Source organism: Mandrillus leucophaeus, unplaced genomic scaffold (genome assembly GCF_000951045.1).
Source record: "Mandrillus leucophaeus isolate KB7577 unplaced genomic scaffold, Mleu.le_1.0 Scaffold73, whole genome shotgun sequence".
Classification (NCBI taxonomy): Eukaryota; Metazoa; Chordata; class Mammalia; order Primates; family Cercopithecidae; genus Mandrillus; species Mandrillus leucophaeus.
This window is the reverse complement of record NW_012107919.1, coordinates 1455554-1511537: the sequence shown is the minus strand read 5'-3', so window position 1 is coordinate 1511537 and position 55984 is coordinate 1455554. Positions and strand designations below refer to the sequence as shown.

Below are 55984 nucleotides of genomic sequence, written 5' to 3'. Positions count from 1 at the left end.
CTTTCTTTCTTTCTTTCTTTCTTTCTTTCTTTCTTTCTTTCTTTCTTTCTTTCTTTCTTTCTTTTTCTTTATTTTTCTCTTTCTTTCTTATTTCAGATAGATTTTCGCTCTTGTTGCCCAGATTGGAGTGCAATGGCGTGATCTTGGCTCACTGCAACCTCCATCTACCAGGTTCAAGCGATTCTGCTGCTTCAGCCTCTCAAGTACCTGGGATTACAAGCACCCACCACCATGCCCAGCTAATTTTTGTATGTTTAGTAGAGATGGGGTTTCACCATGTTGGCCAGGCTGGTCTCGAACTCCTGACCTCAGCCTCCCAAAGTGCTGGGATTACAGACATGCGCCACCGTGCCTGGCCTCTTCTCCTACTTTTTCTTAGAAACATGGAGGGTTAGTTCTCTGGCCACTCATACGAAACTTCATTCCTTCCTAAGGTGGAGGTATTGGGGTTCAAGCTCTACACTTAGTGGAGGGAGTAAATAAGCATTTCCAGAGAGCCAGCAAGTGCCATGCAATCTCCTAATGCTTTGTACTGTTTCTCATTTAACTCCCCAAACAGCTCACTGAGTATGTTAATATCCCCAATAAACAGATAGGGAAACTGAGACCCAAAGTTTGAGCAAATATGGCAGGTTGTCCTAGGCTGTCTGGCTCTAAAAACGATGTCCTTTTCACCACATCAGGCTGCTTCTGAGGGAGCAGAGCCACCTTGCTTTTCTAAGCCTGTTGGAATAGGCTCTGAAAGTCCCCGGTCTTTTGACACCACAGGTTATCCCAAATAATTAGGCATCTGGATGGAGATTTTATACATTTTCTACTTGGGCCTGAGAGTTTGCTGTCTCTTATGGTTCCTGGGTGAAAAAGGCCGGGCCCTGAGACCTTTACCCAAGGTTGGCTGTACCAAACTATCCTCTTGAGTGGCATGAATGGAGTTCTCTGGTTGATCATCCATGGAACAATGTGGGAGCCCACTAAATATGAATGGACAGTGAAGAATGCAAAACCGATGGTTTTCTCCACTGTCACCTCACCCTTGGAGGTGTTTGCTGATTTGGTAGATGAGTGGAGGAACTCAGGAGTCTGAATTTGTAAAGGTAATTTGGATGCTCCATTAGCTTATAAAGGACACAGCAGGGAGAACTATATAGCAGAGAAGGCTGGATGCCTATGAGGGTAGGGAAGAGAAAACAAGGGGGCAGGGCTGTAGCTGCCCTACCTCCGGTTCATATATGGCTGCATTTCTTTAATCTCTTTTATATTTTGGGATTCCATGGTAGTAGAAAAAGAGTTCTTATGTTAAAACAATTGCTATCTAATTTTACAGTATGGTAAATATAGTCAATAATGATGTATCATGTATTTGCAAATTGCTAAGAGAGTAGATTGTGTTTTCACCACACACAAAAATGGCAAGTATGTGAGGTAATGCCCATGCTAATTAGCTCAATTTAGCCATTCTACAATGTGTGTGTGTGTATACATACACATATATATGTATACACACACACACATATGACAAGTCAGAATGTCATGTTTTACTCCATAAATATATACAAATTTTATTTGTCAATATAAAAAGAATAATACCTGGAAAAACAAACAAAACATCCTAAGTGCTATACTTACAAAGAACTCTTCCTCGTACAAAAAAGAAGACATTCTGGCCACAGGAATGTTGCCTGAAAATGGCCACCTTTTTCATGATCTTCCCTCCCTTTCTGAGACTGAGAAATGAGCCTTCTTGAAGACCCTGATGGAAATACTGTGAAGAAACTGAAGACAGTTGGATTCAAGAACCAAAATGCTTATTGTAGCAGTGAGGTTGGCTTTAAGTCAGGGAACTGTGTAAAGCTGTTTGCGGGGAAAGATAAGGCCACAAAGAGATTAATAAAATACAGACAAGGCCAAAGGAATAGGGCAGGGGCAAATTAGTTTAGGCAAGAATGGAGGTGTCTTGAGAATAATTAAGATATGAAAGAGGAGTCCAGAAAATTCATCCTTGGTGCTTGGGTAAGTTTAGCAACATGCTCAGATGCCCGAGTTTTGTGTGTGTTTGTGTGTGGTGTGTATGTGTATGGGCATGCATGTGTGTGTGTACGCAATGGGTCATTCTTCCCAGGAAGAGTGAGCCACCCTCTCCTCCTCCAGCACCAAAGTGGCCGCACCTTGGCACACCAGTGGCAAATGCCACTGGGCCAGGATTTGCGCAGAATGCAGGCACACAGGCATAATGGCAGGAGGCATGACTGGTGTGTTTCACATCAACATGTTAGAACAACTGTCAATGTGTGACCTCCCAAACAGAACTCAGGTGCCCCCTTCAGAGACCATGAAGCTTGTCCTTAGAGGATAATGAAGATTTCCAGGAACCTCATCTAATCCAAAACCAAAAGATTTGGGAAATGTGACCTTTAGAGGGGGGTAGCATTAAGAGGCAAAATGATACTTATTAATTCTGTTCCTTCTTTGACTGTAACCAGTGTAATAAATGATCATATTCTGCTCAATTCAATTCCCCCTCCCCATGAGTTTCACAAGACCAGAAAGAGTTTCTTCTTCCCATTGGTCTTACATTAATATTCTTGTATAGCTTTCACTAAATAGATGCCACATTCTGCCCTGGAGGTAACATCATGTCATTAGGAGGAGATGATAGACAGAAATATATACAAACACAGACTTGCTTTCAAAAATAAATATAGGCCCTCTAGTTAAAAGGTATTGTGTAACATATGTGAGCATCCTCTTTCTTGCAAAGCAAGCACACAGCTCCCATGAGTCTTGTAGCCACAGCCTGTGTTGGTGTTAAGACTGAGATTCCTTAAGGCCTGATACTTGGCTTAAAAAGATTATTTGTCCTGGCCTTGATTTGGGAATTAAGATCCCTAGGGTTTTTTGATTTTACAATTTGGATCTTCTAGGAGACAACCCAACTGATCTCCCAGTCTCCAGGCCACCACATGCAACCTGGTTTGCTTTGCTCTGTTCCCCTTTTCCTCTGTGGGGACCAGCACAGGACTTGACTCAAAGGCTCTGTGTCTATGCACAGGTTGGAGACAGTGATCGGGCCTTGATCTGTAGGAAAGACCAGAAAGATTTCTATGCAGAGTAATTGGGTTTCTAGAGTTTGTTTCAGTTGATTTGAGGGCAAGCTGCTTGGCCTCTCTTGATTCTTCCCTTCCACAGAATAAAGACAATCAGCTTTGTTTATCACTCTGTTCACTTTGCTATGTCTTTATCAGCCCCCCAGAGAATCCAGGAGCACAGAACAAGTGTTGGTGTCTCTCTTGCCAGAGTCCTCGAGAACTTACAATGTGTCCATATAAAGGATCTGCTGTGTTTGATGATTTTGTGATCATACTTTAAACTTCGTATCCATAAACAACATACTTGATGTATCTGAGACTTGTAGTAGAAGGCCTTGAGACATCCATCCCATCCCATCATATCTATCTATCTATCTGTCTATCTATCTATCTATCTATCTATCTATCTATCTATCTATCTATCTATCTATCTATCTATCCATCCCTGTTGCCAGTGCTGTCTTGTTGAAGTTGGCAGTAGGGTGAAAGACCTCAAACTCCAGAGGACTTCCCTATGGATGCAATATACCTGCAATTCTAGCTTTTTGTTTTTTTAGGTTGGGGGAGAGGGGTATTGTTTTCATTTTTGTTTTTCTTCTGGAAGTTTCAACTAAGACCCAAGTGAAAAGAGGAATCAATACTTAATAAGTACCCACTAAGTAGCAGGCACACTTTTAGGTACTTTATTTACAAAAAAAACCCTCCACAAATAAAGTGGCTTGTGAGTATGAGGTGACATCTTTCCCTCCCCTCCCACCATTACCACCCCAATATGACTCTTCTCAGGAGTCCTCCAATCTAATGGACTAAATACAAGTGAATAAAGAAATGGAGATTTAACCAGAATTCTTCAGCTAGAAATTAAAGGGCCTATAATTAAAGGTGACTGGGACTGGGTCAGAGAGCCACATCACTTTTGGGGTTGCATTTGAAGTTCACTACCTCTTGACCACACAACCCTACCCCTTCTACTCCCACCCTGCTGTCTCAGGTTAACCTCAGGCAATGGGGTAAAGAAGGCCAAGTTTGTTTCCCTGGAGTCCCTCGGGCTCTAGCACTAATGCTTCCCTTTTCTCACGTGTGCCCCCCACCCACCCCCCTTCACCATCACCACACACAAATGCCCTGCAGTGGGTGGAATGTAGTTACTTCAGGTTGTGCCTGATTTGTCTCTCAAGCAAAACTCCAGCAGGCCATTCCCTTAGGGCCCTGCTCTCAGATCTGGAACTGATAGACTAATTGGGGCTAATGTGATAATGGGCAATAATGACATTTGTTGTTTTTATCAGTGTGTGTGTGGGGCGGGGTTTACATTTGCATTTTTACAGGGCCCTTGGCAAGTTCACAGGGTTGAACTGTAGGAAAGGGTGGGAATGTCTGGGGCAGGTTAGGGAGGCAGAGGGGCTTGTTAGAACTCCCCTAAACTGCACTGCCCAAAGCCTCAAGACCTTCTTCAAGACCTGCCCAGCTTCCAAGACCTTCCCAAGTCCACCCTTGTCCTCCCACTGAGTCTTTTACACTTTCAGAAACCTCCAAATTCATGTTGAAACTAGAAAAATAAGTAAGAAAAGACTAATACTACTGCTCACTCACTGTTCCCCCTTAATATAATAACCAGTTTTTATTCTATTTGGTCAGCCTTTGCCCATAAGCAGAACTTTTTTCTTTTTTCTTTTTTTTTTAACACAGGGATTTCTTGGTTTTGATCACAAAATCTTTATCTCGTTGCCAAATCTCAACTTCCCTTCCCTCTCCCACAAAGGGGAGCCCCGTTGAGTCAAAGAAATCTGCTTAGACACTTTGCTCATGCCAGGCCAGTGTCCTGGAAGGTTCGATAGAGAAAGTTAATGGTTGGGGGATGTATTTCTCTTTGCTAGGAGCAGTCACTCACCCATATGAAAGAAGGTACATTTGTGACTCAGTGAAGCAGGTACAGGTAACTTCCCAAATGTCCCTTGGCCCAAGGGAATAGAGGTTGCATGGGTATTTAAATCTGTAGATCCTCCCTAATATTCCACCTTCTTCTTGTCCAAACTCTGCTTTTTTATTTCCAGTTTCAGCATTTTGGTCTTCTCATCTCTAACTCCTACAGGGAGTGTCAATAAACCTTTTTAAAAAGATCATGTAAGTGTTAAGAGGAAGTGAAGAACCTAGATAATCCACCAACCGGATAATCAGCTGTTGCATATTTGAGAGTTGACTGCTTGACCTGAACATCTCCTCAGAAGGGACCCTCCCTCCCAGGATCTTCCCTTTCAAACCTCTCAAGGCTCTTACCTGGGGCCAGGGGAGATAGGCTTTTCAAAGTCCATTGAATTGCCAAGAGTCTCTGTCAAGAAGGCAGTCATGGTGCCTGGGGAGGGAACTTGCTGGGAGCCCCTTCAAAGCCTGGTGCTTATACAGCTAGGGCAAAGATCTTGATGCCAAAGCAGGGTGGACTAAATACAGACTAATAAATGAGACAGGTGCTTAAGAGGGCCCCCTATACCATCATCTCCTCCAGATTTGAACTTCTACTCACTTTGCTTTTACATTCCCCTTTCCTGATGGTGTCTTTGGTGAGCAGGGTGCTTTTCACCTGAAACAGCCTCTGAGCTGAAAAGAACAGTCACCACCAAATCAATTCCTCATCCATTAACAGATTGTCTCTCTGTTCTTGAGACACAGGCATTACCTGGTTAGACCTGTTTTGTTTGAACACTAACGTGTGAGTTGGCCAAATGCAAATGAGCCAATGTTTGTAATCCTTTATTTTATTTTTTTAAAGGGCTAGGTAGCCAATCAGAAGAGGGGGAAGTGACTTAGGGAATTCCCGGTTGGTAGCTTATTGCTTAACATCCTACAAAATGATTTAAAATTATTGTCATATGCATTTATCTTCACTCTGATGAGGGCTCAGACTTGATAACGCCCGTGGTGCCCCATCCCTGTAGGAGCTGGTGAGATTGCAGCCTGCTGCCTCCCCTCCATCAGCCACAGCTATTGGATTTCCCACCCAGAATCTTTAGGTAAATGAGGTAAGTCCTGATTTTTAAAACTTCTTTTGAGTCTGGAATCCAAACACCTGAGTGGAAAGAGAAGCCTGCTTTAAACCGGACAGATGAAACTAGAAGAGACTCTTGGAGACGGCTGGCAGGAAGTGAAGCTCACCTTACCTGGGCTTACCTCACTGGGTCAAATCAGAATTTTATTTTGGAGGGCAGGCTGGCTACTTTGGATATTATCTGTGAATTTCCTGCGTTGTTTGGACTTCTAATCTCTGTGAATTTAAAAGCCCCCTTGCTTCCCTATGCCTATGTGGCAAAACCATTCCCCTGGGTTGAATTCTTCTGAAACAAATAGGCAGCTAGAGATAGGTGGCTCTGATATAGCTCAGTGAAGAACTGGTTGGCTAAGTAGCTGTTAGGGCTCAGAGTACACCGTCTCGCTTTCTAGAGATATCTTCTGCTGGTAATTTTTCTGACTCATGAGCTATAGGGAAAGGCCAATTTGTTTTTAATATGTTCCAGGACTGGAAAATGGCTTGAAATAGGCAAGAATATACACAATCACACTGGAAAAAGTGGCCAGGCAGCCACGGCAGGCAGGGGTATTGGGAGAGCTGAATATCTAAAAAAAACAAAAATCCAGAAAAAACAAAAATCAATTTTGGCAAAGGGCTTCACTGTATAACAAGGGGACAAACTAACCCTTTGTTTACTCCATTTTGGGAGACTATGATCAGACAGGCAGTTGTGACTCAGCAGTAACAAATGCCTTCTAAGCCAGGGATTCTTTTGATTTCGCATGGAAAAATTGTGGAGAAGTGTTAGCCCCAGTGTGGACTGATCTGGGAACAGTGGGAAATTAACTTCTTGTTGGTAAATATCAGACTGAGGTGAGAAAGCGACATTTTCACCATCCGTCTTTGCTGATTTACCATGCTCCCAGGATAGTGGGAGCGTGTGTTTTTAAGATGGAGAGTGTATGATTCTGAGTCCAAGTTCATAGGGGCCTCTGCTGGTTATCTGCACTCACCTTGGTAACAGCAAGACAGTGAGCGAATGGATTCCAATAACTTACTGATGGAAGGTCTAATTCAGGAGTTGGTTCTGCAGCCATGGAGGTGAAGATGTGTTCAGATAGTCTTTCAATGTGTAAAAGCGCAATTAGAGATTCTGTGTGGCTGTGTGTTAATTCCACTGGGGTCAAGGGAAAAATTTATTTCTAACAGAAGAGAAGAAGATACGTTATTAGGAAGAGTTTCATGGCTAGGAGATACTATCAGAAAAGGCTCTTAAGAGATTTTAGAATGACTTTAATAGCTGCATTTGGAGTTTGCAGAGGATCCACTTTTCTTCTTTTTGTGACCTAAAATTCCGGGACGATGAAATAACTCACCAATTCCATCTTCTTGTAATATGGAGTCACGTAGACAACACTATTTTCACACCAATGGCTAATGGTATTTAAAAACCATGATGGAATGCGAATTGAGAGTCATTTGGAGGTCTGTAGTTGAACTTGAAAAAATAATAAATGTAATGGAGACAATACTTCACTATGTTTCCAAAATATTTTAGAGAGGCATTTTAAATGAAAGTCACTTTGAGGGAATAGCTGCGCTGTAAGTTCTCTTACATAACCGTGCAAGACGGTGGCCTTCATCAAGACCTTTCAAGGTAGTGTGGGTAGGGTGATGTGTTTGATTCAGGCCTCATTTGTTATGGAAAGGCTCAAAATCAATTGTATTTGTTCTTTTTCTTTGGTTAGAAAGCACCTATTTGTTAAATTCAAACAATCCTTTTTGGGCTTTTTTTTGAGACGGAGTATCTCTCTGTCGCCCAGCCTGGAGTGCAGTGGCGTGATCTCAGCTCAATGCAATCTCCACGTCCCAGGTTCAAGTGATTCTCCCAACTCAGTCTCCCGAGCAGCTGGGATTACATGTGCTCACCACTATGTCCGGCTAAGTTTTGTATTTTTAGTAGAGACGGGGTTTCACCATGTTAGCCAGGCTGGTTTTGAACTCCTGACCTCAGGTGATCCGCCCTTCTCAGCCTCCCAAAGTGCTGGGATTATAGGCTTGAGCCACCGTGCCTAGCCGTATTGTTTTCATTTTTAATCTATTATGTGATCTCCCAATGGAAGTGTCTTTGACCTTTGTGGACATCAGGAAAGCCTTATTACATTCCCACTTGCGATTCCATGTTTATGGGTACCCTAAATGCTCCCATTAATTGACCAACTTTACCCTGATCTTCTTTCAATATCTTTCTGACTCCTTTAAGGTATGAGACAAAATGGAAACTGAGAGGTTAAAAGGTTTACTAGGTTGAATTCAATTAGCGAATTGGAAACTGTAAGGAACTCCTATTGGGTCTCAGGTCAGAACGTGAGTGCTTTTGGCCAAAGTTCACTCCTAAGGAAGTAGAATTTCACTTTCTGCAATCTTGCGATGTTTTATTTCCTCCATATCTTTCCCATGCCCCCGCCCCACCCAATCTCCACAAATTTGGGGATTTGAGCACTGGGTTGTGATTGTTCAACCATCTTGCTTTTCTGAAAGCCCAGGGCAAGACCCTGCTGCATGTCACAGTATCAAGCACAGACACAGAAGTTTATATAATTGAGAAGTTACTGTCTTTTCTCCCTTCCTCCAGGTGGAGTCATCTCTATGCCCTTTCATACAGATGTGATTTACAAAGACCTCTGGGTTAGGGGTCGGGTGGCGAGCAAGAATCTCGTGGCAGAATCTGCTAACACACTTGAGAAGCAATGTCGTGGTTTTAAGGAACTCAATCTAAAGCTTGAACCTGATTTTCAGGGATACCGTGTTGCTGCCGTTTCGGCCCATTTCTCTTGTTAAGATCGCTCTCTGGTAGAGTTGACGTGACACTCATTTCTGTTGTGGGTGGGGCCCTGGTTGGGAGGCATTGGCTCCACTGTAGCCTGGGTGTCTAGAGACCACATTCTCACCCTGCCTTTGTTACTGGGAAACCGAACGCGGCGCTGTGGCTTTCAGCTTGGGTAAGCCGGGTCTGTGGCAGGGATCGCCATCTGAAGACAGATGCAGGAGGGCAGCCACACCTTGCCCAGGTTCTCTTAAATCTCTTGCTGTATAACTGAAAGGAGGGCATAGATAATTAACTTTATTTGACACTTTTCAGATCTAATTTTTAGGAACATGATTTTAAAATAATAGATTTGTTCTAATGAGCAAACAATCGTGTTGTTATTAAAAACGTGTTTACTTAAATTGAACAGGTTTCAAAGGGCCAAGCTACTAAGCTGTGCAGGAAACAAACAGTACAGTGAGGAGAATGGCTCCCCACCACAGCTATTCTTAGGGTGGGACATAGTTTCAAGCTAAACGGCATTGATGTCGGGAAGCCAGGATGTGCTGAAGTAGAAATTTCCAGGGATCCCTCAGAGTTATTTGCTACAATGTTTATTATACTTCAGAGGGGGGTGGAAATATTTATTTAAGAATCTTCCCTGAAGAATTTTGAACTCCAGCTTTGGAGTGATGGGAGCACAGTGCAGGGAAGGTGGGATGTGAGGCGGTACCCAGGCAGTAGTCTAGGGAACTGGTCTTCTAGCACTGGCAGAGCGATGTGGCCCAGAGCACACGTTCTCCTTTGCCAAGCTTTAGTTTCCACCTCTGGACAAAAGGGTTTGAGCCTAATCATCTTTAAGATCCATTTTAACCCTCAGATTCTTTGGCTGTGGTGATTGGGAGTGGTGGGAGTGCCTGGGGGTCGGCAGGATAAGCACGAATCTGTGAGAACTGAGAACAGGTGGGAGAAGCCTTCTAAGGATGAGGCAGCAAAGGTTAGCAAGAGCCCTTAAATGGATTCTTTAGGGCCTTCAGAATTTTGGCTAAGGGCTATACCTAGTGGAGGTACTAAGATCTGACACCTGGAGCCTTTATTAGGGATGTTAGAATCCACTCCCATGACAACATCCCAGCTGTGTCAATTTGCCTCATGTGTCTCAAGCTGGTGGGAATGTAGAAGTGGACGAAACAGACTGTTTTGTGATGGCAGGGAACCACGTAAGCACAGGGGCAGGTGCTCTACTGGTGTCTTCCATAAAACGCCAAAGCAACCTGCCAGAAAATGGACATTTAGGCACTCATGGTGTCTACTGAGTTTGTATGGTACTGATGAGCTTGCTTGACTGATTATCCATGGCTTATTGAGTAGATCGAATGTATGTGGACTCACTTCTCCTAGAGGAAGACCCTGTGGCTGACCCAAACATTGAGCACCCTAACCTGGAGACCCTGATGTACCCAGAAAGCCTCAACCTTGTATCTGGAGAAACCAGAACTTGCAACAGGACCAAGCAGGGTGGCCCATTTAAAGAGGCTCCTGGGGTTTTAATTGACCTTGTTTTAAAAGAAACACCCTGTAAAATACTCCTATGAAAACTTATTTCACAAGCACCTAACCACATTCTGTCTTCGGTTTGTTTTACAGGGTTGGGCCCCTTGTTCTGGTCAATTGGTCCACATTATCTCTCCTCCTCCTATCTTGCCGCACACCCTGGCCCTTGGAGCCTTCCTCACTTCTTTACTCAGAAACATCTTAGTTGTTATTAGGGGTACTTGCCTACTTATTTAAAATATGGCCAGTATAAGTGCATACAAGATGTGCTTTCTGATTAAAGCAAAGCCAAAAATAAAAAGAAACCAAAATGCCTATTATAATAGTTGGATTTTTAGACTAATAGACCACTTCATTAACCCTGCCATTTTACCATAACAACTTATTTTTACTTTTGTATGACCCTGTCTCAATGTCCTTTTTCTTTGATGTTGTTGTAATTATGAACATAAAATTTCATAGCTGCTTCTCCACCCCACTTTCTATCACAGAAGCACAATAAATAATCTTGGGGGGTGGGCTCTTATTGGCCCAATTGTGGCTTCAAAAAATTTCGGTTGCCTGTCCAGCCCTTTCTCAGCCTGATACAACATCCCCCAAAAGTCTGTTGAACTTTTCCTGGAATAAGAAGAGGATCTTCCACTTTTTGAATAGAGTAATGGAGATTGGAAAATATGGTCATCTTGTGGAGGTTATTCCAGGCTTCTTCTTAGGAACCTTAAAAAAAAATCTCCTCAGTATGGCCGATGATATATTCTGGACAATAAGGTGAGCAGAGTCTGAAAGATGAGAGCAATTTTCAATCTTGTCATGACGCTGACTAATGATAAAACTTGCTTTGTCTTTGCAGTGTACTCTAGATTTGACTCTAAATTCAGCCTCCGTCTCGATCATGCCCACTTAGAAAATTAGAGTGCAGCTAGCTCACCTTTTAGTCATCTTAATTCCAGTAGGCAGAAGGCCATGGGTCAAGGAATGTTGATGGAGTAAAATTTGACTGCATGTGTATCTGAAGGGGTAGAAGGCTAAGAGATTTTATGGCTTGGAAGCTGCTGAGATGTGGTGTGAAGAACACTGGACTTAGAGTCCAGATATCTGAGCTCAAGTTGGACTCTACCACTGGATAGTTGAATGACTTTGAGTGAGTTATATAAGCTGTAGCATCTAAATTTTCTCATCTGGCAAATGGAGTTAATAACGTCTACTGCACTGGGCTGTTGTAAGGATTAAATTAACAAAGAATGTGAAAGCACCCGAACAAAACCTTGTGAGTAAAAATTAGTAATTTGTGGAATGGACATCAAGGGAAATCTTCAGTTTGGGTATTTTCAGTGAGTTTCTGTTGGGTCTGAGTGAATGTGTATTAAATTCCGGGATTTTGGTTGTGTGTGTGTGTGTGTGTGTGTGTGTGTGTGTGTGTAGAGATCAACGTTGGTTCTTCACTGTGACCTTGGGAAAGAAATGCAATAGGGTTTTTACTGGGAAGGTGGGTAGCAGGGAGATGGATGAACCATATTAAGAGGGGACCTCCAAATTGAACCTTGTTTTGAGTCAGCTGCAAACCATCACCAAGGAGGTCCTGGGAGACCCGGGGTGATTGGGTACACAGCACGTTCCTATCCTTGTGTCCTGATGCCTGGTGCATAGGGACCTGCAGAAAATACTGATTCTCCTCCAGGCAGTTCACATGACTAGCTTTTAGGAGTGAGTATACTATTGCCCACCTCTAAAATTCTTGATCAAGTCTCCAGATGTCTACTGACCACTGATGCTGAGGTCATGAATCTTGGGCATTCTAGAGGCTTTCGGGAAAAAAATTACTTCTTTTGCCCAGGCACTCTGGGGTCTACCTCTTGGTAAATTATTCAAATGAGGTTTCTGGTCATGCAAATGTGGTTTCTAGAGTCCATTTGAATTGGACAAGTAGTTCTTGTTATTAGTAAAACAGCAAGGATCCCTAACCTGGGGTCCAAGGGTAAATTCAGGTTCTGTGAACTTGGATGTAAAAAACAATCGTCTTTATTTTCAATACTCTCTAACTAGAATTTAATATTTTCTTTCAATATGAATGTAGGCAAAACTCCATGGTAGTATTAACTGCAACCGTGACTGTCACCAAGAGAAATCACATTTTCATGTCTTATTACACCTATTACATATATCACAAAATGTGGGTATTTGATATCAAGTTAGATTTGCACTAGGTAGATATTCTTATTTAATGTATTAATGAAGAAGCACATATATTGTTATCAGGTTGGTGCAAAATTAATTGTGGTTCTTGCCATTAAAAGTAATTACAAAAATAGCCAGTCCGACCAACATGGCGAAACTCCATCTCTACTAAAAATACGGATGTGGTGGTGGCACACACCTGTAATCCCAGCTACTCGGGAGGCTGAGGCAGGAGAATTGTTTGAACCCAGGAGACAGAGGCTGCAGTGAGCTGAGATCACACCACTGCACTCCAGCCTGGGCAACAGAGTGAGACTCTGTCTCAAAAAAATTTCAAAACCCTGAAATTACTTTTCCACCAGCATGTGATATCATGCACTTATTTTAAAAAGTATTTTGACATTGTCTTTTAAAACAAAGTTCTTTTAAATCTTATAATATTTTACTTTGTCATGTAAAAATATTATTTTGAGAAGAGGCCTGTAGGCCTCACTAGATTACAAAACAGATGCATCGTACAGTTGAAAGGTTAAGAACACCTCATTTACAGCATTCTCTCACACACGACTAACGAAATGACTTCTGAACAGCACCAGTTGATAGATTGTCTCTGCCAAAAGGGGAATGTGATCTTCCCATATGTTCCTGCCTATGGGTAGCCTTGGAGTTGTGAAGAGACTTTGGCATAATGAAAATGATAATAAGAATGATAATGGTAATTTGTTGAGTGCCTGCTGTAAGCCAGGTGGTTACAGGCCTGTTCAATGTCATGTTTAGTTTAATCCTCCCAATGACCTCAGGAGGTAGTCCATGGAACAAAGACAGAAGAGACCCCTGCCCACCCACAGTAATGAAACATGGGTACGGGTAAAGGCCAATGTGGTTACTGACCCCTTGGAGAAGGTTGATGTCACGAGTGTGCAACTCGTGCAGTTCCACAGGACCCCATGCTTAGAAAGTTTCCGTGTTTGGTTTAAGGCTCTGCTGTTGCCATCTTGAAATTCTTCATAAGTTTTGAACAAAGGGCCCTGCATGTTCCTTTCACACTGAGCTCTGCAAATGATGTAGCTGGTCCTGCCTCTGGTTGTGGTGAAATGGAATGTATGACAGCTCCCGGGGCTGGGAGTCTGGGAAGCTGCTGCAGAGAGCCCCCTCCTCATTTTCATCAGGCTCAGCCATGCAACCTCTGGTAGGAAGCTACGGCCTGTTGAGGAGAGAGGATGTCATTTTTGAGTTAGTGAGTTTTACGTTTTGTTTGAGCTCCAAAGGTTTCCTCCAAACAACTGGAAGGATAGCTGAATAACTGCCTGGAAGGGATTTAATTCCTTGAAAAACCTTTCTGATAGGGAGTTGCTGGCAATACTGGTGGGTTTTTCATGATTTTATTTTCCAGAGGGCTTGCTGCATAAACCAGTGAGCCAGGAGAAGCAGAATAAAGTCTGATTTGGAAGGAAATATGAGACCTGGTATGCCACGAGTCTAGTGTTCTCATAGGAAGGATCTAAAAACAAACTTGGCTTTCTTGCCTGCTGCTATTGAATGATTATCGCTATAAAAGGAAAACTCTACTTCTTCTAAAGAAGAGGTCGTCTAACTTGTGAGAAAATTCAGATGTTATTTGCTTCTTGAGCTGCAAGGATGCTAATGAAATAAGTCTCATGAAGTTCTGGTGGTGTTTTAGGGCTAGGTTTTTATAGACTGTTCCATTGTTCAAAACAGGGTCATGGACGTAGTGATGGTGGAAGAAGTGAAGACTTTTCCTCAATTTCTTTGTCTCAGGGATGGAATTCAGGCTTCCCCAATAACATTTTCATGGTCTTTCTCTGGTCAGTCAGTGATGTTCATAACACAAGCAAGCCTGTCATCAGGACAAATCTGTGATGGCTAAGACATCAGGTGCTCTTCCAAAAGAGCCATAATTCACCCTTCATTTTTCAAGTTTTTTTTTTCTTCCTGTTATTACTGCTCTTTTATCATGGCTAATAAGTCTGAGGTGGCTTCAGGCAGCCAATCCTAACCCCTGAGTCAATCTGGGGCCTCCAATGGGAAGCCAGACTGAAGTTCTGATAGATGGGTTTGAGTGGCTGTGAAGTGGTGTTTCTGTAGCATCCAGACTGATTTGCACTGAAAGGGAGCTTCTGCAGTAGGGCACAAGGATGATCAATATGTCTCCTATTTATATTTGGGGGAAAAAGTTGTGGGAACCGTGCTTAAAGGATCTCAATTTTGAAATTGAAAGTATGAGGTCCTAACAGACATCCTCCTTCTCTTAGAAACACAAGGATCCATTTTCAAGTAATTTCAAAAGAATTATGTTGCTTTCCCCACCCCTTCCCAAGTACACTTATTATAATATATCCAGTCCATTTGCTAGCTTTATATCTTTAGAAAAGTTGCTTAACCTCTCTCTGTAAAATGGTGCTAATATTAGTACTAACATTCAGGGTTATTGTGAGGATTAAATGAGGTAATTCATGTAATGCCTAGTTCTATTTCTAGCACATTTTAAACCCTCAACAAATATGAACTATTATCACTGTCATAGTTTTTGTTGTTGTTTTGCAATTATGTGGTTTTCAAGATTCTGAGCTGGGGGCGGTTGCTCTTTCCTTGACTTGAACATCTTGGTCTTTTCCTGTGAGGAAACTTGACTCTTGAAATGGTCCAATCCATTGTCCTAGTCCATCCTGACCCCTCCCTGGCTCCAATCCCCACCCCTTACCGTCCTCCACCCTTCCCACATTCCTGCACAGTTGGTCTTATTTATTTTTCAGTCAACTAAAGGTGTTGTTAAATCTTTTATTTTTCTGCTGCCCGATTTGGTTCTATGCACTCCACTCCCTACGCTGCTCATGACAAGAATGCCTGGGAACACTCAGCCAGTCATATCCCTCCCCCGTAGGAACACCCAGTTCTTAATGCTCCTGGAGAGGCAACATTTCTGAGGCCATTCCCTACTGCCATAAGCCCCCCTCCCCCATGAAGCCAGTGGTCTGGTAGTAATGAACCCCCCACGGCCCTCAGAAAACTGGGGCAAGGTATTTGTCTGCGGAAATGTTGCATGTTGCCTTGACTGTGCTTTCTTCTACAAAGCTTAAAAAGGATATTATATTATATTATTTTATTTTATTTTTTGAGATGGAGTCTCACTTGGTTGTCCAGGCTGGGAATGAGTGGCACAATCTTGGCTCACTGCAACTCCCACCTCCTGGGTTCAAGAGATTCTCCTGCCTCAGTCTCCCAAGTAGCTGGGACTACAGGCACATGCCACCATGCATGGCTAATTTGTATATTTTTAGTAGAGACAGGGTTTCGCCATATTGACTAGATTGGCCTCGAACTCCTGACCTCAAGTGATATGCCCGCCTCGACCTCCCAAAGTGCTGGGATTACAGACATGAGCCACTGCGCCTGGCCAAAAAGAGATATTCAAAAACTCCCTCTGACTGTGTGTGCTGAAGGCTGAGTGCTGATGCCATTGCTTAATTAATGTTGTTCATGATCTCCATTTAGGCGATTTGTTTAACTCCTTGTGGCCCTTTTTGGACTTAGCTTATCATGTGACATTGACAAATTAATGAGAAGTGAGCATGTGATGATGCTTGGATTAGGACAGAAATCACATCTAGCACATCTCAGGCCCTTTCTACCTGGGACCTGAGACCTCAAATCTCTTGGCAGGAGAGGAGTGGGTCTACACAGCCCGCTTCTGAGGTAGGTGTGGCTAGCCTCATTTATGCGATGGGAAAACTGTGGTCTGGGAACTAAGGGTTTTCAAATTATGCTCTTTGCCCAGGGCTGGATGTAGGATGTCTGGGGGAGAAGCTAGACTGAGATCTGGGTACACTGAGCCTCCACTTTAGGAGGTAACCTAGAGACTACACCTACTCCCTAAACTGTATTGACTTTTGGAAGTCAACCATTTGGAAGAGTGTGGTTTTGGTTTCGATCGTATCCCAGCAGTCTTTTCTCTGCCCTTGTTAATCTGATTTGTGATCTGAACCTGGGCTGGCTGGAGGCTGGCCATGTCACTCTGCAGACCTTGGACACCCCTGAGTGCCCTCACAGAACCAGCCAATGGAAAAGTACAGTGTCTTCTGGCTTCTCAGCCTTGCCAGCTCCCTCTGGCCTATTTGATACCCTCTTTTATATTAAGGGAGTGGAAATGTAGCATCCAAACTGAAAATGCAGGTTTTTCTTTGTTTTTTTATAGGAAAAACAAATTGGCATGAACACTCAGTCAAACCAGCTCAGGCTGTTTGGGCAGATGCCTTTCTTTGCCTTTTTCTGTTTATTTTCCTACAAATCAATGCTTAACTGCGTTGTTATCGGAGCAGAGCAACAGGTGCAAAAAAATAACTCTGCTGCCAACTCAAATGAAACGGTAGGGCTTATACCCTCTGGGAGGTATTCAGAAGATAACAGAAGCCCCTGCCAGCAACTGAATTAACAGCTCTGTTTACGGTGGGTTTTATGTTAACAACCTGCTTCTGACCCTCCTACACATAAACACACCATTGTCTTGGAGAGAGACATTCAGCCATCCGGACAACCCACTGCTTTATTCTGCCCTGAGTGGAGATTGGTTTTGGCTCAGGCTGCTTTGTGAAACCCAGAAGCATTATCCTGTCTGCCAACTCCACGTCCTAGTCAGAGTTTTCTGTGAAGGCAAGGGCATGGGGTTGCCGGAGAGAAGAGGATTGGTCCTGCTTTTAAGACTAGTTGAAATACTTTTCAAGGTTGGTCATTCTCAAATGCCAGAGAGGGTTGCCTGGCTCTCTCCGCTCTTGCCCCATTCCATTCACAACAGGAGGTGGGGAATGAGCTCAGATGATTTTGGAAGGAGCCACTATTGTTTTGGAAGCCGTGTCCTTGTGAATAGTCCATCAGGGTAGGGCAGCGTCTATGTTTTATTTACTATTGTGTCCCCAGCACCTAGCAAAGTGCCTGGAATCTAGTAGACACTTGGTAAATATATATGAATTACAGAGGGTCTGAGACAATATTGTAATGGCTGGATAAGCATTTCTAGGTGATAGTTTCCTTCTGCTAAAGGCTGAGAGACTGTCTTGGGTATGAGGGCTTAAGTCCAGGGTAATTAAGTAATCTTTTGAAGGACTGAGATGGGGGTGGGATGGGGTAAGGGGTGGCTTGGCCAGCCTTGAGGTCCTCCTGATGGAAGTAACCATCAGAGAGATCCTCTGCAAGCGCTATATTCTGGGACCAGATTTGTCTGTTCGGCCTTCAGAGACTCATACTTTTAAGTATCCAATCATTGCTGAATTTGACCATTTGGTATTAATAGAACTAAGCAATTACCTGCTTTAATTCAAGTTGGCAAATAATGTAACAGTAGGCTATCTGCAGATGGATTAGAGGTTGAATTCTCTACATTGAATCTTTTTTCTCTGACTTTATAAGGACTTGCTTGCATTTATGGACATTTCTTTCAAGGCTGGTGTCTCCTGGAGTTTGTCATCTTGTGGTGGGAAAGGGAAGGGAGCCAAGTGGGTGAGTTTATAGACCAGAAAATCTCAATGGTGAGAGTGTTCAAGACTTCATTAAGGGAGGTTCTTAGAAATGCAGATTTTAGTTTAGAGGTCTGGGGTTTCAGCAATCAAACATTGTTGAATCTAACAATATGGGGGTACTGAGCATTAGGACCTGTTTTATTTCAAGTTGGCAAATAATATAGTGATAGGTTGTCCACAGAGGCCCACAGAAAACAAGCAAAACCAGGAAGATGTAAATGTTTGGAAGAAGAGGAGAGGCAAAGCTTCTTTTGAGGCCTCAAAAGCCTCTGTGACCTTTTACAATCCGAAGCTTGCCCTATTCTTACTTTATCATATCTGAATGGGTTTGATAAAGGCCCTGGGGGTCATCTTAGGCAAGCTTGTCTTTTGATCAACTTGGGTGCCTGCCACTGTTAGTATGTGCCGCCTAGCCTGGGTCTGACACCAAGACTGATAAAGATCAGCATACTATGTATATTTCCAAATGGCTTACAGTCAATAAATTGTACCTATAATGGATCCAGACTTGGCCTCCCAGTGCCGCATTATTGGTCATGAAAACCCTTGAAACCCCAGCAATAATACTTCAGATGTTGCCCCTGGGAACGTGAAAAATGTCTGTTTCAAAACACATTATAAGGCTATGAAATTATCTGTGATGTAATCCCAAGAGAATCAAATACATTCCCCAAGCTTGATTCATAATTCAATTTATTTGTAAAAACACAAATGATTGTCTGTATTATATTCAGTTTCCTTTCACATGTACATGATTTTTTTTTTTTCTCTTATTTGGGAGTGGTCCTTTGAAATGACAGTCATGTTGAAACAGGAAGTCAGTAAGCTGTTGCAACATCCTTAGGGCAAATGCTGTGAATTTACCTGCTGGTAACTTTAAGGACTGAGAATGGTGTTGGTATCACTGTCATCACAAAAGTAATTATTTAAAAGGACTAATTGCTTCTTTGGCTTCAGGAGTAAAGATGCCCACATGGCAGCCAGTTCTGCGGCAGTTTGGTGATGATGTGGTTGGATGAATAAGGGAGCTAGGAAGATGGCTGATGGTGGCCTTGACTCTCAGTCCCCTGGGGCTGGGGATAGGGAACGCAGGTGTGAGCCCTGGTTAAGATCTGCTCTGTGGCCCTGGTGGCTCCCAGTGTTCCTTCACCCTTGCAGCAGGAGCAGACCATGCTCTCTGGCCTGAGGTCTGATTCAGGTAAAGCATAAGTAATTATGGACCAGTCTATTTCCCAAATACAAAATTAAAATAACTTTATTGAGTCATAGGGGGATAATTTACATTATATATGCATGCATGTATATGTGCAGGCATATGAATATGTGTATATATATAATATGTATGTAAACTTGATAAAGGTGTAAGGCAGCAGATGGTCCAGGGAGAATGCTATGACCATGTCTAGAATGGGGGTCAAAGTGAGAATGAGTCTTCTCTGGCAAAGTACCCTCTTCTCAGCAGAGAGTGGTCAAGTTCCCAGGTTTTATTGCAAGACAGTCTGAGTTTGAATTCTCTTCCCTTGCTAAACTGTGTGACCTTGAACAAGTCACCTAACTCCTTTGTGCCTCAGAGAAGCCATCTGTTAAATGACATAATGCCTCCTAGAGTTGTTGTGAGAATTAATTGAGATAATATGTTTAAACCAGCAGTGCAGAGCTGGCACACTTTAAGTATTCAGTAAGTCCTAATTACTATAATATAGTTATTATTATTATTATTTTTAAAGTGTTCAATCCTGAGTCTAAATAGCCCCATCACTGAGCAAAAGAAAGACCTCCCTGTAACTGAGCAGGCCCAAGCTGGCCTGCGTTGGTCTCTTCTGGGAGGTTTGCTCTGTATATTTAAGAAGGGAGGCCGGTGGAGCAGTCCTTGGGCTTGTTAGGAATCCCAAGGCTGAGCAGAGCCTCCTGGGCCTTGGGATGTGTGGTTCCAGCTCCCTGCCAGTGGCCCAGGGGTTCTTCTTGCGTATCTGTCCCTATCAACCCCAGTCCCAATCCCAAACCTTATTCTTTTTTTTTTTTTTTTTTTTGAGATGGAGTTTCACTCTTTTTGCTCAGGCTGGAGTGCAATGACGCAACCTCAGCTCACCACAACCTCTGCCTGCCGGGTTCCAGCGATTCTCCTGCCTCAGCTTCCCAAGTAGCAAACCGTATTCTTTGCAGTATTTGAGCATTCTCTGTGCTAAGGGACTCGGAGGATAGAGAAACGGTCAGCCGTTCTCTGCCAGGGGCTCGTGTTTTAGACGACATGCTGCTCTTCCTGGTCTTTTTTTTTTTTTTTTTTTTCTCACCTGCAAACCAGCCATGGTATGTGGGAGTGCATAGCCTTTGACAACACAGAGTTTAGGAGCATATGCCTTACCACTGCTCTTGGCAGCCTTGACAGTGTGTCTGGTGAGAGAAAGGGGGGCAGGAGGGATGGCTTTCATCCTTTGGATAAGAACTGTGCCCAGTCAGAGGGAAACATCATGGCTTCTGCAAGCAGGGTCCAAGCCCCGCTGTTTATAGCTCAGCCATAATGGTGCGTCTTCACAGCAGCTCTCAGGATAGGGAGTGGAGAGGCATAAGATCTAGTCCTAGGCTCGACTGTGCCAGTCAGCTGGAACTGGAGAAGACAGTACGGATAAGAGAGCGTTGAAGCCTTGCTTGAAATGAACTTGGCTCTAATTTCCTCCTTAAGTGTTCAATAAAATAGAAACTACAAGTATGATTATGATTGTTATTTAAAAACCAGCAAACACTTATCAAATATTTACTATGTGTCATGCTTTTCCAAGCATTTTACAGGTATAATTTCATTGTTGTCTTTCAACAACGCTTTTCATATCATCTCTATTTTATAGATGAGGAAACTCAGGTCCCAAGAAGTTAAATAACTTGTCCAAGCTTGCCCCATTAGGAAATTGGCAAAGCCAAGATTTGAACTGTGGCCATGTAACTCCAGAGCCTGGGGCTCCCAACAATGATCTTGCTTCTGAGGAGTGTACCCCTACCATGAGGATGCCCCCAGTGCCAGCCAACACAGTTTAAACAGAGACTCATGGGCAGAACTTCTAATAAGCATAGAGATTGACTAGACACTTGCTACATATGAGATGCTATGCTGGTGACTTTACAAACAATCTCATTTAATCCTCATATCAGCTCCACGTTCCAAAGTGGAATTTTGTTATGTGGGGAAACTGAGGCGGTAGAGAGGATAGAAATTCTCCAAGGTCAACATAGCCCACCAAGCCATAGTATCAAGATTTCAACCCTGGCCGTTTGAATCATGAGCCCTTATTCGCTTAAGAGTTTCCCTCAAGACATGCGGCACCACTAGGCTGCTTTTTCTGCTATGCCCATATTTGCTACTGACCAGCAGCCAAAATAGGAGACTCTTAAACTTTCAGGTGAGACCAAATGCTCTCCCTGCTCCCCTTCATTGGTCAAGGCTGTGCATGGTGGTCAGGGTGGTGCTTTTCTGGAAGCAAGCCCTCAACAAAGCAAGCCAGGAGAAGAAGGCACAGGGAGCTGGGATGTGTCTCTGTGTGTGACTGGTGCAGAAGTAGTCCAAGTCCTTAGCAACTCAGGGCACTGTGGGAGTTTGTGTTTACCTGAAACTGCCCTTAAAAGAAGTGAGAGGCGGAGGCTGGCCTATCTCCTGCCATGTCTCAGGCTGTGGTCATTCAGCATAGAACAGTGCTTTCTTGCTGGAAAAAGAATTTCAGATTGGCCAAACCCCAGTGGCCCATAATGGTAGGGGAGCTGACGGCACGTTGTAGGGGACTTGCTGCCTAAGGTTAAATATGTCCTGGCAAGAAGCCTGGCATGATGTACTCGCCAGTTCTTCAGTCTATCGGGTAGCACACAGGGCTCTTCTCTTCAAATAAAGAGTACAGTCCTGCCCTACAACTGTGGGTCTTACACAAAGAGGTGAAGTTTGGAACAAATGTCAACCTCTGGACAATCAGTAGTGACTCAAAATCAAACACAGTTCCCTCCAATTGTTCCTACCTATAAAAAAGGATAGGGGAATATATATGAAAAAAAATCTCGGGATAATCTACCTTTCATTTCACTCCTTTTTTTTTTTTTTCTTTAGAGACAGAGTCTTGCTCTGTTGCCCAGGCTGGAGTGCAGGGGCATGATCTCGGCTCACTGCAACCTCTGCCTCCTGGGTTCAAGCGATTCTCCTGGCTCAGCCCTCCAAGTAGCTGGGATTACAGGCATGCACCACCACACCCAGCTAATTTTTGTATTTTTAGTAGAGACGGGGCTTCACCATGTTGGCCAGGCTGGTCTCGAACTCCTGACCTCAAGTGATCCGCCCGCCTCGGCCTCCCAAAGGGCTGGGATTACAGGCGTGAGCCACCGTACCTGGTCACACTCCACTCTTTGAGTTTGAAATAAAAGGTATAGTTTTTCTTTGCGTGTGTGCAGTTTTTAATAGCCCAGGTAATAATTTATACTACCTCTCCAGAATATATACCACCTGGGAACAGACAAACGTGGCTCTGATACCCAGTGTATTCTCTTAAACCTTCATAGATCAGGCAATTACTCTATAGGTACCAGGCACTCTGCTGTGGCCTTTGAGGTGCCTTATCTCATTTAACCCTCCAGCAAGTCTATGCCTATTCCCCAGGAGAGGAAATGGAAGTCCAGGAAGGCTAAAGGACAGCCCAAGTTTGTCACATCAGTAAGAGCAAAGCCTGAGCTGTTTGCCTCCACAAGCTTTTAACCAGTATTCTCCACTGGGAGTGGTTTTTGCCTCGGGGACATGGTGTGTGTGGAGGGGGTGCTGCTGGCATCTAGAGGGTAGGGGCCAGGGGTGCTGCTAAACATCTTACAATACACGGGCCAGCCCCCACAAAAAGGATTGTCCACATTTCAGTGGTGGAGAGGTTGAGAAACTCTGCTTTTTACCACAACCTAGGGCGACTGAGGATTCCTCCTCTGCCTCCCAATCCGAGGGTCCTGCCTGCAGCAGAAGATGGGGAGAAGCAAGTTCTTTTCCCAGCTTCCTTTTGATTCCCAGGATAGAGTCATTCTCACTTAGGCTCTGAACTGGGGATTCAATCCTGGAAGAAATAAAATGTGTTAGAGGAACACCTTGAGAATTAATGTTTAAAGAGGGGAAGGGAAACTGATTTTGACAGGGAATATGTTTGCCAGGGGCTAGACAAGACACCTTTAGACCCACTATAATTATTTATCTTTCAAAACAGCCTTTAGGCTCAGGAGACACGAATACTCTCCCACAATCCCCTCCAGCTCTCCCATTTCTAAACCAGTGTGAGAAATGGAGGCTCAGAAAGGTTAATGTGCTCAAGGTCACATGGCTGAAAGATGGGACCTAGAGTCTAACCCAGGATTCTCAGATTCTGAAATCTCTACTTCCACACATTTGATGGTATTTTTTTTTTTTTAAGAAATAATGAAAGTTATGCTGAAGGTAAAGTAGGGAGCTGAAATAAGAGCATTCAATAATTCCCCTACTTTCTAATTAAAAGGATTGCTTTGTATACCCCAGAAAGCAATTACTATATACCATAGAAAATCTACATTAGCATATGGGGGTGTGGGTCAGTTGGTTATAACAAGGCTTTTTCACAACTCTCAAGTCACATTTGTTATCCATGATCTCATTCCATCTCAACAGTCCTGTGAGGCCGTTAGGGGCAAGTGTCTTCACTCTACACCTGAAGAACTGTGCCTCAGAGGAGGGTAGGACTTGGCCAAAGGCCTTCAGCTACACTGGCCATGGACCTCATGTACCCTCCCTGAGGACATCTTTCCTTGGAGCTCCCTGCCCGGTCGGAGATTCTGACCTTCTTTGCTTACAAGCCCAGGTGAGCTCAAGTGAACTCTGACTCACTAAGGGTTAAGCCACACAAACTCTTTTATGAGTGGAAACCACTTAATGTGCCCTGTAAAAAAGGGCCCCTCACCATGCTGACTGCTTTTCCTTGGAAAGGGAGTGCCAGCAGGGAGCAGGGCTGTGCACAGGCCATCTTTTTGTGGGAGGATAGTGATGGGGCAGCTGCCATCCCATAGTCTTAAAGGCATCTCTGCGGGTTAGGAGAAGTTCTGGATGCTTCCAGAAGGTCAGGGTGGAAAATGACGTCGGCCCTGAGGAGAGGGGCTTGTGGGCATTTGGCCACAGGTGGAGAACTGGCCCATATTGTTCTGCAACATTTATTAAATTCTTTTTTTTTTCACTACTTGCCGAGCTCTCTATGTGCATGACCTCATTTGATTCTTACAGCCCTTTGAGTTTGGTATTGTTCCCATTTATCAGGTACAGAAAGTGAGGAACAGAATGTATTTGGCTAGACAGACTTGGCACTGGCTCAGGGTCACCCACGGGAAGCAGGGGAACTGGAATCTGAGTCTGCATCTCTCCAGCTCCAAAGCCTGCGTGCTCAGCCTCCACGCCACCCTGCTTTCTGTTTGTCAGGAAGCATAGTTGGCCCAGGCAGGTGCTGCCACTGAAATGACCACTTTGAAACAACCCCGCAGGTAAATCCTTGTGAAAGAATTTTAGAGAAGCCCTCCCCTGCCTGTCCTGCCTGAGCCTGGAAGGCCAATCCCTCCTTGCAAATGGGCTGGGCTCTGAGCTTCAGCCCTTTCAGGGTTAAACAGTAACCTTTCCACTGCTTGTGGTTGAGCAAATGCTAGCAAGGAACAAGCCCAGCCTTGAGCAAACAAGAGACTGGGCCCTGGGCCCCCCTCCTTCCCCCAGCCACCCGGTCTGGGGACTTAGAGACTTTCTTTCGCCTTGAAGTTCCCAATCTGATTTCTTAGCTTTAGGGCAATTGCTCTACAAAGCTGGATGGGAAAATGCCCAGTTATTGTGAAAAAGAAAAGAAGGTTTGATATGAGTTTGTTTTCTTTCTCTGAGGGTAAGAATCAAAGAGGTTTTCAGAAAGGGAACTTACGAATCAGTATAGTCACCATCTTTAAATTTTCAAGTGGGGAAACTGAGGCCCAGCGTCATTTCTGGTTCAGCCTATCCACAGAGCTAGTGACGCTTCTCATCATAGCACCTGACGTGTATTCGTGCCCTACTTTGTGCCAGGTACTCGAGGTACAGAAACTCATTTAATCTCCAACCAATGTACAGACGAGGTATGATTAGCTGCATTTTGCATATGAGAACACTGGGGTTCTGAGAGGTTAGGTAACATGTCTGGGTGAGTACTAACCTAGTAAGTGGGAAGACCTGGAATTGACCCCAGCTCTTCTGGCTTCAAAGCTCCAATACATGGTGCCAGGACATAGAATCCAGCTCTTTTACCTTCCCACCCAGCTCTTTGCTGTTATAATGTCCACCATCCCTACCCTGTCTTTCCTTCTCCACCTTCTACTTAGACTTCAGTCCTAATTATTTACCAAACAACAGTGATGATGATGCTAATAATCATCATACATGTTTGTGTGCAGCCTAGTTCAGCCTTTAATTACCGCTGTCTCCCCAGCACCTAGAATAGTGCCCAGCCTATTACTAGGCTGATAAATACTTGTCGAATAAATGAATACATGAATATATTCGTATGCCTTCTGCAGACCCCCCTTCCCCGCCGACAGGCCCTACACAGAACCAGAGGAGTGGTAGCTAAATTAGGGGACGGAATGCCAAGGGCTGAAAATCCTCTGGAGTGGCATTTTTACTCCTGTGGACATTGATAATACCCTAGGATGCAAAATTTCCCCAAAACAGACAGAAAATTTTCCATGAATTGCTGCTATAAAGCTGAATTCCTCTCCCTACCCCAACATTTTTATAAAGAGCAAGTGACTTTTACAGCCTCTGGGTATTGCCCAATAGTGATCTGGAAACCGGCTGCTCTTCGTTTAAATGACTGAACACACAGTTGGGGCTGTGGTCTGAAAGGTGGAGGGTGCCCCGCTTGGGAGTAGGGACATTATAAATACCAGAGAATTGAAGACAGTATTTCTGAACTGTAAAATGTTTACATTGCTATAAAATAAACCCAAACAGGCCCACAGAAGAAATCTCTTCTCCCAAGTCCTTTACTGAGAAAATGATCCCACAGACTGAGGAAGCCACTTTTACTTAGGTCAACTTGGAAACCCACTAAATTCTCCAGTTCTCTAACAGGAGAGAAAAAAAAATGGTTATAATTGTTACCAGAAAGGAAAATTTTTTTTCTTTATCAGAAATGGGCAGTGTCTGTCAGAGAAACCAACTGATTCCTGATATTATCGCAAAGCCAGATACTTGAAGAGCTCTATTAAAATATGACTGAGGCCGTCTGATGACCAGCCCAGCCTGTGGCAGACACCCACACTGAGAAAACTTGTTACTGGGTGTGCAGGTGCAATTGCAGTCCGAGCTCCCACACAGGTGCTGGGGTTGTGCTGCCACCGGCTTGGATTTTCATTGATTGAAATTGCACTTTAAATACTTTAAATAAAATCTCTTTGGCATTTTCACTTTTGTAAAAAAAAAAAAAACCACTTGGATGCCAGCCAGCCTCGCCCTGGGAGCAGGTATTGCATTTTCCTCCCGCTTCATTCCTGATCAGAGATTATTCATTTATGAATGGGTGGCTGTAAAAACTTGCCTCATGCATATGAAAATTGAACCTGGAAATTTTTAATTGCTGTGAGTTTTGCTTTTACAAAAAAGGCTTTGGCAATGGGTGGCAGGCAATGGGTGGAAGGACAAATTCTCTTTATTTTCTTCCTAAATTTACTCTGTGATCTGCACTTTCAAATGACATTTGTCCAAGAGGCAATGACTGAACAGGCTGTTTGATCCCCTAACAGATCATGATTCTGGAAGGAGGTGGTGTAATGAATCTCAACCCCGGCAACAACCTCCTTCACCAGCCGCCAGCCTGGACAGACAGCTACTCCACGTGCAATGGTAAGGGGGCCCGTGGGTGTTGGTGGCACTGCTGTGCTGTGGGGACTCTTTGCTTTACTTCTTCTCCCAGCCTAATGTTTGAAAAATATAGGCTTTTCAGCAGAAGATGTGGGACAAGAAGGAATGGAGAAAACTCAATTTCGGAGTTCCCTACCGGCCCCCAGGGTTCCAGACAAAAGCTCATTTGAGATATTCTGTTGCCTCCTCCCAAAATTAAAGGTTCCAGATTGACAGCCTGGCAGTGAGGCGGGTAGAAGAGATGCCTAAAGGAAAGACTCCCTGTTGAAGCTTTTAATAGTGTTTTGCTGGGATACCAAGATAGGCTAGGAGAAAAAGGGTGTCTGTGTGCATGTGTATGTGTGTGTGCATGGAGGTTAGGAAGGAGAGGGTTATAGCAGTTTAGTCTTTATTTTTCATCTTCCAGTAGCCTCTCTTTGAAAGGGGAGAGGAGATTTGTAAGGAGAACAGGTGTTCTCCCTAGTGCTTTAATCTAGGACACGTCTATTAGAAGAAGAGGGGACCTGGTGGTGGGGCGTATAGGGGGTTTGGTGATCAAGCCTGTGGCTTCCTGAATGAAGCTGAATCCCTAAATCAAGTTGAATCCCTGAATCAAGTTGTTGCTGAATCAGGAACCCCACACCCCATTGTGAAGCCGTCCAGTTTAGGCATTCAGCTGTGCATCCAACAACAGTGAGTTTAGGAAGCTCTGGGCCTCTTCTTGATCCACACCCACTGCTAATCTCCCTGCCAGAGGCTCTGCTGTTTGAGTTTGCTTTGAAATATGGAGATGGTTTGTTGGTGACCAGAGCTTGGGAGGAAGCAGGAGTGGGAGGATAATGGGAGAGTTATTCTGCAGGGAGTGCTGATCCATGTGGAGCTCCACCTCTTTTAATTTGGAATCCTAGTCAAACATGGTTGGAAGGGTGAGCAGGTAAGCTTCCCTTACTCAGTCACCTGCCCCCCCCCCCATCAAACTGCTGCACTTTCTGGGCAGTTGCATTTTCTGTTGTGAGCCTCAGATACCCTGTGAGGACCCAGAAAGTGGATTCCAAATAAAACTGGAAGTCTTTGGCATTCCCCGGACCCTGGCCCCTCAATGAAGGCAGCATTTCTCCTGCTTGCTCTGAAGAAAGTTGGGGAAATGTGTTCAGCAGGAAGTAGAACTGGGGTGCCACTTTTATTTCTTAAATTCCAGAGATCTCAAAGAAAGCTCAGCCTTGATCAAGACTGAAGAGGAGAAGGAGATCAATTGAATGGCAGAGAGGATGTGAACTCATAGGAATTTTTATTGTTTCTCCTGAAACTTCAGGAATTTGGTGGGTTCTCTGTCTGATGTGGAATCTCCCCAGTTAATTTCAGACAAAAATCCCTGATTTTCCCAAGTTTGAACAAGATACACTAGCAGGGACTATCTTTTAATCTAGACCATATTAAGTTTGCAGATGAGATTATTCTAGATGTGCTGTTAGGTTATTAAAAGTTGGTGCCTCTTGTTGCCAAAACCGGAGCTGTACTGTCATAGCATCAGAATTATTTTAGAAAAAGAAAGACGAAAGACTTGGGGAGCCACAAAAATATATTTTCCATCCTTAAACAGCTTTATTTGTGAGGCACCAAAAATTGGGGGAAATAGAAAGATCCAGCCCAAGGTCTGTGTATCTGGGACTATTTCCATATAATTAGATTTTTGGATTAGATTGTTCCATTCCTCCCCCAACCCCTGACTATTGGCTTCCTCTTTAGAGCCCACGTTGAGGACTGGGGGCTGCTTTTGTTTGGCCATGAGGTACGAGGAGCTAAGTGCATACTGTGAGTGGTGGGTATTGCTAATGGCGGTCACCTTTGTGCACTAGATAAACCTGACCTCCTGCTCTTAGTGCTTCTGAGGTCTGGAAGCCATGGATGGATTCTGAATGAATGAGGAAGAAGAGGGATTGGGTCAGAAACATTTCCCCTTCAGTCTCTCCTCTGAGGGTGTTGTGGGCTGGACCATGGGCGTTCTGGGAGTCAAACCTTTCTAAGGCCTTTAGCTCCTTGTAATTCAATAGACCAGCAACATCAGCATCACGTGGAAGCTTGCTAGGAATGCAGGAACTCAGGCCTCTCCCCGGACCTGTTGAATCAGAATCTGCATTTGAACAATATTCCCTGGTGATTCACGATCATACTAAATTTTGAGAAGAACTGATCTGGTGTGACCTTGAAGAAAAAGTTAGAGACAGTTTTCTTGCACTACATTTTCTTCTACTGGTCCACCCTCGAGTTTGCTGGAATATCCATGTGTCATGTTCAGTTGGATTTCCCTTGCTTCAGCTTAGTGGGATGCAATAGTCTTTGCCTCTTGCCCCTCTCACTCACCTTTCCTGAAAGAGAGCTCCTTGCCGACGTCTATTCTCAAGGGAACTGTAAGCTCTCTCAACCCTGTTCCATGCCCTCAGATGCTGGCTCTGTCTTTTCCATTGCCCCAAAACTTCGGGCGGGCTATGGAATGTTTTTTTTTTAAGTGAGCATGAGTCACATATTTAGATGGCTAGCACATATTAGGCTCAGCAATATTTATCCAGGTGAATGAACTGCACTTCTTCATCAGTATCTGAATGCACTATCTTGTAAATGCACCTCCCAGCTCCTCAGATGTCTACCTTATTTCTTCTTCAAAAACATATTCCATTAAATAAATATATGGTGAGCATCTACTATGGCAAGGTCTCTGAGGTCATTTTTATAGGTGATACAAAGAGGAGTAAACCAGTCTGTGACCTCAAGTATACAATTTACAAAGGAGAATAAGACGGCACTTAGAGACTTGTAGAGAAAAGCAGGACATGACAAAGCCATTAGGAGAAATACCAAGCATGTCTCCTGGAGAGTAAGAGGACAGTGAGCCCTTGAGGCAATTTGGGGGGATTGGTGATGACTTTAAGGGGTGGTCAGAGTTTGAAAGATGGGTAGGAATTCAACAGGAGTGAGAGGTAGAACACAAGCTGAACTGAAAGAACAGCACAGAAAAAAGACAAGAGTTAGTGAAGAGCCTCAATGCCTAGCTAGGCAGCTTTATACCTAATTTCAGTGGGTGATGAGAACTACTAAAGGTAACTGAGTAGGGAAGTGACATCATGATAGCTATAATGACTAGGCTGGGGCAGTGGGATATCAGTCCAGTTAGCAGATCAATAATCTGGACCACTTTGAGGAAAAGCAAAGGCATTATATAGAAAAGAACCTTAATTTCAGGCCTTATTTTTGGTTGAAAATGGTCTGAGTTTGGGGTGGGTGGGTGTGTGTGTGCGTGTGTGTGTGTGTATAAGAGAGAAAAAAGTGACAGAGAGTGAGTGAGAGAAAAGAGGAGCAGAACTATTTGGGTATGAACAATAAGCTAATAAATTGCTGAAATGATAGCAATGCTCTAGCTCTCACGATATTTTACTGTGGGTGAGGAGGGGAATGAGCTCTGAGCACTTCAGCTCTCTTGTTCTCATCCAGTGCCCAGGGGTAGATAGCATGCTAGGGAGGACATGAATATGCACTTCTGCTGCATCCACCATGCTGGCACATACACTGACTGTGGCTGTGTCTCTGAGATATCTGGCAGCCAATAGTGTATCCCTGTGTCAGATACTATGGCCAGGAACAGCCAGGGGTCACTCACGAGACTGCCTCCTGTTTTGCAGTTTCCAGCGGGTTTTTTGGAGGCCAGTGGCATGAAATTCATCCTCAGTACTGGACCAAGTACCAGGTGTGGGAGTGGCTCCAGCACCTCCTGGACACCAACCAGCTGGATGCCAGTTGTATCCCTTTCCAAGAGTTCGACATCAACGGCGAGCACCTCTGCAGCATGAGTTTGCAGGAGTTCACCCGAGCGGCAGGGACGGCGGGGCAGCTCCTCTACAGCAACTTGCAGCATCTTAAGTGGAACGGTGACTCTCTCTTTCTGTGTCTCTCCCTACCCTGCTAGGAGCCAGCCGGAAGAACAGAGATTCTGCAGATGACAGGATTCTTTGTCAGGGACAATAAAGAGTGGTCTCACTTCCAAATTACCATGTCCCAAGACAGGGAAGAGGAAGGAAGATGAGAGGACAGGATTGAAGCCTAGGGTACCTGGTGTGTCTAATCCCTTATAAACGACAGTGTAATTTAATCCTCTCCTTATGGTGATAATTCTCAGGAAGACAAAAGCTGGCTAGGAATTCATAGAGTATTTACTACCCTTGGAAAATGTCTTCTTCTTTCCTTTGCAAACAGGGTTCAATAGTTTAACATCCAGTCACTTGCTTGTTAAAGATCATCATGGTTACAAGACAAACAAACAAACAAAACACACACACACACACACACACACACACACAAACAACCTCAAACAACCTTCTAGACCTAGGTTCTTAAGATAGGGTCCTAAGGGTGGTAAGAAGATATATGAAATTAGAACTATGTTTGTATTTTGGGAGGGGAAAAGACTCACAATACTTCAGCAGATTCTTAAAAAGTCTGTAACTTAAAAAAAGGGTTAGAACATATGGTCTAGATATGTGTATGGGGAATATTTCTGTGGTGGTTTCTGGAATTTCTGTTGCCCTAATGTCCCAGATGTCTCTCTGAGGCTTCCCCTAGCACAGGGATGGGCCACCACTCCAGATGTTGTCCTTGAATGGTAGATTATTCACACACGAACACATCCTATAATGACATGTAAGACCTAGTAGGGTGGACAACTGACCTTGCAGAATGGTTTTGACACTGGCGTAAGGTTCCCCTGATAGTGGCTGTAAAAATCTAGCTCTTCTGAGAACTATGGGCATCCTGAAAAGTAGCAATATTTAAGAACAGGGAGTTGGCCTGTTCGCACTGGAAAAGGCATTTATGTCTTGGTAGAACCCATGTTTGGGCAAGTAACCGGGAGTTGGGCAGCATGAGCTCCAGGGCTGTGAACCAGAGTCATACCCTGGCAACAGCCATCAACACTGAGAGAACCTGGGGCCTTGCAGCAGAGCTTGTGGCTGCGGAGGCCATTTTAGATGATGTCATTCAACTCCCTGGCCACACCCTGCTTCCCACCCACCTCACATTGGTGGCTGCTCATTTTTCTTTGACTAGAATCAAACCAAACAAGGCTCTATAAATAACCCTCAGGAATCTTCAGAAAGATCAGACTTACACTTGAATAATTAAAAATATTTACCTCCACCCCCAATTAAATCCACTCTTTTAAAGCTTTACCCTAATTGAGGCCTGAGGCAGGGAGGCCTGGGAGGTGCTGTGGCCATCTTAGACCTTCCCTCTCTGACCTCCCATGGCTTGTTTGGTCTCACCGCATGCTGCTGTAGCCTCTGAGTTCCTAACGTCCAGCCAGATTTCTCACTCTTTTGTTGTTTGCCTTTGTGTAGACATTCTATTAACTAACATTTATTGAGTATTTACTTATACTAGGCACTGTGAGTTAATTCATTTAATAACTTTACAACAAAGTAAATATTGTGCCCATTTTACAGGTGGGAAGACTGAATGTCAGAGAGGTTAAAGGCATGACTTCCGCTCTTGAGATGTTTATAATCTGTCTGGGAAAGAAAAGCATACTAGATTCATTTGTGCATTTACATATGTGTGTGTGTGTGTATATATATATATGAGCATGCATATATATGCTTTTATATATGATAATGGGAGAGGAATTGCAAGCAAACAAGGACATGTGACGTGCACTGCTTGTACATGTGCTGAGACATAAATAAGGAAAGAGTCACTGCATTTTGTCCAGACATATCTCACAGATTGGATGTAATCATGATGGCTTTGATTAGATTTTCAATCAAAGAAGAATCAAGCTAGTTAAAATGGTTTTCCCTACATTTTCATTTTCATATCATATCTTAGTATGGGAAAGAACCTTAGAAGTCATCTAGTGACCTTATCTATTTTAATCTTGTTACAGATGGGGAAACTGAGACCCAGAAAGGTAAAGGGCACACACCTTCCTCATAGCTAGTAGTGGAAAAACAGGGCTTCTGAAGTTCTATTTCCACCATACTGGATGCCTTTACTATACCACATCAAAGAATTGCTTCTAATGTAGTGCCTTAGATTTCTGATTTTCTGGGGTCAGAGACTGCAGGCTTGAGTTTGTAGAGGCTAACAGAGAAACCCCCTCCCATAAACAAACATAGATAACCAGGCAGTAGGATGGCAGAAGCTCTGCAAAGAAGCCAGTTCTGTCCTTATTTAAGCACCCAGTTCTGGCTCCATCCTCTCTGACTATCCCAATCTGTCCTTCACAGGCCAGTGCAGTAGTGACCTGTTCCAGTCCACACACAATGTCATAGTCAAGACTGAACAAACTGGTGAGTAGTAGTGGGCAAAGGGAGCCAATCTAGTCAGGCAAAGCTCTGGGGAGGATAGTTGGGAGAGGGCAAGAAAGAATGTGGGAGCAAGTTTTTGCAGGAAATGCAGGGAGGCCTTTTCCCTGGCTGTCTCTGATAGGCCACCCCCACCATGAACCTCATTCTTGCCCTTGCGACCAGTGACTGCCACCTATTTCCGATTTATAGACTTCTGGCAAGCCACACTTCTCTACCTCCTACTCCTGGTTGTGGCATCATCCAGACCTCAGGCCAGTAGCCAAGGAAATGCAGAATATAAGGTGGGCCTCCCCACCAAAAAGTGTCAGGGACTTGACTTGGCCGAGTTTGGAAAGAGAAGAGGAAGGGGCAGTCTCCTCTTCTCTCCCTCCTCCCTTGAGGGGAGTGTGTTTCACCAAAAGGGGGAAGATGTTGACTTGGTGTTGTAGCTAACAAATTTTTAGGGGCCCTGGGGAGCTTCTGCAGAGATGCACAAAGGTACCTGCAACTCAGCTCCTGCCTTCCGTGTGTTTTTATATGAAGGACACAATTCTGGGCTCTGAGCAGAGGCTACAGTTCCATAGCATCTACATTCATTTTCATTTCCTTTCCCCTGTCCTAAATCTGTCTCCTGGAGACTGTCCTCCAAAGTCTATGAGCCATCATAAAACTGTGCAGCGACTCTTGCTCCTAGGTCACTCCCCATGTTCATGCCAGGGAGCCTGTGAGCCACATGGGCCAACCAAGCTTGCCACAGGCCTCTCTGAGGATGTTTCCCAGTCACCAAGGACAGAATTTGACATGCAGGTGATTTGTGAGTCACTTGGGGCCAAAATTGGCCCATGCAGTTATTTACCCTTTTATAAGTGGGCTGGCCTACCATTCATTATTAAAGAAAAAAGCAATAGCTGCTAAGCATGCGAATTAGGCTTTGCTAGCCATGCCCTTCTCTTCAGAGGCCAGGGGATAGGCCATCTGGATGTTCTGTGCTTTACGGGCCTGGCATTGCCCTGGAGATGGATGCAGGACTTGGTCAGGAGGATGGCACCCCCTCCCCTGCTTGACCTGACAGAGAGCCCCACCGAAGGAGCCAGGGTAATACTGGAGAGGTCCTAAATAACTTGATAATTCCTTCTTGACCATCCAGACATTCTTGTGTTGCCAGTTCAGAAAAGCTGAGTGGAAGGGTGGAGAAGAAGGTCCACCCTAGGAGGAGGGGAGAAGACACTCATAGAGGGGCCAACACCCCCAAACCTCTTTGGTTCAGTTTGTTTTCAGAGACAACAACAGGTGTACAAGGTGACCCAACAAGCAGAGAGGGTGTAACCCCAAGAGATTGGGCTTGGGGTGTCCAAACATGTAGCTATTAGCTAAAATACCGGCTAAATCCCTATGTCGTAAACAGGAGGACTTAGCCAGTAAGTCAGGTTTTATATCATTTGTGCTATAAAAACAAAATGAAACTCAGTCAGTGGCTTACACCCCGGCCCTAAAACTCAGAACCTAGCAAGGAGGGGAGCTGAGGGTAACCTAGGTCTGCGGTAAGGAGAAAGCAGGAAGTTTCTGGTGAGGACAAGGTGAGAGATCTTACAGCTTTTGGCTAGCCAAGAAACAAAGTGCTTCTGTTGGAGACCAGCCCAGATCTGGGGGTTGTGTGGGAGTTGAGCTCCATTTGGGGTAGGTGGAGGGGAGTTCCCTTTGAATCTGAAATCTGAAGAGTCAATCAAAGTGAAATGTGCTTACCGCAGCACACAGAAGAAAGAGAGAGAGAGACAGAGTACAAGAGCACTTCTTTTCTGCGATGGGGCAATGGGGCTCCACTCTTAAAAGGTGTTTGTTTGATTTAGTAACAGTCTCCACCCCTTCTCCTTGGTTTTGTTTTGAGAATTTTATGTCATCCTTTAAGCTAATTGGAAAAATCCTAGAGGGAGGGGGCTGTCATCCAACTTGGATGACAAATCTCTGGAGTTCAGCAACAAAGAAACTGTGATAAGATTGACTAGACTCTTCCTGAAAGAAACATCATTAACCCTCCAAGGAAGACATTAATAGAAAAAGATACTTGTTAATTATTTATTATACATTTAAATAAATTTATTCCTCACAAGGCCTTCCCCTCACCACACCCCAGGGTAAAAATATTGTGGTGATTATGCAGTAGAATGCAAAACAATGCCAAGCCAGGTTAGGAAAATTCCCAGGAACCACTGGTCTAGGACAGGTTCCCATTCTTGCAACTTCTCTCACCTCCCTAAAAATTCAATAGGTATGGAACACGTGGATGAGGCCATTTCCCCAAGGATGCTGAAAGGAAAATTAGACAACATTATTATAAAGTAATGCAACTGAAGCAGAATCGTATCCCTTGTCTCTGAGGACCACTCCTCACCCCACCATACCTTGTTGATAAACAATGAGTTAGAAAACGCAGCCTCTTCTCCCTGGGGAAAATGATCACTGACTATTCTCCTTCTCTATTTTTTGTAGACCCTTCCATCATGAACACCTGGAAAGATGAGAACTATTTATATGACACCAACTATGGTAGCACAGTAGGTAACTAACTCCCTGACACTTAAGGCCCTTTACGTTCTTATTCTGTTTGTCTAAGAGTTGCAGTGTTCTATTGTGAGGTGGGGGGACTCTAAATGTCCTTTATCTTTTCATGGCCACAGATCTGTTGGACAGCAAAACTTTCTGCCGGGCTCAGATCTCCATGACAACCACCAGTCACCTTCCTATTGGTAAGCTGTCATCACATCTGAGGCTGGGTGTGCCTAATACTTAGGGAGAATTGGTGGGAATTACCAACAATCTACATTTCTGCCTTGCTGGAGTCTTTCTAATTGAAGGGCTAGGGAAGGAATAGAGTTACCATTAGACGAGGTTTGTGTTTGAGGCAATATTTGTACATTGAAGATGACCAGTAGGGATCCTCTAGGCAAAATGTTGGTCTCCTGTAAAACTAGTCACTCTGTTGTGACAATAAAAGTTGTTTAGGGTTTTCTTTATTTTCAACGAAAACTTACTCTTGCAATATAGCTGATAAAATTATTCGTATTTGGGCATACTTATGGGAAATAAGGCTATATTTAATTTTCAACAAACTACATTTGGCTTTAGAGGAAGAATACCTCATAGTGAAGTTCAAAGGTCCGTGAACCTGTAGTGATGGTTTCTGGGTGAAAGGGCAGCCATTGGAAATTTCCAGAATCCCCACAGTTACACTATTTTGTCAGTTTTTAAGTCTAATTCTGATGACTTATCAGTGCTCTCTAATCAGTCAGAGCACCTGCATTTTATGAGTTATGTTCACATTAGCTGCATTTGGTTAAGGTTGGATGCAACTGGGGCTATCCATGCTTCTTAACCAAGGTTACACTGGGTGAGAAGGTTGGGATGTTAGGAGTCTGGGAGAGGGGATTTCAGATTACCACCCCCACCTACAAATAGGTGCATTGGCATGTACACCGTGGGAATTGGTTGAAAGAGGATCTTATGGTTTCCTGTGATTTGGGTACAAACTTGTGGATCTCTTTGGGTCTATGAAATGGCACTTAGACATCAGTCACAAGTGATAGTGCCTCTCTCCTGGAATTAAATTTGGAGCAACTTCAGAACTGGGATTTAATTGGGTCTTTGTGAAAGAAATTAGTCTGCAACCCTTCCTTCCTTCTTTTTTTTTTCTTTCTGTTTTTGTTTTTGCTTTTGAGAACTGAAATAATGAAAGGTTTTAGTTTGAGGTTTTGTTTGGGTCAAGCCCCTTAAATGAGATGGGGCTGGGAGCCAGTGTAAATGCTTCTGGATTTGAGGTTAAAAGCTGAGGCCAGCGTAGCTCTCGACTTCTCCTTCCCCTAGTAGCCCTTAGCATTATGTGTCACTTGAAGTATTTGTTAAAATTAGGAAATAGATCAAATACTGTCAAGGCTTGGTTGTGTATTTGCTATTCTGAGGGAACTGAGCCAACCGAGGTAAAATTTCTGTGGCAATCATTACCACTCAGTCAAGACCACGGGGTTCAGGGCTGAGGAAACCTCCCGAGTCACACTCTGAGTTCCTCTGCGACTTCCTACAGTGTCATCTCCCACATCCTTCCATCCTTCCAGTTGGGTCTTTGACTTATGGCAAAGAATTCCAACTAAGAATAAAGCTGAACCAACCACTTCCTGAGCCTCAGGGGCTAGTGTATCTTGAGGTACCCAGGAAACCAAAACGTCATAGTTACAGCTCTGCTGCCCTGACAGCCGGGCCATCCTCTTTTCTACATCTTGACTTACACCTTCTAGAATCTCAAAATCAACAGGGGCCTTAGAGACCAGTTTCCGCTTTCGCATTTGCAGCAGCAAGGAACTCACTGTCTCCCGAGTCCACCGGTTGTATTTTTCAATAGTCCTTCTTAAGATGAGTTCAGGAATCTGCTCTCCTTATCCTTCTGATCCTTGTTTGCTGCAGCTCCCCATTCCTATCCTGTAATTGTAAACCAGGCTGGAAAATGAGATCAACCACCCAGGCCCTAAAGAATCAATGCAGTCTCTGGGGTTGGTGTATTAGTTGGGGTAATAGCCCTTCAGTAGGATAGTTAATTACAGCCTTATATGGGTCAGTTTCTTTCAGAATAGTTGATAGTCTCTGCTGCATGGAACCAGAACCCCAGGGAAACCCGTAGTCATTTGCCTGAGTCTTTATATTTCAAGTTCCCGTGAAATTGAATGCAGTGAAATATCTTTCTATGTTTGAATGCTAGTTACCAGCTGAGCTAAGGCGAGGCTCAGCGTAAACTGATGCCCTCTGTGATAAACGCAGGTGGGGAAACAGGCTTTGTTTTGATTTCTCTGTCATCTGCCCATTTCATAAAATGCCCGCTGCCAGTGTCCTGTTCTGCTCGACAGTCCTCCAGCCTGTCATGCCAGCTCGGGCTTGATGTGTTTATCCACTGACTTGTTGAGCCTAAAGCTAGGGTGGCACGGTCTATTAGAACACTGAAATTTGTATATCCCGTAAAGAAATGGCTCACAGCTGAATCATATGCAAATGCTTCTAATCTTTGCTTCTTGCGAAGCAGCTTAGCTGAAGTCATGCTCTCGCACGGGCATCACAAACCTGTGGCTTGTTGCTGTCCCTGCCTGGACCGGATGGACATTGGCCTGGAGTGCCTGGGAGCCGAGCAAGAGAAAGCCAGGCTGGACAACTTCTCCAGGGCAAGCCATTATTTTATAAGAATGAATCACTTAACCACATGGCTAACTTCAAAGTCTTGACTTTTATTCTAGGGCAGAAGGAGGACACATATTAAAGCGAGGTTAAAGATCAAAAGATATCAGTGGTAAGGCAGGCCAGTGATTCCATGGCTTATCCCTGCACACTGCAACAGGAAGAGGGGGCTGGAAGAAGTTAGGTTCTTCTTTTGCCTTTGACTGCTTATTCCCTTTTATGATGATGGAAAGATTTTTATTTGGGGATTAAAAAAAGAACATTCCTAAACTGGATGGAGGCTAGCTTGGGTAAATGGCTGACAACTCAAAGAATATTTCCTCATGGTTTATCGGGCCTAGGGGTTTTAGAGTCCATGGACTGCTACATGGGCCACAGCCCCCTGAAATTGTTGACAAAATTTCATGTGTGCATATATGTGCATTTTTTCTGAGGAGAGGGTCCAACGTTTTCATCTTATTCACAAAGGAACCTGAACTCTAAAGTAACTGATTCTAGATCAACTGGGAACCCAGAAGCAATAATTGAGGCCAATATACTGAGACTCTTGTATTTTTCTGAATTCAACTCCTGGCTCTGAAAGAATGGCCCTGCATCCCTCCTGGATGTCATTTGAAAACGAGCTTTGCTTGTGGCCTGCTGGGTAAATGCCACTCTTTGTCTGCAGTACAACGTGGCCCTGTCAGAGTGATGTATCACTTGGAAACCGGAGTGGATGCCAGACCTGTCGCAATATTGTTACCTCCTGATGGGATGTTGCAACCTCACCCTGCAACCCACAGGGAGGGCGAGTGAAATCTCTTTGCATTTCCTGTGAATTCGTCCTCTCGGATTTCAGAGAAACCCAAGTCAGGTGCAGGCCCTGCTAGTGACAATGCCAGGAGAGAAATTCTTAACCAGGATGAGAGGTTTCTCGTTTACTGAGGTCTTATTAAATCTCTCTCTCCATCCTGCCATGACGTTTCGAGAAGTTGCTGGGAACACTGAGTCTTGATTAGCTGGGTGATAAGATGGGTGAAAGGGTCCATGAACGTTGGGAAATATAGAATTGTTAGATTGAAATTATCTTTTTCACTAACAAGAGCATTATAGAAGTGAACCTGATTCTTGGCAGGAAAGGCTTGTGTGAAATCTGTTATGTGCAAAGGGAGATTATGTGTAGGCCACCATTTCTGGAAATGACATAGAATTGTGGTTATGAGTAAAGCTTCTGGATTCAAACTGTTTGTGTTCATACCCTGGCACCACATTCCAGCTGTGTGACTCTAGACAAGTCATTTGACCCCTCTGTTTCTCAGATCCTCCACAGCTGAAAACTGTGGATCATATTAGTACCTGCCTCATGGAGTTATTGTGTGAATTAAATAAAGTGATTCATGTAAAGTGCATAGTACAGTGCCTGGTACATAGTAAGTGCTCAATAAACAGTAGCTTTTTTTCTTAACCAATTTAATTAGGAGCTAATGGCTGACAGTTCATAGCTTTTTTGAATAATAGGCCTCTCTTGATAACTGAATGCGTGCTGTGAACCCTCTCCCTTCACATATGGTTTCAGTCAGTCCAGGTGCCCTTGAAGGCCACACTGGGTCAGTGGATCCTAGGTTAGGAAGGGCACATGGAAGAGATCAGTTTTACTGGCCCAATTTCTTAAAATAATTGGATTGTATTTAGGGACTATTTTGTATTAGAATTGGCTGGTTTTTGAGTGTGAGAGTCTTCATAAGATCTGCTTTAGTCCTCCCAATACACACACACACATACACACACACACTCACACTCACACATATGTGGCTAGATCATTTAATTTTCTTTCTGAGAAGAATCTTTATTTCCCAGGTCTGGCTCCATCATCTCCTCTTTGGTAATAGTCCCACAGGTTGCCATAATGAGTCATTTGTTAAACTAATCTGTGTTTCCATAGTCCACTATGGTCCTCTGTACTGAGCTTGGGCCACTCAATGGCCCTTTTGTCAGGCTGATTAAAATGTAACTTTGCATGCCAAAAAAGGGCACTCCTCTGGCTTAAAAGCCATCTTCCTTTGTTATAAGTGTTTACATTTTTGTATTATGTAAAAAAAAACACACAAATTTTTCAATGATCTAAATCTTTCAATGGCTTCCATCTTTCTCAGAGTCATGTCCTTAAAAGCCCCATAAGGCATTAATGATCAGAACCTCAGCTCCTCCCTCTCTGCCTCTTACAGCATGCATATACCAAACACGCATCAACCTCAGGGCCTTTGCACTTCTGTCTTACACATGGAAGGCTGTTGCACAAGCTCTCTGCATGACCATCTCCCTCATATTCTTTAGGTCGTGGAATCAGAGAGGTCTCCTATGACCACCTTGTATCAAATTGCAAATTATTCCCAAGTCCATACATCTATCTCCATTTCTTACCCTGCATCATTTTTCTCCATAGCATTTATCATCTCTGTTTTGTTTGGTTCACTAGCACATACTCAAAGAGTGCCAGGCCTGCAGTAGGTGCTCAGTAAATTTTGCTTAAATGAGTAGATGCAGGAAGTAAAAAGAGAATGATAGAAAATAGGTCAGTTAAATGGCTCTCATTTTTCTCCTCAGCAGAGTCACCTGATACGAAAAAGGAGCAAGACCCCCCTGCCAAGTGCCACACCAAAAAGCACAGTAAGTTGACTGGCTTTCAGATGGCCTTTTGTCCTTCCCATCACATCGGGCACACCTGGAGGCCACTAGTTTTTCAGCAAATATTGCCTCTGTCTACTGCCTTCATGTCTTCATCCCAAATAGGGTGGAGTGAGAAAACAGAGGCATCACTTGCTAGCAAAGTAACCCCCTCTGCAGCTGTTTCTCAAAGTGGAGCCTCACTGGATATTTCCTCCTCGTTCTGTCATATGTGCTCTAAAACTGAGACACCCAGTGCCTAAGAACTGCTTCAGGCATGGGGTTAGCAATTTCCATCTCTCCCAGAAGAAAAGGGTGGGAAGAGGAGCGAGATAAGAAGAACCAGTTGAGATGTATCATCCTTTCTTTTGCTAAATGTTGACCTCCTACCTTTGTGGAGTTCCCATTCCAAGAAATGACTGTTTTTTCTTAAGATTCAACACTGCTCTTTGGGAGTTGGATCTCCTCCAGTAATAAAACCTTATGAACATATATGAAATATCAGAGACATGGAATTGTGGGTGAAACACAGAAAGAAATCAAGATGGTATAATCCAGGCCTGTAATCCCAGCACTTTGGGAGACCGAGGTGGGTGGATCACTTGAGCTCAGGAGTTCAAGACCAGCCTGGGAAACATGGTGAGACCCCATCTCTACAAAAAATACAAGAATTAGCTGGGCATGGTGGCACATGCCTGTAGTCCCAGCTACTCAGGAGGCTGAGATGGGAGGATCACTTGAGCCTGGGAGGTCGAGGCTGCAATGAGCTGTGATCATACCACTGCACTCCAAACCTGAGCAACAGAGTGATACCCTGTCTAAAAAAAAAAAAAAAAAAAAGGTATAATCCAGAAATTATAAGGAATTAGAATGTCTTTATCTGTTATTCCACATCATCCCACAACATTGAATTAATGCAACCCTTCAAATGGTGGGTGGGGTGAGGGTGGGGCATCACAAATTCAGTGGGAGTCAAGTTGAATTTGGTTGATAATCTTATTGCAGTAGTGGCTTCATTTTCAGTTTGGGTCCTCCAGTCCCTGCATGACCACCCCCTTCCCTACCACCCTCATCTAGTCTGGAAGTAAACATTCTAGAGCCTTATTGATTTGCATTTGGCTGAAACACAGTTGCTGGGTCAAAGCAATTTAATTGGTTGAGGTACTAGATAAAAGTGGTTGAGAGTTGCTCTTTGGGGAAGTAACAGGTTGAAATGAACCCCAAGCAGTTTGTGAATAATAATTAGAAGAAACTTCCCTGTGGCTTAGGAGACCTAAGGCCTATTCCTTAGTCTTGGCTATGTCACTAGTTAGCTGTGACCCTGATCAACTCACTTAAATTCTCTGTGTCTCAGTTTCCTGATTTGTAAAATAAAATAGTAAAATAAAATATTGTGCTAGTTTATTTTTATTTTTATTTTTAATTTTTTTGAGACGGAGTCTTGCTCTGTCACCCAGGCTGGAGTGCAGTGCGCGATCTTGGCTCACTGCAATCTTCGCCTCCTGGGTTCATGCCATTCTCCTGCCTCAGCCTCCCGAGTAGGACCGAGTAGGACTGAGCCTGGGACTACAGGCACCCGCCACCATGCCCAGCTAATTTTTTGTACTTTTAGTAGAAACGGGGTTTCACAGCGTTAGCCAGGATGGTCTCGATCTCCTGACCTCGTGATCTGCCCGTCTCAGCCTTCCAAAGTGCTGGGATTACAGGCGTGAGCCACCGCGTCCCGCCTGTGCTAGTTTATTCTTAAATACCTTTTTAATGTCCAACATCTGGTAATTCTGTGATCCATCTTCCCTGAGAAGTAGGGGAGAAATGAGTATCTCCTACGTGGAGGAAGATGACCCAACTCAATGCTCTCTGCCCTACCTTTGCTGTGACTTGGGCCATTAATAACCTCCCTTTCTGCTTTTCATCAGACCCGAGAGGGACTCACTTATGGGAATTCATCCGCGACATCCTCTTGAACCCAGACAAGAACCCAGGATTAATAAAATGGGAAGACCGATCTGAGGGCGTCTTCAGGTTCTTGAAATCAGAGGCAGTGGCTCAGCTATGGGGTAAAAAGAAGAACAACAGCAGCATGACCTATGAAAAGCTCAGCCGAGCTATGAGGTGAGGAGTTTCATGTCTCTGAAAATGATAAGACTGCACGACCCATTATTCACCTAGCAACCTTCATCTGATCAGTCACCTTATGCGATCTCCTTTGTTACAGATACTACTACAAAAGAGAAATTCTGGAGCGTGTGGATGGACGAAGATTGGTATATAAATTTGGGAAGAATGCCCGAGGATGGAGGGAAAATGAAAACTGAAGCTGCCAATACTTTGGACACAAACCAAAACACACACCAACTAATCACAAACAAAGAACTCCTGGACGTAAATATTTCAAAGACTACTTTTCTCTGATATTTATGTACCATGAGGGGAAAAAGAAACTACTTCTAACGGGAAGAAGAAACACTACAATTGATTAAAAAAATTATTTTGTTACTTTGAAGTATGTCCTATATGGGGAAAAAACGTACACAGTTTTCTGTGAAATATGATGCTGTATGTGGTTGTGATTTGTTTTCACCTCTATTGTGAATTCTTTTTCACTGCAAGAGTAACAGGGTTTGTAGCCTTGGGCTTCTTGCTAAGGGAAAGAAAAAAAAATCAGAGGGCATTAAATGTTTTGTATGTGACACGATTTAGAAAAAGGTGATGCATCCCACATGTAAGCATCCATATGGCTTCGTCAAGGGAGGTGAACCTGGTTGCTGGGTTGAATTCCAGGGTCTCAGATGGTGAGGACAAAGTGGATGGATGCTGGGAAGTTTAACCTGAGCCTTAGGATCCAGTGAGTGGAGAATGGGGACTTCCAAAACTCAAGGTTGGCTATAATCTCTGCATAATCACGTGACTTGGAATACTTAAATCAGCAAGAAGAATAATGGTGGGGTCTTTATACTCATTCAGGAATGGTTTATCTGATGCCAGGGCTGTCTTCCTTCCTCTCCCTTGGATGGTTGGTGAAATACTTTAAAAAAATTGCCCTCTCTGCTTACTTCTAGCTATTTAAAAGACAGCCCAGCTTGGTTCTTTTTTGCTCCAAGTGCTTAAAAATAAGTTGGATAAAGGAGACGGTGGTGTGGAAATGACTGAAGAGTTTGCTCTTGTATCCCTATAGTCCAAGGTTTCTCAGTCTGCACAATTGACATTGTTTGGCTGGAACGTTCTTTGTGGTGAGGGCTTTCCTGTGCATTGTAAGATGTTCAGCAGCATCCACTGATGACCTCTAACCACTTGACACCAGAAAACCCGCAGCTGTGATAATCCAAAATGTCTCCAGACATCACCAAATGTTCCCTGGGGGGCAAAACTGCCCTTGATTGAGAACCACCAGTTTAGCTAGTCAATATGAGGATGGTGGTTTATTCTCAGAAGAAAAAGATATGTAAGGTCTTTTAGTTCCTTAGAGTGAAGCAAAAGTAAGACTTCAACCTCAACCTATCTTTATGTTTTAAATGTTAGGGGCAATAAGTTGAAATAGCTAGAGGAACTTCTTTTCAGAATCCCAGATGAGAGCCAATGTCAGATAAGGTAAACATAGTAATGTAGCAGGAACTACAATAGAAGACATTTTCACTGGAATTACAAAGCAGAATTAAAATTATATTGTAGAAGGAAACACCAAGAAAAGAATTTCCAGGGAAAATCCTCTTTGCAGGTATTAATTCTCATAATTTTTTGTCTTTTGGATTATCTGTTTACTGTGTCATCTGAACTGATTCCAAGTGAATGGTTTATTGCCTAGATTTTTTACGCAGAGGGTTGTTTTGTTTTGTTTTTAAGAAAAGAAAGAAAGGATGAAAAAAATAAACCGAAAACTCAGCTCAGGCACAATTGTCACCAAGGAGTTGGAAGTTTCTTCTTCAATAGAGGAATTGTTCTGGGGGTCCTGGAGACTTATCATTGAGCCATGCAATCTGGGAAGCACAGGAATCAGTAGACACTTTGAAAACGGATTTGAATGTTCTTACCCCTTTTGCAGCTTTTCTTTTGGGCTCTCTCATGTCCTTGGCTTGCTCCTCCATTCTACCTCTCTTTCTCCAGCAATGATATGCAAATGAAGACATGTATCAGTAAGAGGGAGTGCTCTTCATCAACTAATAGAGCACCTACCACAGTGTCTTCCCTGGTAGAGGTAAGCAATTCATATTCAAAGGTTGCAAAGTGTATGTAATATATTCACAAGGCTAGAAGTAGGAAGAGTCAAAAATTTGTCCTAATTATAATGAGAACCATTCTAGGTCATGATCTTGGAGGACCCATGAATAAGTTTCCGAAGGTGCAACCAAATCCATTTTTATTTCTGCCTGACTTAGTCACCTCTGTAAAGGTTTAACTTGGTGTTGTCAAGTAACAGTTACTGAAAGAGCTGAGAAAAGGAACAATGAACAGCAAAGATCTTGACTATGCAACTCAGACATTCCTGCAGAAAAGACATATGTTGCTTTACAAGCAAGGCCAAAGAACTATGGGGCCTTCCCAGCATTTGACTGTTCATTGCATAGAAGGAATTAAATATCCAGTTACTTGAATGGGTATAATGCATGAATATTTGTGTGTCTGTGTGTGTCTGAGTTGTGTGACTTTATTAGGGGTATCTACCAATGCGCTCACTGCGGTTCCTTCTCTGACTTTGCCTGTTCATCATCTAAGGAGGCTAGATCCTTCTCTGAGTTCACGCTTCCTCAAACCTGTAAGTTTCTCACTTCTTTCAAGTTGGCTTTGGCTCTTTCTGCAACCTTTCCATTCAAGAGCAATCTTTGCTAAGGTGTAAGTGAATATGAAGAGTACCAACTACAACAGTTCTACAGATAATTAGTGGATTGGGTTGTTTGTTGAGAGTGAAGGTTTCCTGGCACCTGGTGCCTGATTAAGGCTGGAGTATTAAGTTCTCAGCGTATCTTTCTATTGTCTTGACTTGAGTTTGCCGCATTTTCTACGTGCTGCTTGTGACTTGGAGAACGTAAAGTAATCGAGTTATGCCAGCTTGAGGTGGGAACAGAGTACTTCCCACCACAGTGTTGAAAGGGAGAGCAAAGTCCTATGGATAAGCCCTCCTTCCTTTTGGGGATGCATGACTCTCACTTGAGAAGCTCACCTGTGCTGAACGTCCACATGGTCACTAATCATGTTATCCTTAAACCCCCCTTATGCCTGAGTTGAAAGGCCTCTCCCTTATTAGGTTTTCATGGGAACCTGAGGCAGCAAATCTATTGCTAAGACCTTACCAGGCTCAAATCATCTGAGGCTGCTAGATAGTTAACTTGGTAAGACTTAAGCAAGGCTCTGGCTCCCAGGGGCATAAGCAACAGTTTCTTGAATGTGCCATCTGAGAAGGGAGATCCAGGTTATGAGTTTTCCTTTGAACACATTGGTCTTTTCTCAAAGTTCCTGCCTTGCTAGACTGTTAGCTCTTTGAGGACAGGGACTATGTCTTATCAATCACTATTATTTTCCTGTTACCTAGCATGAAACAAGTACACAACATGTATTTGCTCAATGAATGAATGAATGTCTCCTAAAAGACTCCTCTGATTGGGAGACCATATCTATAATTGGGATGTGAATCATTTCTTCAATGGAATAAGAGCACAACGGCACAACCTTCAAGGACATATTATCTACTATGAACATTTTACTGTGAGACTCTTTATTTTGCCTTCACTTGCGCTGAAATGAAACCAAAACAGGCCGTTGGGTTCCACAAGTAAACATATGTTGGATGAGAATTCTGTTGCCTTGTTGGGAACTGTGAGACTTATCTGGTATGAGAAGCCAGTAATGAACCTTTGACCTGTTTTAACCAATGAAGATTATGAATGTGTTAATATGATGTAAATTGCTATTTAAGTGTAAAGCAGTTCTAAGTTTTAGTATTTGGGGATTGGTTTTTATTATTTTTTTTCCTTTTTGAAAAATACTGAGGGATCTTTTGATAAAGTTAGTAATGCATATTAGATTTTAGTTTTGCAAGCATGTTGTTTTTAAAATGTATCAAGTATAGAAAAAGGTAAAACAGTTAAGAAGGAAGGCAATTATATTATTATTCTGTAGTTAAGCAAACATTTGTCGAGTGCCTACTATGTGCATGGCATGGGCCCATATGTGTGAGGAGCTTGTCTAATTATGTAGGATGCAATAGATCTTGGTAGTTATGTATTGAGCAGATACTTACTGTATGAATGAAAGAACATCACAGTAATCACAATATCAGAGCTGAATTATCCTCAGTGTTGCTTCTTGGAATTCAGTTTCTGGAACTAGTGATAGAACATTTATTAAAAAAAATTCCTGTTGAGACTATGTCTTATGAACCTCTGAAATGTACAAGCCTTCACAAGTTTAACTAAATTGGGATTAATCTTTCTGTAGCTATCTGCATAATTCTTGTTTTTCTTCCCATCTGACTCCTGGGTTGACAATTTGTGGGAAACAACTCTATTGCTACTATTAAAAAAAAATCAGAAATCTTTCCCTTTAAGCTATGTTAAATTCAGACTATTCCTGATTTATGAAAGAATTATATTTTTCAAAATATGTTTATTTGTTTGATGGGTCCCAGGAAACACTAATAAAAACCACAGAGACCAGCCTGGAAATGTGTGTTTCATTCTTCAATAAGCCATTCAACGCTGGGCTTAGAGAAAATGCACTTAATTTCTAACAACAGAACATATACAGCTTCTGTGTTACTTTACTCAAAAAGCATTTATTGAGCATCTACTATGTGCCAGATGTTGTTCTAGGCACCAAATTGTAGCAGAGGATGAAAGAGACAAAAATCTCTGCTCTCATAAAATTTATGTTGTATTGAGTAGAAACAGTCAAGAAAAAACACAAACAAATAAATAATGCATAGCATATCGGATGTGTAGTAAAGAAATATAGAGGAGCAGAGAGTGCTAGAGCACTTAATACGATAGGGGCATGCTGTAAATTTAGGCAGTGTTAAGAAGGAAACATTTCAGTAAAGAACTGAAGGATCTAAAGGAAAGAGCCACACAGATATACAGATAACTGGGGGAGTGATCCATAGTGAAGGGATATGAGAGGGTCCTAAGGTGGGTGTGTTCCTTATCATGCCCAGGGAACAGTGAGGAGGTCTGTTTGCCAGAGTAGACCAGCAATAGTAAAAAATGGTGAAACAGAGGTACTGGTGGATTAGATCACATAGAGCTTGGAGGCCATTATGAAGGCTCTAGTTTTTCCTTTGCATGCGTGTGATGGAGATACTAGAGGAGTGACATGATCCAACTTCTGGTTTAAAATGATTCCTCTGGCTGTTGTTTTGAGAATGGATTGCAGGAAAGCATTCAATGCTGGATATAAAGAAAGGTAGAAAAGATGACCCACATCTCCAGGTCTCCAATACAATACTTAAAAATGTCTCTAGGCAGTAAGTGAGCTCTAGTAGTTCATAGCACATTTCTCCCTGGGTCCAGAAAATCTCAGCTATTTAATCACATAATTTCATAAATGATCATGAAAATAATAATGCTAACTATTTTGGGAAGATTCACTCATCCCAGGAATTATGATAATATTCTTTACATATATTATTATATTCAATCCTCATATAAACTTAGATATATAGATATTATCTCCAGTTTTCAAATGAGGGAAATGAAGATCAGAAAAATTAAATGACTTTCTGAGGGTCACACAGCTAGTAATAAGGGGTAGATCTGACATTGTTTACACAAGTCCCTCTTTCCTCCCTCCCACCCCCAACCCAAGTCCATGTTCTACCAATAATATTTCTCTAGTTTCTCAGGATGTAATTTTTTTTTTTACACAGACACACTCACAGGCACGCGCACACACACAGAGGTTTTTATAGTTAAACAGAGCTACTTACTGTAAGAATTCTCAGAGTTTTTACTATAATAATGTGCATTGTGAATCTACAAGAGAGGGAAAAAGTGTGCCCACTTCCCTAAGCCTATTTGACGATGGACACCTTTCACCAAAGTAGGCCTCGTGAAACCAGCACCCCTTAGGACACTCCTAATCTTTAAAAATTACTTCTCAGAAGAGGTAGTATTTTTCACGTTTGGGCTAAATAAATTTTCTGATAATATTTCTGCAAAATGGAATCTATTCCATTTTTTTCCTCCTTGAGAAGAAATCCCTTACTTACTGACCTGGGCATTATGTATTTGCATTGATGCATTTCTCAGTAATCATAAAGATCTTGCAAAGTGACTCTTTGAAAACCATGAACTCTCCTCAATTTTAACTCGTTAGAATTACCTACTCAAAACTATAGGTACTAGCCCCAGGTGACAATTTAAGTTTAAATTACTTACAATTATATAAATTAAAATTTAAGTTCCTAGTCACACTATCTACTTTTCAAGTGCTGAATAGTCGCATATGGCTAAATGGTTACTTTACTGGACAGTGAAGACACCAAACATTTCCATCATCAGAGAAAATTCTATAGGCTAATACTGCTCTAAAATCTGACCTGGGAGGGTGGGGTAAGGGTGGAAAGGATAGTGATCAAAACTAACCAACAGTGAAATAGGATTCCCGGGAGCCTTAGAAACCAAAGGTGACCCTGAATTGCAGAGAACAAAAAATAAAGATCCAAAGCAAATAACTGTGTTTGCTGGAGTGATGACAGTATCTGCCAGTATAAACAGGTTTGATGTCAGTGGAGCCTTGGTGTGGGAGGATTTGATTATTCCTATCTCCAAACCCCAAAAATACCTTACAGTCGTTAATATGAATGTTCCAAGGATGTGGCTTTTTGGTTGAGAATATTGGCATTGAGGGGAGATGACCAAAATGGGAAGGGAAACAGAAGGTCCCCAAATAGAAATGGCTGCCACTGCCCATTCTGCTATAAATGGCACTAATACCACTTTATTCCTTCTTTTCAAGAACAGCTTCTTGCGTGAGTCAACTGCCCTTAGGCACTCTTTCCTTATAAATCAGTTCTCCTTCATTATTATCATGATCTGGCCTCTGTTCACATCAAGTCACTGACAATGCCCTACTGGAGGTCATAGTCAAACTCATTCCTGCGTCAGGAACTTTGCTGCAGCTGTTCCCTCTAGCGAAAATGCACTTTCGGTCTTCATGTGGCTGGTTCCATCCAGTTGTGCAGGTCTCAGTTCAAAACGTTGCTTTCCTGATTGTACTTGCTTCAGCTGCCCACCTACCTCATGTTGCTTCCTATTACATTGTCCACATTTAATCTTCACAGAACTTACAGTATCTGAAATTATTTTAAAAAATTCATTAGTTCACCAAGTCCTTATGATTTTATCTCCGACCAGTCAGCACTCCTGGTTCACTGGCTTCCCTCCACCCACCAAGTTATCCTTAAAAACTGCTCCCCGAATGCTTGAGGAATCTGATTTGAGTAATAATAAAACTCTGGTCTCCCAACCCCCTCAAAAAAAATTCATTACTTTTATAGTATTTCTTATCCCTGCTAGAACATAAGCTCTTGGAGAACGGGAGCCAGAAACTTCCATGTTGACCAATGTGTTCCTAGAGCGAGGATGTGCCTGACACGTCCCCCGACCCCATTAATATTTGTAGAATGAATAAATAAATAAAGGACATGCTTATTTTCAAATTACAAGGTCTTTATGATTTTTGACACTGGTGACACCCTGCCCCCTTTAATTTTGGAAAATAATCGAATCCTTTGTTTTCTGCACCAGTGAAATTCTTGCCCTTCTGCTTTCCTGAGTATTCGTTCTTCAGTTCTTTCTCTTCCCATTCCTCTGTCTGCGTTCCCGAAGATTAAATCCTCAGCCCCCTTCTTTCCTCCCATTCTCTGCCTCAAAGTTTAGCCTCTTGAAAGTTCAGCCTTAAGAAACTTCATAATGATATAAGGGAGGTACAGGCTGTTTCTTCCTGGTCCTGACTTCAACTCTAACTGGCTGGAGACTATGAACCTGTCACTCCCCCATTCCTTAGTTTCTTCTTCTATGAAATGGAGACATACCTTCTTCCCAGTGTTGTTGTGGGAATCAAGCAGATTCTAGCCCCTGTTCATTTCATAATTTTTTTTTGAGATGGAGTTTCACTCTTGTTGCTCAGGCTGAAGTGCAATGGCACGATCTCGGCTCACCGCAAACTCCGCCCCCCGGGTGCAAGCGATTCTCCTGCCTACGCCCCCTCCTCCCCGAGTAGCTGGGATTACAGGCGTGCACCACCACGCCCGGCTAATTTTTATTTATTTTTATTTTTAGTAGAGACAGATTTCTCCATGTTGGTCAGGCTGGTCTCAGACTCTCAACCTCAGGTGATCTGCCCGCCTCAGCTTCCCAAAGTGCTGGGATTACAGGTGTGAGCCACCACACCCGGCCCATTCGATAATTTTAAAGGGTTTATATGTGCAGGCGTTGTGCAAAACACTTTGATTTTATTTTTTTCTTGTAACTCTCACTCTAACCTCACGAGACAAGTTTGGGAAACTGAGGTTCAGAGAGGTGAAGAATTGTACCTGAGTTCATTCTGCTGATGTGGAAGAGCTGATATTTGCACCGCTGTCTGGCTGAAACCAGAATTTAGGTCTTAAACATGATGCTCTATTGTCTTCCTTTGAAAGCATTAAGAAAATAATTAAGCACTAAACAAAATAAGAAACTTATTTTTGAATTTATGATGACCCAAAGAAAGGTATTAATATTTAGAGTGTCTAGCATGGGAATGCAATGACAACTAGTCAACATTGGTGTCGTCCAGCCATTTTACCCTGTGTTAAAGGGCATATCTGACCATCTCTGGGTAAGGACTAAGATTTAAGGAGGATTTGATGTCTGATCTGCCTTAAAATCATAGCCCCAGAGCTGGAAGATTATTTGGTACAAACTTTTGTCATAAGAGTTTAGAGAGGTTAAAGAACAAACTCAAGGTGACCCAGGCTCTTGGCTAGAAGGGGAAGCCAGTCTTCCCACTTTACTCTTCAAAAATCCTTCCACCCAATGTGAATCTTCTTGGCTATGGTCCTCCCATATTCACAGGGCTCTTCCATCCCCAAAGCAGAGACATCTTCAGGGAAGCTCCTCTTTCCTCCTGGCCTGCATGGTGATACCATGCAACTTTCTTGTGCTGATTCCTCAAATCCAGCCAACGTCATCTTCCCTCTGGGCCACAGCCAAGTCAGGGAGGAAGAACTGCACATCCTAGACATTGGTGGAAGGGCAGATGTATGGAACCAGAGGGACCATGTCAGCGCTGCTAAGAAATGATGGATGCAAAAGTCCCAGCACTTCTGAGGAAGGGACACAGAGTGTTCCTGGAGTCTGGTAAAAGATCCCATTAATCATCACTTCTGTCTTCTCTCCTCTGCTTCACTGTGTGTATGTGTGTGTCGTGTCGTGTGTGTGTGTGCATGTTGTCTGTTTGTATGTCTGCCTGCCCTTCTCTCTCTTGCCCTCTATGTCTCTTTCAGAGTCCCTGTTCCTTTCCCATACCCTTCCTTCCTCTTGCTCACCAATCCCTTTCAGACTCCTTCCCTCTCCAAACCTGTCTTTCCAGGTTGTTGAAAGACAGAGCCAACAAGAGGACAGACCAGGACCAGGAGTGGTGCCATCTCTCTGAAAGCCTCAGCGGTGACAATAACAAATGGTATTTACCTAAGAGTTATTAACACATCAACTGTTCTCTCCTTTACTGTTTAGTCATGTCATTCAGCACTAATGGACTTTTCAATGGCAAACAGAAAGAGAAGAAGGAAAACAAACAGTGTATTCACACTAGATAGAATCGGTGATCCCTGCTGAAGCTGTGAAAATAGAGGGCATCTCTTAGGTTTGACCTGAGGACATATCTCACCTGGATGTTGCTTGCAAGATTCTGGGCCTATGAGAAAGATAGCAAAAAGAAGTGAAGGACATGGCTTCATGGTGCAAGAAATAAGTGCTTTACTTATTCAACACTTTCAACTATGAATTGATGACAATCAAGATTCACTGCACTAGGTGTTGCCGTATTGCACCAGACAGACTGAAGACAAGGTTGTGAGTGGTCCAAGTTCACACAGTAGGTCAGCATGACAGCCCATCTCACTTCCAGTTTTACTCCACTATGCTGCCTCCATTGATGCCCATTCTTCTTTCTCTCTCTCTCTCTCTCTTTTTTTTTTAAGACAGGATCTCACTTTGTCACCTAGGCTGGAGGGCAGTGGCATAATCAGGGCTTACTGTACCCTCAACCTCCTGGATTCAAGCAGCTCTCCAGCCTCAGCTTCCCAAGTGGTTGCGACTACAGGTACACATCACCACGACTGGCTAATTTTAAAATTCTTTTTTAGAGACAGGGGCTTGCTATGTTGCCCAGGCTAGTCTCGAACTCCTGGACTCAAACAACCCTCCCACCTTGGCCTCCAAAGTGCTGGGAATACAGGCATGAGCTGCTGTGCCTAGCGCCATTCTTTCTTTAGTAAGGAAACTGGAATACAGGCTAACAGGGTAAAAAGCATAGACTTTTGAGTTAGAACAACCCTTGTTTTAATTCACATACCTTCACTTACAAGGTGGGTGCCCTTGGACAAGTGGCTTAACCTCTCCAAGCCTCAGCTTCCTCATGAAAAAGCAGAGGTTCTAAGTGGGAACTTATACTTTTGGGGAAGAGAACCAAATAACCAGGGTATTACATTGCAGTATGATCAATAACAGGGAACTGCAGGGAGACAGGATGCCTGGTTTCCAGGCGTGGCTGTAACTCAAGTAGCCATGGACCCTACACAAATTTTAAAAACTCTATTGTCTTAGTTTATTTGCCTGTAAATCAGTAGATTGGACTAGATCATCTCAGGCCATTCCAAACAGAAAGTTCCAGGAATTTATGAAAATAAGTTTGAATCAAGCCAAACATTTCTTTAAATGTTTATATCTCAGCCACACTATTTAAAAATGGCTTCCCTTATCCCCCTAGAATGGGCTGGGAGCTAAAGAGAATGCTGAGCCATCTCTAGTGGAGTTTTAGGGTTGAGGAGGTGGGAGGGGAGTGGAGAAAAAATCAGCAGAGCCTGGATCACTGGACATCCTTAGCCAGTTCCAAGGGATGCTGTCCTTTTGGATCTAAGAATTGCATCCCCATCTGTTAACACTGCTTCTTGGGGATCTGTCTCACAGGTAACAGTGAAGGTTGATATTGATTAAGTGTTTACTCTGTGTCAGACAAAGTACTGCACTTTACCTGTATGATTTCACTTAACTCTATGAGCTAGGTGCTGTCATTATTATCATCTTTCCCTTGGAAGGAAGATACTGAGATTCAGAATGATTATGGAAATTTCCGAAGTGGCAGAATTAGGATTTGAACCCAGCTCCCAAGCAATGGCATTTCTTTCAGTGAAACTCCTAAACTGCTAAAGGAAGCACTGCCTGAGGTTTGAACAGCTAAGTGAAGTCCCTTCTTTCTTTGAGTCTGCTTTCTTAGAAACAGGAAGTAGACTTTTGCCAAAAATGTAAAAATAAACAGGTCCCTGGGGCACCACGTGTAAGTTGAAATTCAAAACTCTTGACAGATGTTGCCTTTTCTTGAATCTGGTTGGTCTCAGCAATGCTAATGATGGAATCACAGATTGGACTCTCAGGGAGCTCTTGCAACAGGAATATGCTACATGTCTACTAAGAGTGTTGGTCTCAGGGAATATGTTTGGTGTGTGAGTGATGCAAAGTTAGGATACAGGATGGCAGAAAAAAGAAAGGCGATCTCTGGTCCTGACAGCCAGGAAAGCCTCCCCCAAAGCATGGAATTTAATTTCCATTAAAAGACAGTAATCATTTTCATTTCTAATATTATAACTTTAAAAAACCTGATGTCTGATCATTATTTAAAAAATGAAGAAATATAGAAAATACAAAGGAAGTTAAAAAATGTATACTACAAATCTCACAACTCAAAGAATCCTTATATACATTTGGTAGACACCTTTCCAGGGTTCTAGAATAATAAAAAGATAGATGATTGAGGGATGGAAAGTGAGAGGGTGCAGTGAATCAAGATTTGCAAAACTTTGTATCTGAGTCATATTAATGCATTAGTTATTCATTAAAAAGAATAATTGTACAGACAAATAACTTTATAAAAATACGACCTGACATGCTATTTAAAAATTAAAAATTAGTCAGTTTGACTTGAACTCAACTTGAAGAAAAAGAGATGGAGTCAATTCAAATAAACGTTCTTTTAATATACCGTATCTTCAAAAGATATCTGTAAGTTTACAAAAATAAAATTATGAAAAGATTGACATTGGAGTAATTATGCTTTTACAAAATCCATTCATTTTTAGATGGGTTGGTTGGGTCCTTGCTGTAAAAGATGATAAAGTTAACTCTTGCATTGTTTCTCACATTTTACTTTCCCTACTTACTGATTTGGGTTAGTCTATTTTTATTTTTACGTTACTGAGGTTTAAATACTTTTATTCTTTTTGACAAAATCAGAACCAAAACCCCAAAGTTGTTTAATCTTAGATCTAAATCTATGTGTGTCAAATATTTACCACCTGTTTTTTCACATTTATTATTCATCTCGTACTTCTTTATTTGGATTCACCTCTTGGTTGGCCAGATTTCATAATGTAATGAATTCTTCTTGGTTCCTCCTGAGTTTACATTCTTCTCTTCTCTCTTTCTGGTAGTTCTCAGTTTACATGGGGAACTATGTGACTCCGAGGAAACTAGCTCTTTCTTCAGCTCCAGACATGGAACCTACTACCCAGGTTGAG

The 55984-nt window shown here is 43.0% G+C and overlaps 1 protein-coding gene across 5 annotated transcripts; it reads left to right on the top strand.

Moving 5' to 3' along the window:
- The first annotated feature begins 5915 nt into the window (after positions 1–5915).
- On the top strand, positions 5916–47876 carry EHF (ets homologous factor). 5 transcript variants are annotated; one of them, XM_011965535.1, is made up of 9 exons: positions 5916–6103; positions 26938–27037; positions 30709–30954; positions 33307–33369; positions 35854–35922; positions 36042–36110; positions 41161–41223; positions 43137–43332; positions 43436–47876. In XM_011965535.1, the coding sequence occupies exons 2-9, from the start codon at positions 26941–26943 to the stop codon at positions 43533–43535; spliced, it is 903 nt and encodes a 300-aa protein (XP_011820925.1). In that variant the 5' UTR covers positions 5916–6103; positions 26938–26940; the 3' UTR covers positions 43536–47876. The 5 variants fall into 5 exon arrangements, with proteins under 5 accessions (XP_011820925.1, XP_011820927.1, XP_011820926.1 ...); XM_011965536.1 differs by lacking the exon at positions 5916–6103 and adding an exon at positions 6825–6963; XM_011965534.1 differs by lacking the exon at positions 5916–6103 and adding an exon at positions 6977–7191.
- Positions 47877–55984: the final 8108 nt, after the last annotated feature.

Bases quoted from the DNA above. Each gene is read 5' to 3' on its own strand.
- EHF (XM_011965533.1), top strand. From the start codon at position 17,305: ATGGGGTTGCCGGAGAGAAGAGGATTGGTCCTGCTTTTAAGACTAGTT. The intron at 30,955-33,306 runs GTGACTCTCTCT...TGTCCTTCACAG, and splicing joins GCAGCATCTTAAGTGGAACG to GCCAGTGCAGTAGTGACCTG. The intron at 41,224-43,136 runs GTAAGTTGACTG...GCTTTTCATCAG, and splicing joins GTGCCACACCAAAAAGCACA to ACCCGAGAGGGACTCACTTA.